The sequence below is a fragment of the Camellia sinensis genome, chromosome 6 (genome assembly GCF_055761805.1).
Source record: "Camellia sinensis isolate YWXY chromosome 6, ASM5576180v1, whole genome shotgun sequence".
Taxonomy (NCBI): Eukaryota; Viridiplantae; Streptophyta; class Magnoliopsida; order Ericales; family Theaceae; genus Camellia; species Camellia sinensis.
In genome coordinates this window covers 189,586,080-189,658,168 of record NC_138966.1, presented here as the reverse complement: position 1 = coordinate 189,658,168, position 72,089 = coordinate 189,586,080, and the positions used below count along the sequence as shown (strand labels likewise).

The 72,089-nt window shown below is 41.7% G+C and overlaps 3 protein-coding genes across 3 annotated transcripts; all 3 read right to left on the bottom strand.

Annotated features, from left to right (window-relative positions):
• Nucleotides 1–26,515: 26,515 nt before the first annotated feature.
• LOC114262661 (F-box/kelch-repeat protein At3g23880-like) lies at nt 26,516–27,435 on the bottom strand. Its single transcript, XM_028203035.2, has 3 exons — nt 27,286–27,435; nt 26,951–27,133; nt 26,516–26,800 (listed from the first exon to the last, which is right to left on the bottom strand). Exons 1-3 carry the CDS (start codon nt 27,433–27,435, stop codon nt 26,516–26,518), a joined length of 618 nt encoding a protein of 205 aa, XP_028058836.2.
• An 18,393-nt stretch (nt 27,436–45,828) lies between these two features.
• On the bottom strand, nt 45,829–46,476 carry LOC145793922 (uncharacterized). Its single transcript, XM_082876825.1, has one exon. It carries the CDS (start codon nt 46,474–46,476, stop codon nt 45,829–45,831), a length of 648 nt encoding a protein of 215 aa, XP_082732951.1.
• Nucleotides 46,477–66,274: 19,798 nt separating this feature from the next.
• Nucleotides 66,275–66,751, bottom strand: LOC114262646 (F-box protein At5g49610). Its single transcript, XM_028203019.2, has one exon. It carries the CDS (start codon nt 66,749–66,751, stop codon nt 66,275–66,277), a length of 477 nt encoding a protein of 158 aa, XP_028058820.2.
• Nucleotides 66,752–72,089: the final 5,338 nt, after the last annotated feature.

Here is a 72,089-nt window from a genome sequence, read left to right as displayed (position 1 = left end):
CAAGTTTTCAGATGCCCTCGCAACATTAGGAGCAAGAATTGACATTCCAGAGGAAGAGGCGACAATTGTTATCAAGAAGAGAATAGAACCTTCAATAATACCCGAAGACAAAGACCTTCCGGAGGACTGGAGAGGAGAAGTCCTCGAATAACTCAGAAGCAAAGTTGGAAAACTGACTAGGGCCAAGCTTGCCCAATTCATAATTATTCAAGGTGAACTTTACTTTCGAAGAGGTACCGGATTCCTAGCCCGGTGTGTTGGCCAACAAGAAGCAAGTTTTTGACTGCAACAGATTCATGAAAAATCCTGCGGGGATGGGGATATCAGTCTGTACAGAAAGATCCAAAGACATGGCTATGATGGTATATGACGGCCACAACCCGAGCAGCTGGTGAAAACTTTCCAAATGATCTTGCAACTCTAGGGGCAAATGTCAACATTCCGTAAAAGAAGTCTACCTATGACATTTACAGTTTGCATTTACTGCATTGTCCATGAAGTTCTATCTTTCTTATGTTATGAAGAAATTTATTTCCTCCATATTATGTATCTCCATTAAAAGTTATTTTCTCTACATTGTATATCTTCATTGTGGTATGTTGCTTGAAACAGTTTTCAATTTTTGTTGCCCCTCAAAGAAGAAAAAGGAATGGTAGACTCAGTTACCAACCTGAAGGGAGTTTTCTTGACACAGTAGAAGTATACTTCCACTCGAACCTCCGAAGAGCAGCCATGGCTTCCATCAATGCAAGCTTTGAGGGTCTTTCTTATTGAAGTAGAGTGTGTGTTCCCACTTCAACTTCTGAAGAATAGCCCTTACTTCTGTCAGTTCAAGCTTCAAGGATCTTTCTTGTTGAAATAGAGTATACTCCTACTCGGACTTTCGAAGGACAACCTTTGCTTCCATTGATTACCGAAGAAGAGAGTATACATACATTTAGAATTTCGAAAGACATCTCTTGCTTTCATTCAGACTTCCGAGGGACATCTCTTACTCTCATTAGTGTGGGTTTGAACTTCTGAGGGACAGCCTTTGCTTCTATTCAAACTTCCGAAGAACAGCACTTACTTCCATCAGTGCAAGCTTCGAGGGTCTTTCTTGTTGAAGCAGAGTGTGTGTTCCCACTCGGCGAGCTTCGAGGATCTCTCTTGTTGAAGTAGAGTGTGTGCTCCCACTCTGACTTTCGAAGAGCAAATCTTGTTTCCATCAACATGAGCTTCGAGGATCTTTCTTGTTGAAGTAGAGTGTGCTCCCACTCAAACTTTCGAAGAACAGACCTTGCTTCCATCAATGCGAGCCTCAAGGATCTTTCTTGCTAAAGTAGAGTGTGTTCTCCGCCTCAGACTTTCGGAGAACAGATCTCGCTTCCGCCAGTGCGAGCTTCGAGGGATAGCCTATGCTTCCATTAGCTGCCAAAGTAGAAGTGCACATCCGCTCGGACTTCCGAGGGACAGCCTTGTTTCTGCTCGGACTTCTGAGGGAGAGCCTTGTTTCTGCTCGAACCTCAGAGGGACAGCCTTGCTTCTGCTCGGACTTCTGGGAGACAATCTTTATTTCTGTTGGTGCAAGCTTGGTAGACTCGGTTATCTTCCAAAGGAATCTTTCTTGCCAAAGTAGGGTGTGTGCTACCTTCGGACTCCCGAGGGACAGTCTTGCTTCTGTTCGGACTTCCGAGGAATAGCCCTTGCTCTCATTAGTTCGGGTTCCAAGGGCCCCGAGGTCGTGGATTTCAATCAAGAATTCATTTGCCTGAAATAGCAAAGCCGACAACTGAGACAAACAATATCAATTTCAGATCATGATTCAGGCATTATCAGAATGGGGCAACATCAACAAATAATAATTATCTATTTAAGTTACAACAATTTTATTACTCTAAGCAAGTTTATGAAAATGTAACAATCAAGTTTTTGTCTCTCCAGGCCGGTTCCTCCCAAGCTGACGTAAAGCTACAACGGTCACACAAAATTTTGGCATCAGCTATGTATTTCCCAAGCATCCACAAGTTAAACAAACAACAATATATCATCTTTATTATTCAACGAGAGGAAGAGGGAGCCGAATTTCATACTCACAAATTTGGGACTGTTGGAGGGGTGAAGTCCGAAGCCGATGTTGGAAATTCAAATTGAAATTAGAGAGGTTTTATAGACTGTAATCAACAGGACTGAGCTAGGCTGGGCAAGACCACGCACGTTGCGTTGAATGGGCGAACGTGCATGGTCGGCGTTGGACAAGTTGAGGCCGGAGGCAGCAATGGTGTCGGAAAGAAGGTGGCGACCATACACGTCGCGTTGAGTGGGCAACGTGTGGTCGGTGCTGGAATAGTTGAAGCCGGTGGCCAACTTGCAGCAGAGAGCAGCGTCGGAAAAAACTAAGGCCGAGATCGGTAGAGCCAGCGCCAGGGGGCAGCCAAGACAGGGCGGCAGCAGTAAGTGTAGCTTCGACAAACAGTAAGGGGGAAAGGTGCTAGACGGACCAACGACGCGTTGAAAGGGCGACGTGGTCCACGTTGATTAATCACGGCCGAATCCAGTGAGTATGCAAAAACCGAGATTCAAACTCCGAAACAATAGCGCCAGGCTGTGAGACTAACGAGCTGGATGGTGTTAGGCAAAACCACACATCGCGTTGAGTGGGCGACGTGTGGTTCGCGTTGAACAGCCGAATGGTGTTAGGCAAAACCACACATCGCGTTGAATGGGCGACGTGTGGTTCGCGTTGAACAGCCGAAGACGAAGGCAAAGCACTGGGCAACCAAAGATGAAGGCAAAGTTGTAGCAGAGAAAGGTGGAGTAGAGCTAGTGTCAGAATGTGCTAACAGTAGCTCGGATAGTGGCATCGGCAACAATCAGATCCGCGACAGTGGGCAACCTGAAAAAGAATAAGAGTTGATTCGTTAATACTTCAAAGAGAGAAAAGCATACCCAGAAGAGAAAGAAAAAGGTTGTTTGTCTTTATCCTCAAAAGTGGTGTGGGTCTTCGGCGATGATGACGGCGCTCGGAGTTGCACCAACGAGCAGTGAGCAGTAAAATTTCATCATTCTCGGATTTAACAAGTCTCAACATCAGTATAGTTCAGATCCCAAGTGAGGATTCAAAATGTATTTTATCAAGCATTATCAACAGATATTTATGTTCAAAGTCGGTGATTCAGCTACCTCTGTAAAACAAAGATTAGCAAAATTCAATATCAGAGCATTTCTTTTCTCTCCATGGCCAAGCAATTAATATGGGTTTAACAGAGTCTTATTCTCTTTCTCAAAGAAAAAAAAAATAAATGAGCAACAATCAGAAACTCCAGACTCACAAAAGAAGATTAGCATTTGAAGATCCATTGCAAGAAGTTCATAAATGTGTTTTGTGAAGTACAGAAATGAGTCTTCATAAAAGCTTACCCACAGATTCAAAAATATAGGAAGGAGAAGAGGGTTTCGGCTGAAATTAGTTTACAGATCTGAAGTAGTGTAGAAGAAACAAAAGAAATGGGTAGAGTAAGCACTGTGGAAGCAAGGCAGGGCCGCGACGCGAACGATGTGCAGCCAAACCAGCAGCGACGCTGTTTTGGCGAGGTCGGAAAATGATGACATCGGGATCGATGGCGAAGTTGCAGCAGAGAGGTCAACAGTGGTCGAGCTCGGCAGTCGAAGGCCAGAAGCGGCAGTGACATCGCTGAGGAGTCAGCGTTGGTGCTGGTCAGCGAGCTCCGGAGTGTCTGGATCTGGGTTGTGACATCCGCGATGGTTAGAGCTGGGGCAAGTCGGTGGCGTTGCTTGAAGCTACGATGGCCAGCATGAACATTGTGGTAGTCTCTGTTTTGTTGAAGAAGAAAAAGGCTGGGTTAGTCTCGGTCAAGTAAGTCAAAAAACAAAAAAAAATTCGGTGAAGAAAGCACGGTTTCAGAACTTGAAATCAAAAGAAAATTGGAAGATCATGCAAATGGCAGTGGTCTTCAACGTAGGTTTGAGCCTCTGGTTTGTTGAAGAGGGAGAGCACAACATTGGCCTCTGATTTGTTGAGAAAAAAAGAATGGTAGCCTACGTTGGTCTCTCTTTTAGAGAGAGAAGGCTAAGAATAGGGTTTGACAAAAGGTATAAATATATACGTATTTATAATGGGCCATCAAGGTTTTAGAGATGGAAAAGTGGGCTTCTAGAATTTGCCTTGGAGAAAGGGAAAATGGGCTTTGAATCTGTGCATTTGAAATTTTGATGGAAAAGTGGGCTTCCAGAATTTGCCTTGGAGAAAGGGAAAATGGGCTTTGAATCTGTGCATTTGAAATTTTATAAGTTGGTAAAGGATAAGCAGATTCCCTTGAATATACCCTCATATATTCCATATATATATATATATATATAAATAAGAGGCCTGCCGTATTTTCCAAACCCATAAAAGTGTTTGAGCCTTACCATTTTAATAATATTAAAAAATGGGTGCTTTATTTCATTTGTTTATTTATTTATTTTCTTGGGATAAGAAAATGGATCTTTAGTTATTTTAGATGTTTTAGAAGAATTTGGAATATGCATGCTGTTCAAAAAAATTGAAGACTCAAGTTTGACTTACCCAAAAATATATATATATATATTAATTCCAAAAAAAAAAAAGGGTTAAGAAAAGAAAAAAAGAAGAAAAAAAAAAGAGAAGGTTATTTATTTATTTATTTCATATTACTTGTCGATTTTATCTGTAAATTACAGTGAGTCCTCAGTTTTTATCCATAGATTTTATCAAGGCTAAATATTCCCGAAGACGTAATGCGGAGCATGGCAGACAAGGTGAAACTATGCATGTCCGAGAAAATTACAATTTCTCATACACGCAAGGGGCAAATGTAAGAGGGGCTAATTTGAGCCCACTAAATTATTTAGGCCCAATAGTCCAAGATTAGTGGGCCCGAATTTATCGCAAGTCCAAGAGTCGGTGGGCCCGGATTTATCGCCATCAAACGGGCTGAATCGCTCTAAGCCTCGAAAGGGTTCGGATCCACGAACCTAGAGACTTACTCGAGCCCGGACTCGAAAGGGTATTAAGCAAGCCTAGAGATCCGAGGCACTCGGACTCAAAAGGATTCGGATCCACGAATCTAGAGATCCGAAGTACTTGGCTTCGAACGGATTCAGACGCAATCTAGAAGTCGCTCCGTTAATGAGTCCCAGAACACTTGCGGGCTCGGAGCTTTCCGAGATCTACGCACCAGAACCATGGGTGTAATGGAGTTCGAACAAAGGACCCGATCTCGAGGACGGTGAGTGGAGACAAATTCACTCTTCGGTTAAACTAGCCTATACCCGGGTCGAAGTGGCACGACCCTGGGGGGTCCATGAGACTCAGCAATATTTTGCGGCAGGACGTCCTCTGGGACTACCCCTGACCCTTTGGGATGATTGGGGATCATTGGTTAGGTGTGGCTAAGAAGAAGGGTTCGCCGAGGGATTGATCTCCTCTTCGGGGTTTTCTCATCCTCGGAGAAGTCACCTCCTCGGAGAGGTCACCTCCTCGGACAAGGTGGTTAGAGAGAATATCCCCCATGTGCCTTGCACATGGGCTCCATCCTACATCATGAGGTGCCTATAAATAGCACCCACCCATAGCTTTACAAGGGATGGATTTTGGAGATTTTTAACTCTTGGGAAAGAACTAATTTCCCTTCTCCATTATCAACCTTGAGAGTGAAAGTGGGAGATCCCTGGGAGAGCCTTGCCATTATTCTCTCTCTAGCCATTTTGCCTTCTTCTTCACCCAATCTCTTATCTCCATCATCTCCTTTGTTGTTGTGTTCCTAAGTTGAGATTATTGAAGAATCTAAGCCTCTCATCATATTCTAGAGAATTCGAAGTTGTTCTTCAAGGATCTTCGAAGATCTTCGAATTTTCCAACTCCTTTCTTGAACCCTCTCCTACAGGGAGTCCCTTTAGGGATCATTGAAAGTTATGAATAGGATATGCAAAAAGTGAAAAGGTATGGGATCAGTCACAAGAAAATTTAGGGGCAGTGGTCCTTAAACACCAGTATGATGGACAAAATCCTTAGAGAACCAGTGACTTGAATAATCACAAAAGAACCTAAAGCCTTGGTGTAGTTGCTGTAGTTAAGTTCTAACTTATAACCACTCAGACATAAGCTGAGAGTTCACCAAACTTTCAATCCTAATTTGAATATCACAACCTAGATCAAGCTTGAGGTGAAATTATTGGCAAACCCAGCACCGTGGTTACCAAAGGTTGCACACCAAGAGAGAAAGTTATGTTTCATCATACAAACTCTACATATGTCTATTAAAGCAATTCTAGATACTAACTGATCTAATAGATTCATCATTACCCTTCATACTGTTTTCATACCAGATCCAAAAACCAAATATTCTTTTAATGTTTCATCTTGACAAAATGTAAAATTTAGTCTATCAACATCGTTTCCCAACTTAGGAACTCAAACACGATGAAGATTAATTACCATTTGATTAGACTGATTCCCATGCCTATGAACCAAATTGTACTTGGTAGAGATCCCTATGAAGAACTTTCAAAATCTATGCAGAAACAAAACAAGAGGAATGAAAACAATTAGAAATAACTAATCACAAATAAATAATTTACACCATTCACAAACAAGTAGCCTATAGGCATGCGCAAAATAGATTGTGAAAAAATCCATTGCATTATACAAGATAGGAAACAATTGGTAAAGGGCATATGCCACGCCAAATACTCTGCAATAGTAGTGACAAACCAAGTTGTGCATAACATTCATGCATCCATTCATGTTAAGAAATTCTTTTATTTAATTGTATTATACATGTGCTATGTTTTGCTAGAAAGGAACTTAGAATTGTTGTGCATGAAGATAAGTCTAAATAGTTTAGAAGAGCTTCAACTTGGAACTTTAGGATAGAAAACTAAGTATTTGGAAGTTAAGGGATTTATTTTGAACTTGAAAATTTAACGCTTAGATGATTTAGAAATCCTTAAGTAAGGAGCTTAATGATTTTGGTCTAATGAATAGAGCCTAGAGGGTGCTTAATTAAAAGTTAAATAGGATTAGTAAAAATTAAGAATAATTAAATCAAGACTTAAATAAGATTAATTAGATTAATTAAACTAAAAATTTAAACATAATTAATTAGAACTAAAGTTGATTAATTAAACTAATGTGTTAGTTAGTGAATTAAACTAATCCTATTCTACAAATAGGAAATGAAGGAGAGAAATAGAGAATTTTCTAGAGAAGAAGAGAAGAAGAAGGTAAAAGAGGGAAAACTCAAGAAATTCATCCTTAAGAACTCTAAAGTAAGATTTCTAACTCAAATCTTCAAGAAAATTCTCCTTACACTTGAAATCGAGAAGAAATTAAGATTAATTTGAAGAAATATGGAAGGAATGAGAAAAAGGGATTCAGAAAATTGAGTTAGGTTGAGAAATAAGGAAAATAGCTTAGAATTTCATCACTTTGATTTAGTTCTTGATGTCCTTAATGCATTTGAGCTCTCATCTTTACATGTTCTTTTAATTTTCAAGAGTTTTACAACTTGAATTCATGGTTTGGAGGAAAGAAAAGAAGAATTTTTAGAAACAATTAAATTCAAGAAATTTTGATTTGAATCTTGAATTAAATGAATTTTTGATGCAAAAGATTTGGAAATTGATTATACTCTTATGTTTGTCAATGAATTTGCATATTTTGATATGAGTTTTGCATGAACCCTAGCTTAGCAATTGAGAAGAGAAAGCTTAAACTTTGCAAAATTTTCAAACAGCATATTTTTTAACAAAACCGCACGTGCAGTTGAGAGCCCCGCATGTGGGACCAAGACCCAGAATTAAATTTTTGGTTCTGAAATAAAAGCAATTGGTCCCGCATGTGCCCTGCCTGAGGTCCCGCACGTGCGAAAATGCCCTGTTTTGTGTAATTGTTTGTTTCAAGACTTCTTTCCCGTGGGACACTCCTTGTATCCATTTGGCACTTGTTGGACACTTGAATAAGATTTAAATGAATCCTAGGACAACACTTGTTGAGAGAGAAAAGTTTAGAAAAATGTTTAACCAGATTATACATTCAATTTACGATGCTGTGCTAGTTTATTGAACACTTCAATACCTTGTCCTTACTTCGTGTAGGTCGAGCTTTAGAAGAAGTATATCCTCGTTTGAGAGCCAATAGTGAGTAATATCTTTGTAAAGTTATGTTTGAAAGTATATTTTTGAATATACCGTGAGAATAATGTTTTATGAAATTTTTATTTTGTATTAGAATAAATGAATGTCCCTATTTGTTAAATGTATTCATGGCATCCTATAGTGAGTCCTAGCCATTGGGGGACATATATATATATATATATATAGATGTGACGTGGCCTAACGGAGATTTTTGTTTTGACAACTTACAGGGTTGTTTTGTTCACGACCTGAGATGGTCATTTTGTTTTGCTCCATTAGATGTATCATGTATCGTATTTTGTGAATGGAATTTGATTATGAGAAATGTTATAAATATCTTGAACATAATATTTTTCGAATGCAATTAGACTTCATTCATTAACCACTTTACTCTGGCATTATTCATTGGGCTTTGACTCATCCTCTTATATATAGATGTAGGTGACCAGAACCAGGAGCACCAGTAGAGATCATGGATTTGAGGAACTTGTTTGAAGAGTCTTGTTTTTATTTTCTCTTTTCAGGTTTTGTGATTTGAATAACAAGTTTTTTGGCGTTTGTATAATAGTTAATAGGTTTGTACTTGTGAATATAAATGTTTAACCCTCTTGTAATCTATGTATATGAAAGCTAAGTAATGGGAATTATGTGTGTGTTTCATTTCATGTTATTTATGCATTGCTCTGTGGACTAAAAGGTTGTGTTGAGGAAACTGTCACTTAAAGCCCCATTATATGGTAATTTATTTTATGTTTGTCAAGGTAGGCCTCTGGTAATCAAGGATTGCTGGCTGGTCACTTCTCCATCCTTCAGGGGCGGGATTGGGGTCATGACAATAGTTGTACTTGATTAATAGCAAAAAATAAAGCCCTGGTTCTTTCTCTTGTCATGTAACCCTTCCAATCAATGTTTACTAGTTTTCCTTTTTCATTCCTACTTCTTTGGTTTGTATTATGTTCCACTTAAATGCCTATAAGATAAAGGGAAAAGAATTCATATGGAATTTTACAGCAAATTGATGGAGGAGGGCCGACCTTAGTGTTCTTTATAATATTTTTTTTTTCATATTTATTTCTTTTGTGGCGTTTGTGCTATAACACATTATTCAAAACATATATGAATGAAATTTAATACTACAGATTTTATTTATTTTTTTGGTAAGTTCAATACTATTAATTACTTTCTATTTCTATGTCATGATTATTTTTTTTATTGTTTGAAAATTTGGCAAAGTATTCTATAGAAAGCCAAACTTCAAAAAGCATAAAATAATGGAGATTAGTGCTCTTTAAAATTATAGTTCCAACTTCAATGAATAGGGAAGGCATAATAAACATGGAAATAATTATAGATATTGTATATAAAAGAAAGAAACTTTGAAATAGCAGAAGTGTGGGAGCCAAATAATTGGAGGTCAATAGTGTCGGATGTAGGTACGAGATCAGTTAGGAACGTAACTTTTATTCGGCATTGATCCTAGTCGATTGAAGGGCTGAATACAATAATCGACATTCCAACCAGTAGAATAAAAGCCGAGTAGATGTACATGCAATGGATCAAGAGTGGGCCCGACCCTAAAGCCCAAGGGGAATAATATAAATAGAGGATCATCAGTCAAAGAAAGGTATGTGAGAACTAGTATGCTTAACTTAAGAGACAAGCAATCGAGAGAGTATATACTGACTTATCCGTCGGAGTGCTAATTCTGGCACCCCCGACCGGAGTGTTCATTCCTTTTCAGGTTACTAGCTAAGGATCTCGAGTGCCCCATTGGATCAAAAGAGTATTTCCATAACTACTTCCCCACAATTGGCGCCGTCTGTGGGAATACTCTAGCACATTCATGGTGAGCGTGACGCAAGATCCTCCGGCAGTCACTGACAACCTTACGCCACCAGTCGTTACAACTCCAAGCACCATGCTGGGACCAAAAAACATTACTGCTCGAAGAGCCTTGAGCTTCGACTCAGTTGATGAAACAATACAAGCAATTATGGATCAGGCGAAGCAAAATGAACAGAGATTGGAGAACATGATGGCTGAAAACGAGCGCCTTCGACAGGATTTGTCCTTAGAGGTGGCAAAATCCCAATAGTCTGCGCGCTAAGACCGGGCACAACCTCTGAGAAAGGATGTCCAATGACCTCGAACTCGGAGACAAGATAGTGACAGTGATTCTGACTCCTCATCCCCAGACCCCAAAAAAAAGAGGCAGGTCGAAGTCTCCAGTTCTTCTGAGGGAGATCAGCGTGCACGGAAGAAGCGACGATGAAATGATTCAGATGAAGAGGATCAGCATGACCCCTTTGTACAACGGATTGCCAGGTCAATGCTACCCAAAAAGTTCAAAGCACCATCATTCACCTTGTATGATGGTAAATCAGATCCCACTGATCACATTCGCCATTATAAGCAAGCCATGACGCTTCATGCAAACGACGAGGCCCTCATGTGTCGAATATTTCCGAGTAGTTTAGGACCACTGCCTGTTAGGTGGTATAATAAACTGGAGCCGGCATCGATTAAGAGCTTCCACCAACTCCAAAAATCCTTCAGGGCAAGGTTCATCATTAATGAGGTATAGCCGAAGCAAGCCGATTCACTGTGGGCAATGCAAATCCAACCGGGGAAAACCCTTCGAGCGTGTTCGGCGCGGTATTGGAAATGTTTTAATCTAGTAGATGATGCCTGCAATGACTCCATGGCCATTACCACCTTCAAGATGGGGTTACATCCAGACAGTGCCCTCCGTAGCTCTTTGACCAGACGGCCCCCAAAAATGGTCTAGTCATTGATGAAAAAAGTTGAAGAGTACTACAAAGTAAAAGACGACGACCTCCGGGTCAAAGACGGGCACAAAGCCACTAAGTCGGCCCCGCCTGAAGTCGTGCAGCCGATAAACGTTGTACCACCACGGAGCCCTGAATCACGGAATCAGGCTAAACGAGATAGAAGACGGGATTCACGCCGATCAAACGACTAATGTCTACACCGAGCTAATGAGTAGCTTCAAGTGGATAGTAGGTGCACAAGGCGCACCGATAAGAAATACACAAAGTTATTGGAGCCGATCAGTGTGGTTACGTCTAAGGTTCAACACCTTCCGTTCTACAAATGGCCATCAAAAATTGTGGGACCTCCTGACACGAGGCGACGGGATAGGCGGTGCGAATATCACAAAGATCACGGTCATGATACCGACAGTTGCTATGCTTTGAAAGATCACCTTGAGGAGTTGGTACAAGACGGTCAGCTCCAGCAACACGTCCGAAAGAACAACTCAACCAAAACAGTTGCCCTACGGCAGGATTCACCTTCGCTCGGCGTCATCCATATGATATAAAACCTGCCGACAGCCCCCGCCGTACATGCAATTCAGTCGCATCTAGGCCCCCAAAAGAAAATCACACCAGTAAAACGACCCCATGAAGCTCCAAATATTACCTTCGACGATTCTGACTTAATCGGCGTAACACTCCCCTACATTGATCCATTGGTCATCGAACTACGCATAAACCGATTCACCATTGAACGCGTTCGCATAGACCAGGGGAGTACTTCGGAGGTTATGTATTACAAGACCTTCATCAAGCTCAGGTTCGCTGAGTCGGACTTGTCTCCGCCTCCTTATCCATTATTCGGTTTCAATGCTAATCTGGAGTACCCGTTGGGCAAAATCACACTACCAGTTCGTGCGGGCTCCCGATCAGTGGATATGAAATTCTTGGTTGTCAAGCTTCCTTCGCCGTATAATCTCATTATAGGGCGCACTTGGTTGCATACCATGCAGGTCGTGCCAAGCACCTATTATCAACTGCTCCGCTTCCTGACGGAATGCAGCATTGAGCAAATCTGTGGTTCCCAGAAATCGGCACAAGCATGTTATCTCCTTGTCGCAAAGACACCAAAAGAGTTGGAAGTGAATTATATTGAGGTGCCAGATCGAGAGAGCCTCGACGATGTTGGGCAGCTCCCAATTGAAAAGGCCACAGAAGCCCCGGATCGAGTTGAAATTGACGGGAATCCAGATAGTTTCTTCATGGTCGGCGTCTCCCTAAATGAAGCCGACAGGCAGCAGCTAATTTCCTTCTTACTCAGTGTAGACACCCCATTTTTGACCGACCTTAAGACTCAGACGTCATCGATTGAGCGCTCGGTGATTGCGCATGTTGTGCTCGTTCTGAGGTTTCGGAGTTTCGGTTGAAAGCCTTACCTCCGGACCTCGGAACTTTTTTGTGCTTTGCCTCGGTTTACGAACCAGGTCTTGTTTTCTCTTCCCGAAGGGAGGGAGAGGTCTCGTAGACCATCTCTCAGTGGCCATAGGCTACTTTTTGTGGTCGTAGGCCACTTTTCCTATTTGGAGACCAGTTTCTGGTTTTTAAAGCCGTCGGCCGTGTGCCTCAGTTCGGGACCGCTTAACTTTCTCTGTTTGGCACGGTTTTTGGCACACACCTTGATTCCTCTCTCTGGAGGGACACTGTGGCCCTGGAGACCACCTTTGTGGTCGCACGCCACTTTCGATGCTTAACAACCTGTTTTCGAGGCACCTGGCTGCGCGTTTTGGCCCCCGAACCCTCGTTTTGCATCCGTCTTGGTTCATTTTTGGCATGGACCCTATTTTCATTGTTTGGGAGGTGGTACAAGGGTGGGAGACCACCTTTTCTCCTTGGAGACCACTTATCTCCCGCCAGTCGATTTTCTTATCAGAAAGCTGGTCTCCTTGGTCTTTGAGCCACATTTACTGGTCTCCCACCATACCACCAGCTTGCATTCAATGTGGAGACCATCAATTGAGGCTGTCGACCACCTTTCTTTGGGTTGACCCTTTTGAACTGGTCGGCCAACCACCTTAACTGGTCAGCCTACTCTCTCCTATTTTGTCTGTGTGATTGTGTGCCAGTTGTGCCAGCTGGAAGGCACAGTTTCTATCCTCCATACACGTGTATGGAGGATCTTGAGCCTTGGTTTTTAGATTTTTGAAGAAGCTTTAGCCTTGTATCTCTATAAGAGAGGCCCTCCTCTTCCTTGGCACAGGTTCTAAAATTGGTCTAAGGCAAAACATATATCTCCTTCTATATCTCTCTATATTTTGGCTCAAGGTTGCATTGTTCTTGGCCTATTGCACCACACCTCATAGCCATACACCTCCACCATTGATCTAAGCTTCTTGGAGGCCATTTTCAGAGGTTAAAGAGTTGGGTTTTGGGTCCAGAAGTTGCTGTCTTGCTGAGCTTCAAGGGTAACACACTTTTTTCCTTTTTTAAGCTTTATTTTGATCCATCTCTTAGCCTTATTTTCATGCATATTTGAGCTTTGTTGTCAACTAAAAAAATCCTTGTTTTGAGGTCCTTTCGATGTTTTTTTAAGGTCATTTCGTTGTTGGGGGTCATCTACCCCCTTGCATGCTTTATTTTGCCTTGTTTTGAGCCATGCCCTAAGGCCTTTGTGTTGACCTTTGCTTGGCGTTTTCACCATTGAAATCCAGCGGATTTTTAATGGTTAACTTGTGTTTTTGAGAGCCAAAATCAGAGAAGGGTGACCCTCTCCCTCCTTGTCTTGTTCACTAGCATTTTTGGCCTTACAAAAGAGCCTTCATTTGCACACCTCCAAGCCTTGTTTCAGGCCCTTTTCAGTGACTTTTAGGGCCTTCCTAGGCTCTGTCCAGAGTTGGTTTTGTCACCTTGGGTGTGTCTCTTGCATGTGTAGAATAACCCCTCTTATAGCCTATCAAAGGAGCATGTCATTCTTGCATGAATTGATCATGTTTCAGTGGATTTTTGGGCTTTATTTGGCATGACATGTCTCTTACTTTTGCTGGTTTAGTAGCCTTTTGAATGCTTCATATGCTTGTAGTGTAATCCATGTTCACTAGCTCACATTGCATGTTGTTTTGGCCCTTGATTCTAGCATATTTTGGCCATATTCTAAACTGATTTTATTCATGATTTGGGCTACCTTAGCTCCATTTTGAGGTCCCATGGTCGAATGATGCGTTTCATGCATGCTTGTAGTGTAATACCCTCGCTTAGCTTCGAGTTTTGAAGCCTTTTGCATGCTTAACCTGAGGTGTTTTCATATTTTGGCATCATTGAACATGTTATTTCAGAGCTTATACTTGTGCCATACTCCCATGTTTTCCACTCTTTAAATGTGTTTGAGAGTTGTGCTTGTATGCCTCATTTTTGGGCTATTGCATGAGCTTCATTTTTGTGCAATGCAAGCCATCATTTTAGTCCATTTTGCCAATGTTTTGGGCCTACATAGGGACTGTTTGGGGTTATTTTGATCATTTGAGCATCGCTTTGCATACCTCTAGTGTAATGTGCTTCACTAGTTTCGGTATTTGAGCCTCCCAATATGCATTATGTGAGTTGTTTGCGTGATTCGGGACCATGTTTCATGTTATTTTAGAGCTGGAACTTGTGCCATTGTATGCCATATTTAATCCTTTCAATGCTTTTGTAGAGTTGTATCTCGTACCTTAGGCTTTGATCCCTTGCATTGCGCATGCTTGTGTGTGCGTCATTGCCTTGTTTTCATCATGTTTGGCCACCGATTTGGGTGCGGCTGAGGTCCATCCATCTTGTTTTAAGTCCATCTTGCATTGTGTATGCCATATAATCCATGTTATCGCATGTTTGATCATTGCATTGCGTATGCCTCGTTCATGACATTGCGTATGTTAGTGCATTTTGTATGCATGCCACATAATCCATGTGCATTGAGTATGCCATTGATTAGTTCATAGCATTGTGTATGCCATTTGCATGCTTGCATGCCATTCCGTGCATCTTCGCATCACTTAGTTGCATTGCATTTAGATCGCATGCTAGAGTTGCATTTGTACATGCCATGCCATTCTACTTGTTGCATTGTGTTTGGAATAGGAGTTAGTCCAAACACGGGAAACGAGGAACGTTTCATACTCCAAGTGATGAAACGTGCCTCGATTCCCGGTCACCGACACTCTTGACCATCCATGATAGAGTTGTTGGTTTTAGTTGCTTATATGTGCATTCATGTCCCATTAAGTCGTGCAATTCGACTCCTCGGCCATCATGCATCGGGATGCGTGATTGGCGGCCCGAGGATCGAGGACTACGCTCCCTAGAGCTTATGCAATGATGGGGAGAGTGGTCGTGCATACATGTGTTGCAAATACCATGCTTTCTCTCTCTCTTGCCTTTGTTGTAGAAAATCCAGAAACCAGAGGCAGAAACTGGTCGGCCGACCAGCTTTTCTGACAGGCTGACCACCCCTTTTGGTTTCTCCCACAGAAGGTGGTCGGCAGGTGGTCTCCCATGCCCATCAGCTGGTCGGCAGCCTTCCCATAGATTCCCAGGGTAGAGTTTCAGCCTTCTGGAGCTTTGTGCAAGTTTCTGAGTTCAATTGCACACAAAGGCGAGTTAAGACATCGTGATGGATTTCCCGACAAGGTGACTCGGGCATGCGTGCATCCTTTATCATTTGGAACAGAGCTGAGGCAGTCCATGTCATGTAGCTTGCATGCTAATTTATTTGCTTCCTTAGTTTAATTTGTTAATTAATTAAAGTTGTGTAATATTTAGCTGTAATTTATTATTCATTTTGGTTGTGTAATAACTAGTTTAATTAGTTTAGATTAGCTAGTTGGTTCTGTATTATTTATTCGGACCCTCCGAGAGAGGGCAATGTTGTAATAAGTGTGCGTGTGCGCGATGTATGTCTTCCAACCCCACGTCTTTCTCCTTTTTATTTACCAGCTTATGATGGTTAGTTTTAGGACATGTTTCAATTAGCATCTATATGTTCGCATGCTTGTATTCATTCATCTGTATTGCATGCACCGGGCTCGGCGCATCATGCTAACTGCATTGTATTTCAATTCCAAGTTGAATACATGTATCGATTGTTGCATCTCATATGCCATCTTAGAATAGCTGAGCCTATTGTAGTTGCATTTTTGCATGTGTTGCATTAGGCATTCTTAGCATAGTTAGGATTCATGCACGATTTCTAATTAGCTTCTTTCTTTGGCTCGGAGTACTCGGTAAGTGTTTATGCTTTAGCATCCTTGCATGTGTGTGAGTGACTACCATGACAGTATGCTTACCATGAGGCTATGTGCTTATGTGATATAACTGCCTGAATGCCTGTGGGGGAAGGTTGGGTTGCTTGAGTTTGAATAATTCGTCGAAACCCGTGTTTTAGCCTACTTGCGAGTAACAAACTTCAATCCATTTTCAAAAGAAACGGATATGCGATGATATGCAATGCTTTGTTCCAACTTAGGCAATCCAGTCTATACTTGTATGCTGTGCACATCACATAGTAATTCTAGGCTAATAAACCGGAATAAGAGCACATGTGTTTTCAAAAACTCAATATCATGCTTAGTAATGGCCGATCTTCGATCGGGCAAGCGAGGGTGCTCATGAAATGACCTTCCCCAATCGTACCCAAGTTCCTGAGCCGAGGTAACTTTGGTGATGACAGACACGTGGCCTTACGCACGAGTAAGGGTTTCCTAAATTCCCCCAAAATAAAATATTTAGGTGGCGACTCTATATCTGGCAAAGCAGTCCATGTTTGGCACTTCTTTCTAAAAACTTGTTTTTCAAAACGATTTGCCGAATTTGGACTCTTTGGTGATTTATCGGTCTCGCATTGCACTTTGCGGGATTAGATTTAGAACCGTGACATTTGAATCCGAACTGTAGTGAAGCCCAATGAACAAAACAGGATTTCTCCCGGGACGTTCGGACGCGTCTACACTCAACAACCTTGATGTATTTGCGTGGACACCATATGAAATACCAGGTGTGGATCCGTCTGTTTCGCAACACCATTTAAACGTTGACCCTAAATGCAAGCTGATTATTCAGAAAAGCCAGCGGTCAGCCGCAGAACACACTGCTGCCGTTGTTGAGGAAGTTGACTGGTTGCTTGATGCCGCGGCAATCCGGGAAGTTACCTATCCTACATGGTTGTCGAACACTGTGGTTGTCAAGAAGAAAAATGGGACTTGGCGTGTTTGTGTGGATTTCACAAACTTAAATAAAGCTTGTCCCAAGGATTGTTTTCCTCTCCCTAGAATAGACTAACTCGTGGACGCCATGGCGCATCATCAACGTATGAGCTTCCTCGATGCCTATAAAGGCTACCATCAAATTGCCATGCATCCGGAAGACCAAGACAAAACTGCATTCCTCACCCCAAGAGGGACCTATTGCTATATGGTAATGCCTTTTGGGCTTAAGAATGCGGGCGCAACGTACCAAAGACTAGTCATTGCCATGTTCAAGGAACAACTCGGCCGAACTATGGAAGTGTACATTGATGATATGGTGGTCAAATCCAAAGAAACGAAAACCCACCTGACCGATCTGGAAGAGACATTCGGCATTCTATGCAAGTACAAAATGAAGCTGAACGCCTCCAAATGTGCATTCGGGATTGGATTCGGAAAATTCCTTGGCTTTATTATTAACCACCACGGAATCGAAGCCAACCTGAGGCAAATCACTGCAATCCTTGAACTCGGCTCCCTTCGGTCGGTCAAAGAGGTTCAAAAGATGATGGGGATGGCCGCCATGCTCAATAGGTTCATCAGTTGTTCCACAGATCACTACCGACAATTCTTTCATACCCTTCGACAGGGTAAAGCTTTCGAATGGACCTCCGAGTGCGAAGCCACCTTGAACGGTTTGAAGACTTACTTCCGATCAGTTCCACTCTTGATAACTCCTTCGGCAGGGGATCTGCTCATTTTATATCTAGCAGTCTCCGACTGGGCCGTCAGCACCGTACTGTTAAAGGAAGAGCTTGGGGAGCAACAACTAGTGTATTATGTGAGCAAGGCAATGGTTGACGCCGAAACACATTACCTTCCGTTGGAAAAACTCATCCTAGCCCTCATTATGGCAGCAAGAAAACTGATGCATTACTTTCAGGGACATACCATCGTGGTACTAACGGACTACCCCCTCTGGGTAGTACTCCACAGTGCAGAAGCATCAGGGCACGTTTCAAAGTGGGCTCTTGAACTCGGCTAGTACGATATTTAGTTTCTGCCTATAACCTCAATCAAGGGGCAAGTTCTTGCCGATTTGAAGTTCAATCAAATTCAGCCTAAGCCGAACTGGAGAATTTATGTTGGGGACATTTGGTAGCTGTACTGTGATGGATCATCCAATCAACGTGGCAGCGGAGCCGGAGTAGTGATCATGGCTCCTGACGGAGCAATAATTGAGCAGGTTGTCAAACTCGGCTTCGAAGCATTAAACAATGAGGCTGAATACGAAGCCTTGCTAACCGGCTTACGGAATGCATATCTCCTGGGTGCTCGGCGTTTACTTATATTTTGTGATTCAAAACTTGTGATCAATCAACTAAAGGGGGAGTACGCGGCCAAAAATGACCGCATGGCCGCTTACATGAAAACAGCAAATTCCCTGCTGGCAAAATTAGGTCATCATGAATTGAACCAAATAACCCGTGATCAGAACACACATGCAGATGCCCTGGCTTGGCTAGCCTCTGCCATTAACTCGGAGATTAAACGAGCAATAGAAGTGGGTTTCATCCCTAAGCCGAGCATTGGCCCTTCAAAGGAAGTCCAGATCAATTTCATAAAGTCAGGACCGAGTTGGATGGACTCCGTTGCTGCATTCTTATCTTCCGAACAGCTCCCGTCGAATAAGAAAGAAACACACAAGCTGCGAAACAAAGCCCTGCGATAATACTTGGATCCGCAAGGAAAGTTTTACAAAAAATTTATTTCTGGACCGTACCTAGAATGCGTTCATCCGGATAAAGTCGAGGAACTTCTGACCGAAATACATGAAGGTAGCTGTGGTGCCCATTCTGGCAAGCGCTCTTTGACCCATCAAGCTGTGACACAAGGGTATTATTGGCCGATAATGAGAGCCGATGCCGAATGTTACGTGAAGAAATGTGAACAGTGCTAGAAGTTTTCTCCCTTAACCCATCTACCTGTTGAAGAGTTAAGCACTATAACCAGTCCTTGGTCGTTCACCCAATGGAGACTAGACATCGTCGGACTATTACCTCGCGCCCTGGGCAACAAGCAATTTTTGATTGTCGCAACAAACTATTTCACAAAATGGGTGGAAGCGGAGGCACTAACGTACATTCGAGATATTGATGTGAAGCGTTTTGTATGGAGAAATATCATAACGCGATTCGGCATTATTTTAGACAACGGCACCCAGTTTGATTATGGTGTCTACCGGGAACTGTGCAGCAAGTATGGTATTCAGCCTTGTTATTCCACCCCGGCTTATCCGTAGAGCAATGGCCAAGTTGAAGCCTCCAAAAAATCTATTTTGGACGGCATCAAGAAGAGGCTGGAGAAAGCTAAAGGTAGATGGGTCGAAGAATTGCTGAGTGTGTTATGGGCTCATCGCACTACTCCGAGGCAGTCCACTGGGGAGATGCTGTTCGCTTTGTGCTTCGGAACGCAGGCAATTATCCCTTTAGAGATCGGCCTCCCAACCTTGAAATCAAAAGCTTTTGATTTGGGCCGAAATGACATGATGCTGGCATTGGATTTGATTCTGATTAAAGAACGAAGAGACCGTGCCCTTGCATCCATGGCACGGTACCAGCAGCAGCTTGCTAAGTCATATAATCAACGTGTTCAACTGCGCCGATATACACCAGGAAAGTTGGTCCTGAAGAAAGTGCTTCCAGCTGCCAAGAATCTGGTTGATGAAAAATTGGGTCCTAATTGGGATGGCCCCTATCAGATTGACTCAATCGCAAGAGTAGGAGCATATCGGCTCAAAGACATGTCTGGGAGGAGTCTTCCACGGCCTTGGAATTCCACGTATTTGCGTAAATTCTATCATTAACCCGACTTGTGGGGCATGATACCTGTTTTGAATGTTCGCTGTGTACAAGTTTCATTTTTCGAAATACAAAGTTTGTTGTTTCATCACTGAAATTCAGCTAATTAAAACAAGTCTTCTGACTAAGCCTCTGGATTCAGAGCACCCTTCGTGGATATCACGATTGGCCAAGATAAGTCTCCGAATTCGGAGCCCCATCAGTGCATGACACTTTCGGGCCGATTAAGTCTCTAAATTTGGAGCCCCATCAGTGCATGACACTTTTGGGCCGATTAAGTCTCCGAATTCGGATCCCCATCAGTGCATGACGCTTTTGGGCCGATTAAGCCTCCGGATTCGGAACACCCTTCGTGGATATCACGATTGGCCAAGATAAGTCTCCGAATTCGGAGCCCCATCAGTGCATGACACTTTTGGGCCGATTAAGCCTCCGAATTCGGAGCGCCCTTCGTGGATAACACGATTGGCCAAGATAAGTCTCCGAATTCAGAGCCTCATCAGTGCACGACACTTTTGGGCCGATTAAGCCTCCGGATTCGAAGCGCCCTTCGTGGATAACACAATAGGCCAAGATAAGTCTCTGAATTCAGAGCCCTATCAATGCATGACACTTTTGGCCCGATTCAGTCTCCGAATTCGGAGCACCATCAGTGCATGACGCTTTTGGGCCGATTAAGCCTCCGAATTCGGAGCTCCCATCGTGGATACCACGATTGGCTAAGATAAGTCTCTGAATTCGGAGCCCCATCAGTGCATGACACTCTTGGGCCAATTAAGTCTCCGAATTCGGAGCCCCATCAGTGCATGACACTTTTGGGCCGATTAAGCCTCCGGATTCGGAGCGCCCTTCGTGGATATCACGATTGGCCAAGCTAAGTCTCTTAATTTGAAGCCCCATCAGTGCATGACACTTTTGGGCCGATTAAGCCTCCGGATTTGGAGCGCCCATCGTGGATATCACGATTGGCCAAGATAAGTCTCCGAATTCGGATCCCCATCAGTGCATGACGCTTTTGGGCCGATTAAGCCTCTGGATTCGGAGTGCCCATCGTGGATATCACGATTGGCCAAGATAAGTCTCCGAATTCGGAGCCCCATCAGTGCATGACGCTTTTGGGTCGATTAAGCCTCCGGATTCGGAGCGCCAATCGTAGATATCACAATTGGCTGTCTCTGAATTCGGAGCCCCATCAGCGCATGACACTTTTGGGCCAATTAAATAGTAGACGGAAGATGGCAAATAGCAGAAACAACTTTCTAGCATTTAAAGTGATACATTTTATTAATTAGATCAAGATTACATAATTTACATTCAAACTTGCGTTAAAAACGCTACGATAGAATCATATCTATTCGGCGTCCCCTTCGTCGTCGCTCTTTTCGACTTCGTAAGCCACAAAAGGAAAATCGTTACTCTGGTATAATGGTGACGCCAAATCAATGCCTGCAGCTCTGAGAACCTCCGCAGCACGGAGAGCCTTGACCCACCTGTGCTTGAATCCACGATTCTCGCATCGACAAACTTTCTCGGCGAGCTTTTCCCTTCTCTTGTCTATCCCAACTTTTCGGCTGTCGTGGAAGCCTCATTCATAGGTCGTGGCCTTTTCATTCTCTATTGCAAACATACTTGCCGTATCTCGATCGGCAATCCCATGACTTATTAGCCGTTGTGTCACCCTTTCTTCCACAATTGGGTTACCTGGGCCAGCCGAGTGTGTCTCGACAGTCTTGGCCCTCAGTTCACGCTCAGCCTTCTTCGTGCAAGCTTCTAAGTTTCGAATGCACTCATCCTTCTGCTCTATCTCCCGCCACGCGGCACGTGGACGCATGCCGATTTCATAAGTGGTGTACAACCCTCTCACCGCTCCATGGATGCCTTCCCGAAACACTTCGAAATCCCGTCGATCGACCATCGACTGCTGGACTTCTGGTGGAAAAATATGTCGAGCGAACTCGACTGCCACAGTTCAGTCGTGCACAATTGAATCTGCCTTCGTCATCAGTTTGTTCCCCACAAAATTGCAAAACTCAGTGGGCGCGGTGTCATACCAGATTCTCCCTTTGAGCGCGGTTGAGAGGAGCTGCCCCATTGCTGTTTCTCCTTTCTTGGCGACCTGCTTCGACGATGTGGGGACTGGCACCTCCCCTACTCCCTCGACATCCTACTACCTGTGCACATAGGCTTGCCACTACAATTCATCTCTACGTCAAGCTCAGCCAATGTCCTCTCATCTCCTCTACTGTTAAAGAATAGTCTATTTGACGCTCACACTTATCTAACCTTCCTCACAGACTGGTTGAATCGAGTTTAAACACTCTAATGGGACCTACGCGCATGAAGCACTCATCCCATTTATCCCCTACGGACGCACCACCCCCAAGGGGATTTCATTAATTCCAAACTCCAAAAGCCAGGCGCCGATTGAATCATGTGCCCCAGCCGCTCCATGGACCAATATCATTCGGCGTCAGAGTTCATGCACTCTCTGGGGCAAGGGTAGATTCATCAATCTAATCAGCCACAAGGCAAGCCCTTATGTCGACCAAGTTGAGTGCCCCAGCCGCTCAATGGACCAATATTATTCGGCATCAGAGTTCATGCACTCACTGTGGCAAGGGCAGATTCATCATTCTAATCGGCCACAAGGCAAGCCCTTACGCCGACCAAGTTGAGTGCCCCAGCCGCTCCATGGACCAATATTATTCGGCGTCAGAGTTCATGCACCCATTGTGGCAAGGGTAGATTCATCAATCTAATTGGCCACAAGGCAAGCCCTTACGCATTGAGTGCCCCAGCCGCCCCATGGCCCAATATTATTCGGCATCAGAGTTCATGCACCCGTGGTGGCAAGGGCAGATTCATCAATCTAATCGGCCACAAGGCAAGCCCATACGCCGACCAAGTTGAGTGCCCCAGCCACTCCATGGACCAGTATTATTTGGCGTCAGAGTTCATGCACCTGCTGGGGCAAGAGCAAGTTCATCAATCTAATCAGCCACAAGGCAAGCCCTTACGCCGACCAAGTTGAGTGCCCAAGCCGCTCCATGGGCCAATATCATTCGGCGTTAGAATTCATGCACCCGCTAGGACAAGGGCGGATTCAGTAATGTAATCGGCCAAACGCCGAATCCTTAAGCCGTTTTACTTGTTAATCTATCGAATTTTCATGCACCTTTACAAATTGTTAACTGTTGATTCTCTTAGTTACTTGGCTAAAGAGCAAAGACGCAGAGGGTATTTAATTGATTCGGTTAACCTATCAGATATACTACTTGTATAATAAATAGAGAAGCATAAAGAATTATCATTAACAAATTAAAGACAAACAGTATATGCAATAAAATTGAAAGCGTGGAAAATTTTCATTAATAAATTGAGCGCTAATAGTAGTCATTTTACACATGAGAATTAGCTTACATTTAAAGAAATGAAAATCTACTAACAAAAACCTACGAGAGCTTTGCATCTAGGATGCCTACCAAAAACCAAAATATGCCTTAAATCAATCTTCAGGGTCAGGCGCCAGCGGATCAATGTCCACCTGCTTGTATGGAATTGGCTGTGCCAATGTCATATTCGCAGCAGTGAGGGCTTTGATCCAGCCGTGTTTGAAGCCCCAATTCTCGAACTTTGGCACTTCTTCCACGTAGCTTTCCAAGGCAACATCCTTCCTAGCTTGGAACGCCTTGGAAATCTCGGAGTTGGCTATCTCCTTTGCCTTCTTCGATTCTTCCAAGTCGGCTTCCAGCATGGCGATTACCTCATTGGCTAATAGAAGCGCATCTTCGCTAGCCTTCGCCCTCTCCTCGGCAGCAAGTCTCAATTGGTCGGAATTCCTCACTCGCTCGGCCTCAGAGTCGGCTCTCGGTCGTTCTGCCGCCGCCTGCATTGCCTCAAAATTGGCTCTTTGAGAGGCTATCACAACCTTGTTCTTTTCATTATCAATTTCAGCTTTCAAGAAACTAATCTGTTTTATCGCATCATGTTGACGGCGACCGATCTCGGCTATCTTACCCACCGTCTACAAAACAAGGAACTAGAGTTACAACAAACAAATAAAGAGAAAAAATATTTATATATATATGTATTAAAATGGGAGGATGCAGATATGACAAGTAATGTACCGATAAGGCCGATTGGGTGGCCAAAGCAATTAGCATTAGATCCGGCTTGGTGCAGAATATGGCTCTGTCAATTGGCAGGGATATTGAAGAGGCCATACTTAGGGCCATAACCAGATCCTTCAACACCGACGCATTAGAGGCAATCGGCATGTTCCTTATCCTTGGTTGAACAGTGAACGAAATAACCAAGTCCGGTTCCTCAATACGTGACCGTTTGTCGCTTTGGTCCTCGTCCTACGCGGCTTCTTGCTCGGCGGGGCGCTTTTTCCCCCTTTGCTCAGCCTCGTACGTCCGTTCCACCTGCTCCATCTCGGTGGTTTTGGTTTGAGCTGTTTCTTAAGCAATAACAGGTGACTCAATGACCGTGGCGGGTAGAGTTTCCGATTGGACAACCTCGGCTCTTCTCTTAGCAGCCATCCTTTCGACGTTCTTCCTCCGGGCAAGTTGCGAGAGCGATTCCCCAACCATACCCTCAGGATAAGCGCCGGGAAGGTCTCCCAAGTTTGTAAAAATATCTTCGAAGGAGACGTCCCCACGGCCCGACGTGGATGGAGGGTCGGACGAATTGAGTCCGGCTTCCTCAAAAGCCGAGTTAAGAGCTTCGTCCACCGCGGCTGCCAACTAGTTCGAGTCCTCGGCGACCGGCTCGGCTACTTGTGCGTCCGCGTGTTCCGAATCGGAGGCTTCTAAACCAATCTGTCTTAAGTTTTTGAAGCTGGGGAAGATAAGGGCTGTAAGATGATCGTTGCCTCTCAGGATTGGAATGTTGTCTGCAGCCAAAAATGTCGTGTAAGTCGGCTCATACCACAGGAGAATGTAGGCCACCCTCCCTTGTTTTTGAAGGTTTGGACGGCCAACAAACTGTAGTGCGATTTTAATTTCTGCAAGTACAACGTCGTCGGCTGAAACCAACATTCTCTTCAAGTCGTTGCTTGCATAAACAAAACGATAAGATGGATGGAGAGCTAAATACAGATATGGTAATAAAAGAACCAAAAATGAGCTATACAGCCACCTGGTTCGCCTTTTCACCTTGACATGGGATCTAGGCGATCTTCACCCTCGCCGAATTTCTAGTTGCCTCAGACAATGACCATCACGTCATCAATACGCTTGCCAGAGCTGGCAAGCATAGCCACTAAGTGATGATCGGTATCCTTGGCCCTAAGAAAGTAGCATCCCAGCCGGCCAGTAGACTTGGCTAGGGCATAACAATGTCGAATGGCAGGTACGCCTAGGTTAATCCTAAGACACCGGTTTAGCTCTATAATCCCCATTATGATGCGGAAAAAATTCATGTTAGGCTGGGAAGGGATTAGACCCCAGTGTCGAAAAACAGCCCTTAAAAATTGGTGGAGGGAAAAATAGACTCCGCCCTTAGTAATTGACAGGAGAGGAAAGACGATTGTGCTCTCATCAGTCCTCTACATATCAGTGGTGCTGTCTGCCAAAAGTGATAGATGGACGTCATCGGGGATGGAAAAATGGCGTCAGAAGCTGGAGATTCGATCCGCTGAAAGGAGCTCCTTCAAATGTTTTGCCATCCTAGCCAGCCTAAGGATTATGAAAAACTAAAAGCAAACAAGGAAACGGAGTTGGAAGTGAAGGAGAAGAAAACTTACAGCAGACAGAGAGGAAAATGAGAAACAAGGAGTTACAGAAGCCGTGAAGTGAAGGAGTTGCACTAGAAGTTGAACCAGAGACTTTTGAGTATTCAGAACACATATTCGAAAAGACAAAATTTAAAATCACATTAAATGGAGGCAGCGTACGTAGGGGCGGGATATCGCAATGATGACCAACAAGCGTGTGCATTCTGACACAAATTGGGATGAGGATTAACCGCTGAATTTTTGACTTTCCAAGTTCGAAAACTAAACACGCCGACTAACTGATGCTAGTGGGCTTTATGGAGGGCAATTGTGGGAACCGAATAATTGGAGGTCAATAGTGTCAAATGTAGGTATGAGATCAGTCAAGAACGTAACTTTTATTCGGCATTGATCCTAGTCGATTGAAGAGCTGAATAAAATAATCGGCATTCCAACCAGTAGAATAAAAGCCGAGTATATGTACATGCAATGGATCGAGAGTGGGCCCGACCCTAAAGCCTAAGGGGAATAATATAAATAGAGGATCATCAGTCAGAAAAAGGTATGTGAGAACTAGTATGCTTAACTTAAGAGACAAGCAATCGAGAGAGTATATACTGACTTATCCGTCAGAGTGCTAATTCTGGCACCCCCGACCGGAGTGTTCATTTCTTTTCAGGTTACTAGCTGAGGATCTCGAGTGCCCCATTGGATCAAAAGAGTATTTCCAGAACTACTTCCCCACAAGAAGATATAACAAGAATTTGTGGTACCTCTTCTTCTCATCCCTTAATTGTTAAGGTCAGTTGGCATCTTCATAAAAGCATTAGGCGAAACTAAGCTCTCTACATAGACCTCCACTTGGTGAAAATAAGGAACACCATAAATGACAGGTTGCTTGAATGTATGTTCTATGAGATCACAAAGGACCAATGTCCCAGTACAATTCACCAACATTCCACCATCCTTCAAATACCACAAAGGTTGTGAGAACAGAACAAGAATTTTCTTCGGCAAGTATGGCATACAAACGAATTTAGTCCAGGACTCTTTCCTGCCATACTCATTCATTACCTACACATCAGCAAAAGTAAAAGCATCCTCACAAACAACACAAAGGTTTTCTCTCAAAACCCAAATTGATAACCTAGAAAACTTTCTCCCATAATTAGGTTGTGGAATTTCTCTATATGTCTCCTCCACTAAATTAAGAGCTGTGATAACCCAAGACTGATTGCTAGGATTGGTTCCAACCCAATTGAGTGATCCATTCACAAGCTTACCTGAATCCATAGAATGAAAACCAATTATATTGCTAGGGAAATCCTGGATCTTCTTCCATGAATTAGTCCTTAAGGAATAAATCTTAACTTCAAGTGACCCATTAGCAAAACCGATCCTAACCACCTTGTAATCATCATTGGAGGAGTCATATCCAAACCCATAAGAAATCCAAGTTTAGATCATTTCCCAAAAGATGGCAAATTTTGCTTTTGTCTAGTTATAGGATTTCATATACAAAAGATGTCATCATAATTTTTGACAAAGTAAATACATACCATCCCATCACATGAGCCCCCAATCCCGACATCTTGGAGCAGAGTCTTCGATGGGTAATCGAGACACACCATATTGACATATGGCTCGTGAACAATCAAGTGAAGAAAACATGATTTGAGGCTGCGATACATTGATTGATGATCTTTCATGGGTTAATGGTGTCATCCTTAGTTAAAAGACTGAGGTGCTTTTTCACAATGTTACACGGACTTGGGTGTAGGTTTTGGATATGGGTATGTGTTTAGGTGTCAGATTCACCTATTCGTAAAAATAAGGATACGGGGACTCAGCTAAAAAGTGTCCAAAAAATATATACGAATACGGGGACACATCACATAAAATCTTAATAGAATTTTTTTATTGTACTAACTAACTACATAATCTACACATCATGATGATCAATACCCAGATGGTTAAAGTCTAAAAAAATACATAGAAGAAGAAAAAAGTAATTTATTATGAAATGAATGTAGGACCTAGGCACATACCTGATTGATTAGTGCTTCTAACCTCCCACAATTCATATGTTTTTCCACCATTTTAGTTGCATAATTCCTTATCACCATCAGTTTAGACAAGAAATAAAAAAATCATTGTGTACAAAATATAAATTAAGCAAAAAAAGACAAGAAAATGATATGGATGCTTACTTGATCAAGTTTAAAATGTGTATAAATTTGATCACACCTATAATATTCTATATCATTATAATTGCAGCATATTATAAATTCAAATTGTGAATGATGTCACAAATATAAACATTATGATAAAAAAATTAAAATAAAAAACTACCTTCAAGTTAATTGAGATGATCGAATTTAGATTTACAAAAATGATAAGTTTTGTATGTCAAGTCAACTATTCTTATTCATAGTTGACTGATCATCTCCACCACACCACAAAATGTTGAAAAATAAATAAATAAATAAAAATAAAAATAAAAAACAGACTATAGTCTTTATATAAACATCAATATATGAAAAGGCAAAAGATCAAATCAAGCTAGTCCAAAAGTTAAGCATCTAAGTCTTAAGCATCATGATCAACATCATCAGGCTGAACCTCCTCCATTGCATCATCAAAAGTCACAAGCTCCAACTCAAGTTCATTGATGGAAAGTTTTGCAAACTTAATTAGAGATCCATCAATGTCAAACCTATCTCCACCTACAATCATGCAAAAGTCAATAACTAATCCAGGAAAAAAAAAATGTTGTAGAAGAAAGAAAACAATATTAATGAATTAGAAAACTTACATAAATCCCAATACTTTGAAGGCCTTTCCTTGTACTCTTTTTTCTTTCTTGATAACATCCTTATGTTGCAATGTACAAAGACCAAATATTTAGCTCTGCTACTTGTCAAGCTATTTCTTTTGATGCTATGAATATGACCATAGGTGCTCCAATTTCTCTCACAACATGATGAAAAAGCTGGTTGTGACAGCAACTTAAATGCTCACCCTTGCAATAATGATGTTGAAGCACCATGATTAGCCCACCAAGAAATTGGCTGCTCATACATTCTTGCTTCAATAACATGTGGCTGATTGAAATAGCCAGATCCACTTGAAAAGGCACCATATTCAACATAAAAATTTCGCAGATGAGTTGTATTTTTTTAAAATAGCCGCTCAAAACACTTGCTCAGGTTAGTAGACACTTCCTTATATTCATGCGGTGCTAATCACCGAATGCCATCACTTCCACCTTGAAGCCAAGACTCATGATAATACTTAGCGATCAAGGAATGAGCTATGCAATGCACAGGTGTTGTTTTTGGTCCATCTAGCTTCTAAAATTTCATGAATGGTGTCAAAGAAATCTGGTTGTCTTGTGATATGATCTTTGTCTTCATGCTCAAATATAATTGCTTTCACATTTTCTATCATGGTGTCCCATAAATCATATATAGAATGTAACACAGGAGCATCAGTGTGTGCAGCCCTTAGCATGTCAATAATAGGCTCTGTAAAACTCAAAAGGTAATCCAAATCATCCCACCAAACATCATTTACTATGAGTTGCTTCACCTCACAAGCTTTAGCATCCACTGGATTATTTCCATCTCTTTTGTAAATCTTCCATCCTGGATCCATCACCATTTTCTCTAATGCTGGCTTCACTTCCTTCAAACATTTAGCCGTGACAATGTGTGATGCAAACCTTGGTTCTACAACCCTTTGCATCACACATTGTCACAGCTAAATGTTTGAAGGAAGTGAAGCCAGCATTAGAGAAAATGGTGATGGATGCAGGATGGAAGATTTAAAAAGGAGATGGAAAGAATCCAGTGGATACTAAAGCTCATGAGGTGAAGCAACTCGTAGTAAATGATGTTTGGTGGGATGACTTGGATTACCTTTTGAGTTTTATAGAGCCTATTGTTGACATGCTAAGGATTACACACACTGATGCTCCTATGTTACATTCTATATATGATATGTGGGACACCACAATAGAAAATGTGAAAGCAATTATATTTGAGCATGAAGACAAAGATCATATCACAGGACAATCAGATTTCTTTGACACCATTCATGAAATTTTAGAAGCTAGATGGACCAAAAACAACACACCTTTGCATTGCATAGCTCATTCCTTGGTCCCTGAGTATTATCATGAGTCTTGGCTTCAAGGTGGAAGTAATGGCATTCGGCGATTGGCACCGCATGAAGATGAAGAAATGTCTACTAATCGGAGCAAGTGTTTTGAGCAGCTGTTTCAAAAAAATACAACTCATCTGCGAAATGTTTATGTTGAATATGGTGCTTTTTCAAATGGCGATTAGTACCGCATGAAGATAAAGAAGTGTCTACTGACCAGAGCAAGTGTTTTGAGCAACTGTTTTAAAAAAAAAAAATACAACTTATCTGCGAAATGTTTATGTTAAATATGGTGCTTTTTCAAATGGATCTGGCTATTTCAATTAGCCACATGTTATTGAAGCAAGAATAAATGTATGAGGAGCCAATTTCTTAGTGGGCTAATCATGGTGTTTCAACACCATTGTTGCAAGGGTTAGCATTTAAGTTGCTGTCACAACTAGCTTCTTCATTATGCTGTGAGAAAAATTGGAGCATTGTAGGTTTAGTGAAAAGAAAAGGTTAGGGAATGAGGTAGACTTTATTCCTTTTTATATTGATAATACTGAGTAATTACAGGAATGCCATAGGCATAATATAAGGAAACACAATTATGTTTTTCCTATTTTAACTTATTTCCTATTCTAACACTCTTCCTCAAGCTGGTGCAAAAATATCTCTCATTCCCAGCTTATTGAGAAAGCCATGAAATGGTTTGCTTCCTAGCCCGTTGGTGAGAACATCGGCTAGTTGGTCTCCAGTCTTCACAAATGGAATACATATGATACCACTAGTGAGTTTTTCCTTGATGAATGTCACGACCCAAACCCGCCCCTATGGGTTTAAGCATCGTAACCGGCCAGTAATCCGTAATTACCAAAGGCCTACTTAACAGTAATGACAATAATACAGAGTAAGGGGCTGGCGGAAGCCAAAACAGTAAATAAAAGATGTCCAATGAGCTGTGGAATTCTGAATGCAAAAAGACTTCTATGAACAAGTCACATTCATAACCAGAACATATATATATATATATATATGCATCATGTACACAAACAACCAGGTTAGGGACTAAATCCCTTGACACAACTCTACAGTCAAGTCTTAAACATCTATTACAAAACAGAGACATTAAGGGTGAGTCTGGAACACCCCCACAACAGCCATGGCTTGGATAGACATGGAACCTCACAGTGAGACACAACGGTTGGCTTGACAAAACTGGAGCTTAACCTGACGCTCCTAGCATCGATCCAGTGTGTAATAACCCTCATCACTGCTCACCGATAAAACACTGATTACCGTTAAACTGAACTGATCATGACTGATAACTGAGCTGATTAAAGTACTGAATTGAACTGACTGACTGAAAACTAGAATTGAATTGACTAAGTGTGTGTGTTAATTTGTATTCTATCAGTTTGATTGATTATTTGATCTGTTCACGTTTTATGTTTAAACTACTAATTGAAGGCCTTATCGGCGGCCGAACCGGGAGTTGATTGATGTTTTATGATCATCATAATTAATGTGATTTTACGGTATAATTATCTGAAAACTGATTAGGTATGATTAATTAGATTAAATATTGACCAATTGCAGAGTTTGACTCATTTACAACTTTGCCCTTGAGTGGGCCACTACCTATACACCTTTGAGCTACACCACACTTGAATCAAAACATTTCCTCAGCCTTGTTTGAGCTCTTGCCGACCTTAGAGAGTGAGGAAGGGAGAGTAGTGAATTCAACATAGAGATTTGGCTTGAATCTTGAGGAATTGATAGCTTAAGTGCTTAATTGAGCCTCTAGACTTGCATTCAAGGAACCTAGGTAAGAATTTCATCTTTTGATTTTGTCTTTAAATTGATTCAAGCATGGTTCATGTCTAATTGTAGAGTTAAGTCTTGAATTGGTTCATTAATGGTGAATTGAAGCTCATTTCATGCATGCATGTTTGAATTGTTGAGTTGTGAGTTGATATCATGGTAAAATGGTACATGCATGTCCATAACCTTGTAATGGTCCATGTCTTCAACTTGTTTTTGGATCAATCGGCTCCTTTAGAGCATCAAAGTGAACTTTGAAGTTGTTTAAAATTCATGCATGTTTGCATGTTCATATTGTTCTTGATATTGATTTGAAATTGAGTTTGAATTAGACACTCTTGGGCTTTGATTTCTTAAAATTGAGCTTTGAACCATGTCATTCTATGTGTTTACAAATGTTTTCTGGCAATTCAGCCCAAGAGGTCGAGTTTTGAGTTGTTAAACCTTGGTTTTTGGCTTGGAGGTGCAATCTGGGTTTTCCAGATTTTGCACTTCCGCTCGAGCGGGGACTGGTGACGCTCGAGCGTGGAATCCGAGCATCCAGTATTTTCTCTGCACTGTTTTACAGTCCGCTCGAGCGGAGGATTGGGCGCTCGAGCGGAGGCATGTGTCTCACGATCGAGCGGGCGTCGAGCGCCCGTCGAGCGCCCGTCGAGCGGAGATTTCACCCATCTAGTACTTTTACAGTACGCTCGAGCGGGAGAGTTGACGCTCGAGCGTGTACCTTTGTTGCATGTCCGCTCAAGCGGGTAAACCTGCGCTCGAGCGGGACTCTGTTTTTCTGAAACTTCTGAAACTGCTTTTTGAGTACATATTTGCATCCTCATCCCATTCTAGGCATTCTTAGGCCTAGTTTAAGGCATCTTACTGAGGATATAGATGTAGAACACACCGAGGCATTAGGGGTTAGGTTACTATCTTTCCCAGCTGTGTAGCTTAGTGTGTTCAATCTGTTAACTGTGTAGGGTTAGCGACTGGGGAGGCACACTCTAGCATACCGTAGCCTAAACTCTATGAGTAACGATTGTGTAAAGATATGTTCACAAATGATTATCTTCTGAACAACTGAACTGTACTGTTTTCTGAACTGATTACTGTTAATTGAATGAATGTATGTCCTATATTCTGAACTGTATTGTGGCATCCTTAGCACCTACTGTTTACTGTTACTGTGACAGAATTCTCTGTCGGTTCCCTTGTTGGAACCACTACTGTTTACTGACTGATGGCCATCATTACTATTCGGTCCTTTAAGACCTACTGCTTACTGTACTGTTATGCTAATGGGTGTACCACATATGACTGTACTGACTGAACAACTGAAATACTGTTTAATTGAACCGTTTTCATACTATAAGGACATTCATTCTTAACCCCTTTACGCATTATGTTATTCACTGGGCTTTAGCTCACTGCTTATATATATATATGTAGGTGTTCAGGCACCAGACCGCAGCTAGGAGCGTCGAGGCTAACTCCAGTTTTGTCAAGCCAGCCTATGCACCTCACTGCGAGGTTCCGAGCCTATCGTGTTAAGGCTTAGGGGTGTTTTACAACTCCCCCTTCTGTACTGTCTTACTGTTTTGTAATAACCGAATGGATTGTATAGACTGCATGTTACTGTACTGTTATGTAAGGGATGAAGTCCCTAGTCTGAATGATTGTAAATATTGTGCATACTGTTCTGCACTGTCTACGTACAAATGTATGAAAAGTCTTTTTGCATACAGACTGTCACAGCTCATTGGACATTGTTTATTTATTGTTTTGGCTTCCGCCAGGCCCTGTACTCTGTTTTACTGTTCTACTGTTCTGCAGGCCTTCGGTAATCTCGGATTACTGGCCAGTTACGGTGCTAAACCCATAGGGTTGGGTTTGGGTCGTGACACAGTGCCTGGACACTTACATATAAATATAAACAGTGAGCTAAAGCCCAGTGAATAACAAATGTGTAAAAAGGTTAAGAATGAATGTCCTTTCAGTCATTAAACAGTCATATCAGTCATTTAGAAACCATAGCAGTTATATGTGGTACATCCAATAGCAAAATAGTATAGTAGGTCTTAACAGACCGAACAGTCAGTTGATAGCCATCATAACAGTATACAGTATTGGTCCTAAGTATTGGAACCGACAGAGATCTTTGTGCCAGTAGCAGTAACAGTACAGTAACAATAAGTTGCTATGGATACCACGAGTACAGTTCATAAATAGGACATCATTCATTCAGTAAACAGTATCACTTCAGAAAACGGTACAGTTAATTGTTCAGAACATAATCATTAGTGAACATATCTTTACAACATTGTTACTCACAGAGTACTGGGCTACAGATAGGTTAACAAGCGTCCCAGGATGCCAACCCTACACAGTAACATAATGAACACACACGTTACACATTGGGATTAACATCTTAATCCCTATCTTGACTTGGTGTGGTTCTATAACATTATCCTCATTAAGATGCCTTAAACTAGGCCTAGGAATATCTAGGATGGAATGAGGATGTAAAGATGCACTTTAAAACACTTTTCAAAATTTTTAGAAAACAAGGGTCTCGCTCGAGCGTGGCTTTCTTCGCTCGAGCGAGCTTGTCAAAACAGTGGGGTCGCTCGAGCGTGGGCTTCCTCGCTCGAGTGGTTTGTAAAAATGTAAAAAGTGTTGGATGTTGAAAATCCTTACTCGATGCTCGCTCGACGCTTGCTCAAGCGTGAGATACAGTCCTCGCTCGAGCGTAGGTTACCTCGCTCGAGCGTGCATCTGCGTGCACCAAAAACCTGAGAGCTTGCAATCTACGCTCGAGCGGAGCTCTGAACAAAAGATGGTTGCTCGAGCGTGGAAGCCAAAATCTGAAATTTCCAGATTTGCCTCCCAAGCTCAAACCAAGCATTCAACACTTCAAAACTCAACCTTTTGGGCCCATTTTCTGGAAAACACTTGAAAACTCATACTACAACATGTTTTGAAGATCAATTTTGTAAAATCAAGCCCAAAGGTAAGTCAATTGAACACAATTTCAAAGAAACTCTCATGAACTATGTAAAAACATAATATGCAAGAACTCTTATGAATTAAGTGCTCTAAAACTTAACCAAATGCAAGATTAAGCTCAAGAACATGGTAAATTCATGGACTATAACAAAAACATGGACATGCATGTGGAAATTCATGAAGAACAACCTCAAAATGCTATGGTATAGACATGCATGCATGAACTCACTCTCAAATTCAACTCTTTAAACCAATTCTTGAATCTAAACACTAATTTACCATGGACCATGCAAGATATAACTCAAATTCACAAATGTGAGGATGAAATTTCTACCTTAGGTCTTCAATTTCAAGTATGGAAGCTTAATTATGCAATTCCTCTTCAATTCTTCTAATTCTCCAAGCCAAATCTCAAGATGAAACAAATTTTCTCCCAACTCTCTAACTCTCTCACGTTTTGCTCTAGGAGATGGAGAAATGGTGTAACAAATATGAACAAGGCTCCAAATATGTAATAACAAAGTGGCCCACTCACTGGTAATTTGGTAATTAACCTTGAATCAATAATTTAATATTATTTAATCTAATTTAATCATTCCAAATCAAATGTTAATTAAAGCTACCATAAAATCACATAAATTCTAACTAGCATAAAATACCAATCAATTTCTGAATCGGCCGCCGACAAGGCCTTCAATTCGCAATTCGAAACTAAAAAGAGGAACAGATAAATTTATGACAAACAGATAGAAAATGTAATTAAGCAACATACTCATGCGTTCAGTTCAGAATTTCAGTCTGTTCAATTACTTATCATGCTTAATCACAGATTAGCACTAATCAGAGGTGAGGGTTGTCACAGTCTTCCCCCCTTAAAAGAGTTTGGTCCCCAAACTCGAATTACCTTCATTTTGGAAGAACATTGGGTCCAGAGGGAATAGTTCAGGATATCTCTTCAACATATCATCTTCCCTTTCCCAAGTGGCATAAGTGCCACCGTGGTTTTGCCAATCCACTTTCACTAACAGGATTTCTTTGTTTCTCAACTTCTTGATCCGTCGATTTACAATCTGAATAGGCCGTTCTTCATAAGTGTAGTCATCACTTAACACTTCACGGGTAGGCTCAATAACATGGAAGGGATCCCGAAGATAGTCTCTCAACATTAAAATGTGGAAGACGTTATGCATATGCTCCATTTCAAGGAGCGCTACTTGATACGCCACCGGATTAATCTTTTCAATGATCTCATACGGCCCAACATACCTCAGTGCCAGCTTACCCTTGACTCCAAAACGAGTCTTCCCTTTCATCGGTGTCACTTTAACAAAAACATGATCACCTACTTCGTATACCCTATCTCGCCTTCGAACATCTGCATAACTTTTCTGCCGGCTTTGGGCGGTTTTCAATCTTTGTTGAATTAGTTTCACATTTTTTGTGGTTTCCTGTACAATCTCGGGCTAAGCAAAGGCCCATCTCCAACTTCTGCCCAGCAGATAGAAGATCGACATTTCCTGCCATATAAAGCCTCGAAAGGCGTCATACCAATGCTCGAGTGAAAGCTGTTATTGTAGGCAAATTCAGCTAAAGATAAATGGCTTTCCCAATTTCCTTAGAAATCAAGAACACATATACGCAGTAAATCTTCTAGAGTCTATATGGTTCTTTCTGATTGGCTATCTGTCTGAGGATGGAAGGCACTACTCAATTTCAATTCAGTACCTAGTGCAGTTTGCAGCCTTTGCCAAAATCTCGATATAAACTTTGAATCCCTGTCAGAAACAATAGATACAGGCACTCCATGCAATCTAACAATCTCATCAATATAAATTGTAACCAATTTGTCCGCATTATAGATTGTTTTGACAGGTAAGAAGTGAGCGGATTTAGTCAATCTATCAACAATAACCTAAATTGAGTCCATACCTTTACTGGAGCGAGGTAAACCAACAATGAAATCTATAGTGATATGTTCCCATTTCCACTCCGGTATTGGTAAGGGCTGAAGTACGCCTGCGGGTCGTTGATGTTCGGCTTTGACTTGTTGGCAGTGTAAGCATTTTGATACAAACTCGACAATTTCTTTCTTCATTGTCGGCCACCAGAATTCAGTTTCAAGTCTTGGTACATTTTTGTATTCCCCGGATGGATGGAAAGTTTCGAATTGTGGCCTTTCTGCAAAACTCGTCTTTTCAATTTAGAATCATTCGGTATACACAATCTTCCCTGAAATTTCAACACATTGTTCTCAACCTTAAAGTCCGGCCTCAGTTTGGATTCCCGTTCATCAATGATCTTTTTCAGAAAATCATCTGGCTGTTGTTTCTCTTTGATCTCTTCAATAAGTGTTGGTTGGGCAGAGATAGCAGCTAATGTTCCACCCTGTTCATGCAAAATAACCTCAACTTCAAATTTTTTAAGGTCACATAGCAGTTCTTTCTGTCCGGTGAGTAAACAGGCTAAATTCCCAATTGATTTCCAGCTGAGTGCATCAGCAATGGTGTTAGCTTTCCCTGGGTGGTATAGAATTTACAGATCGTAGTCTTTTATCAGTTCTAACCATCTCCGCTGTCTCATGTTCATTTCTTTCTGTGTGAAGAAGTACTTCAAACTCTTGTGGTCTGTGTACACCTCACATGTTGCCCCATATAAGTAGTGATGCCAAATTTTCAATGCAAACACTACTGCAGCAAGTTCTAAGTCGTGGGTCGGATAATTTTTCTCATGCGGTCTCAGTTGTCGGGAAGCATATGCAATAACTTTACCATTCTGCATTAAGACACATCCCAAACCCTTATAAGAGGCATCAATAAAAACAGTAAATCCATCCGTACCTAAGGGTAGGGTGAGAATTGGTGCAGTCACCAGTCATGTCTTCAGTTCTTGGAAAGCTGATTCCCTCTGATCAGTCCAGTCAAATGGTTTGCCCTTTTGAGTCAACTGAGTCAATGGTAGGGCAATTTTGGTGAAATCTTTTACAAACCTTTTGTAGTACCCGGCTAAGCCTAGGAAGCTTCGAACTTCAGTAACATTAGTCGGTCTAGGCCAATTCACCACTGCTTCAATTTTCTGCAGGTCAACTGTAATGCCATCCTTACTAATCACATGTCCCAAAAACATAACATTATCAAGCCAAAATTCACACTTTGTCAGTTTTGCATACAGTTTCTGTTCTCTTAAGGTCTGTAGGGCAATTCTCAAATGATGTTTATGTTCTTCTTCACTTTTGGAATAAATCAGAATGTTATCTATGAAAACAACTACAAATTCGTCGAGGAATGGTTTAAAAATTCTGTTCATAAGGTCCATAAATGCAGTAGGTGCATTAGTAACTCCGAAAGGCATAACAAGAAATTCATAATGTCCATACCTCGTTCGAAAGGCAGTCTTTTCAATGTCCTCTAGTTTGACTTTCAATTGGTGGTATCCAGATCTAAGGTCAATTTTAGAGAAAACCTGGGCACCCTGTAACTGGTCAAACAAATCGTCAATTCGAGGCAATGGATATTTGTTTGTCACTGTTACCTTGTTCAGTTCACGGTAGTCAATGCAAAGTCTTAATGAGCCGTCTTTCTTTTTCACAAACAAAACTGGTGCGCCCCACGGTGAAGTACTAGGCCTGATGAACTTCTTATCCAACAGTTCTTGTAGTTGAATTTTCAATTCTTTCAGTTCGGTAGGTGCCATTCTGTACGGAGCTTTGGAAACTGGCTGTGTACCTGGAATCACACCAATGGTGAACTCAATGTCCCTATCAATCAAATCCCCTGGCAAATCATCTGGAAAAACATCTAGAAATTCTCTGACTATAGGAATACTGTCCACATTAGCTTTACCATCAATAGGTACAGTCAATATACAACATAGATACCCTTTACACCCCTTTCTAATTAGTTTAAATGCTTTCATGGATGAAATCAAGTATGGGGGAGGTACTACTCTAACTCCGTTAAATACAAATTCAGGCAATCTAGGTGGATGGAAAACAACTTGTTTTGTTACACAGTCTATGGTAGGATGATATTTTGTTAACCAGTCCATTCCCAAGATTACATCAAGGTGGTCAATGTTCAATGGCAGTAAATCAATATACAAATGCGCATCTCCAACAACAATCTCACATGCAGGATACACATAAGCACATGTCATGGATCCTCCAACGGGTGAAGATACAGCTAACAAATAGTTCATGGGTTCCAATGGTCTATTTAATTTTTGCGAAAAAGCATGCGAGACATATGAATGTGTAGACCTCGAATCAATCAAAACATAACCATTTTGAGCACAAATAGAGAGTATACCTGACACAACCGTCTCGGTATTCTGTACATCTCCCGGTACGAGTGCAAATACCTGGCCTTGCCTTACAGGCTCCTTTCCAGTAACTTTGGGGTTGGGTTTCGGTGGAGCAATTGATGCTACAGCGCTAGCTGTAGCTTTACTATTGCCTTGAGAAGTGGAAGGGCAATCTTTGACCATGTGGCCCACCTTGCCACACCTGTAACAAGCACCAGAGATTTTATAGCATACCCCTTTGTGTCTCTTGCCACACTCTGAACAGGGCGGTATGGAATTGTTACCCTGGCTAGAACTGTTCGAAGACCTAGTGTTTTGCTTCTTGTTCAATGAACTGTTCCGGCCTTTCTTAAACTTAAAGCCCCGTCTCTTACCGCGCCACTCAGCTGCTGGTGTTTCAGTCTGTTTCAATGCTTCGATATTTGACTCGGCCATTATTGCTCAGTCAAGAACATCCACATACTTAAGTAATTTTAGGACGTTGATTCGGTCCAGTATCTCGACATTAAGCCCGCCCTCAAACTTTCTGGCCTTTTTATAATCTGTGTCCACCATGTGTGGTGCATATCGGGTGAGTTCGTTGAACTTTGATTTGTATTCTACTACTGACATGGTGCCCTGTTTCAACTGTTCAAATTCAGTTACCTTACGATCCCTGACACACTGAGAAAAGTATTTCTCAAAGAAGGCTCCCTTAAACTGAGCCCAGGTCATAGCATTATTGATATCACGGATGAGCATCCACCACCGTCTAGCCTCTTCTTGTAAAGTGAAGGTAGCCAGTAACACTTTGTGTGCCTCAGAACACGGAAACACTTCAAATAACTTCTCCGTTTCTAGCACCCATGCTTCGGCCTTTAGTGGTTCAAGGCCTCCTTGAAAGGATGGTGGTTTCATTTTCCTGAACTTCTGTGTCAGAGCAATTATATCCTCATTAACATTCTGTTCGGGTTGTACTGGAGGAGGTAGGGGCAGTTGGTTCTGTTGTTGTCTTAGGGCCTCAGTCAACAATTCAACTGTTCTTTCTAATCTTGCCATTCTGGCATCAGATGATTCTGTTTCATCAGCATTCCTTGCATTGTCCATTTCACTATATGCAATATAGTAATAATAAACATAGGAATTGCTTACTTAAACACATTAGCACATTAGCACATATATTCATACCATGGCCATACACACTATTTCAATGTTCATGCAATGCCCTATTCACCTTTTAGGACATCCTATAGCTCATTTGGACATGTATGTGTGGTATAACTCGTGCTTTAGTATCTCTCTGATACCACTTTGTCACGACCCAAACCCGCCCCTATGGGTTTAAGTATCGTAATCGGCCAGTAATCCGTAATTACCAAAGGCCTACTAAACAGTAATGACAGTAATACAGAGTAAGGGGCTAGCGGAAGCCAAAACAGTAAATAAAAATGTCCAATGAGCTGTGGAATTCTGAATGCAAAAAGACTTCTATGAACAAGTCACATTCATAACCAGAACATATATATATACATCATGTACACAAACAACCAGGTTAGGGACAAAATCCCTTGACATAACTGTAAAGTCAAGTCTTAAACATCTATTACGAAACAAAGACATTAAGGGTGAGTTTGGAACACCCCCACAACAGCCATGGCTTGGATAGACATGGAACCTCACAGTGAGGCACAACGGTTGGCATGACAAACTGGAGCTTAACCTGATGCTCCTAGCATCGATCGGGTGCCTGGACACCTACATATAAATATAAACAGTGAGCTAAAATCCAGTGACTAATAAATGTGTAAAGAGGTTAAGAATGAAGGTCCTTTCAGTCATTAAACAGTCATATCAGTCATTTAGAAACCATAGCAGTTATATGTGGTACATCCAATAGCAAAACAGTACAGTAGGTCTTAACAGACCAAACAGTCAGTTGATGGCCATCATAACAATATACAGTATTGGTTCCAAGTATTGGAACCGACAGAGATCTCTGTGTCAGTAGCAGTAACAATACAGTAACAGTAAGTTGCTATGGATACCACGAGTACAGTTCATAAATAGGACATCATTCATTCAGTAAACAGTATCACTTCAGAAAACGGTACAGTTAATTGTTCAGAAAATAATCATTAGTGAACATATCTTTACAACATTGTTACTCAGAGAGTACTGGGCTACAGATAGGTTAACGAGCATCCTCGGATGCCAACCCTACACAGTAACATAACAAACACACACTAATTTACACATTGGGATTAACATCTTAGTCTCTATCTTGACTTGGTGTGGTTCTATAACATTATCCTCATTAAGATGCCTTAAACTAGACCTAGGAATGCCTAGGATGGAATGAGGATGTAAAGATGCACTTTAAAACACTTTTCAAAATTTTCAGAAAATAGGGGTCTCGCTCGAGCGTGGCTTCCTTCGCTCGAGCAAGCTTGTCAAAACAGTGGGGTCGCTCGAGCATGGACTTCCTCGCTCGAGCGGTCTGTAAAAATGCAAAAAGTGTTGGATGTTGAAAATCCCCGCTCGATGCTCGCTCGACGCTCGCTCGAGCGTGAGATACAGTCCTCGCTCGAGCGTGCATCTGCGTGCATCAAAAACCTGAGAGCTTGCAATCTACGCTCGAGCCAGCATCCCTTCGCTCGAGCGAAGCTCTGAACAAAGGATGGTTGCTCAAGCGTGGAAGCCAAAATCTAGAATTTCCAGATTTGCCTCCCAAGCTCAAACCAAACATTCAACACTTCAAAACTCAACCTTTTGGGCCCATTTTCTGGAAAACACTTGAAAACTCATACTACAACATGTTTTGAAGATCAATTTTGTAAAATCAATCCCAAAGGTAAGTCAATTGAACACAATTTCAAAGAAACTCTCATGAACTATGTAAAAACATAACATGTGAGAACTCTTATGAATTAAGTGCTCTAAAACTTGACCAAATGCTAGATTAAGCTCAAGAACATGGTAAATTCATGGACTATAACAAAAACATGGACATGCATGTGGAAATTCATGAAGAATAACCTCAAAATGCTATGGTATAGACATGCATGCATGAATTCACTCTCAAATTCAACTCTTTAAACCAATTCTTGAATCTAAACACTAATTTACCATGGACCGTGCAAGATACAACTCAAATTCACAAATGAGAGGATGAAAACTCTACCTTAGGTCTTCAATTTCAAGTATGGAAGCTTAATTACGCAATTCCTCTTCAATTCTTCTAATTCTCCAAGCCAAATCTCAAGATTGAACCAATTTTCTCCCAACTCTCTAACTCTCTCACGTTTTGCTCTAGGAGATGGAGAAATGGTGTAACAAATATGAACAAGGCTCCAAATATGTAATAACAAAGTGGCCCACTCAATGGTAATTTGGTAATTAACCTTGAATCAATAATTTAACATTATTTAATCTAATTTAATCATTCCAAATCAAATGTTAATTAAAGCTACCATAAAATCACATAAATTCTAACTAGCATAAAATACCAATCAATTTCTAAATCGGCCGCCGACAAGGCCTTCAATTCGCAATTCGAAACTAAAAAGAGGAACAGATCAATTTATGACAAACAGATAGAAAATGTAATTAAGCAACATACTCATGCGTTCAGTTCAGAATTTCAGTCTGTTCAATTACTTATCATGCTTAATCATAGATTAGCACTAATTAGATATGAGGGTTGTCATAATGAAGTACCTATCAATTTCCACATGCTTAGTTCTATCATGTTGAACTGTATTATGAGCTATGTTGATTGCGGCCTTGTTGTCATAGTATAGTCGCATGGAGTCATTCTGATGGATTCCCAAGTCTTTCAACAATGGTTTAATACATAGTAACTCACATACACCATAAGCCATAGCCCTAAATTCTGCATCAACACTAGATCTATCAACCACATTTTCTTTCTTACTTCATGTGACTAGATTGCCATCAACAAATGTGCAATATCCGAAAGTTAATCGTCTGTCAGTGACGAATCCAACCCAATCTGCATCAGTAAATGCCTCTACACTAAGATGGCCATGTTTTGAGAAATAGAGACCCTTTTCCAGTAGAAGCTTTAAGGTATTGCAGAATTCTCATAACTGCCTAGTGGGAAGTTCTCGGAGCATGCATAAACTGACTCATAATACTCACGGCAATGGCAATGTATGGACGTGAGTAGGATAAGTATATGAGTTTTCCCACTAGTCTCTGGTATCTCCCTCTGTCCATTGGATCTCCCTTTTGATCCTCACTCAGTTTCTGGCCCGATTGTAGAGGTGTATCACATGGTCTACCTCCAAGCATTTCAATTTCCTTTAGTACGTCAAATACATACTTCCTCTGGCATATGAAGATGCCACCCTTGGACCGAGCTACTTCAATGCCCAAAACATACTTCAAATAGCCTAAGTCTTTGATTTCAAACTCCTTGGCTAAGTAGTCTTTCAAACGAGGAATCTCCTCCACATCATCTCCTGTCAGAATAATATCATCAACATAGACAATAAGAGCTGTGGTCTTACCATGTGAGGAGTGTTTCACAAACAAGGTGTGATCAGCTTGACTTTGCTTGAACCCATATTTGAGCATAGCTTAAGCAAACCTTTCGAATCAAACCCTAAGAGACTGCTTTAGTCCATAAAGTGATTTTCGGAGCATGCATACTTTATCGTTGGACTTAACATCCGCAAAACTAGGAAGGATAACCATATAGACCTCTTCTGCTAGATCTCCATGAAGGAAGTCATTCTTCACATCAAACTGATGAAGTGGTCAATCCAAATTTGCAGCAAGAAAGAGTAAGATTCTCACAAAATTCATTTTAGCAATCGGTGCGAATGTTTCCTGGCAATCCACCCCATAAGTCTGAGTGAAGCCCTTAGCAACTAGTCTTACTTTGTACCGTTCTATGGAATCATCTGCTTTGTGTTTTACTGTGTACACCCACTTACACCCAACTAGACTTTTGCCTCTAGGTAACTCCACAACTCCCAAGTGTCGCTCTTGCTGAGAGCTCTCATCTCTTTCATCATGGCATGTTTCCATTTAGGAATAGAGAGAGCATCCTGAAAATTGGTAGGTAGACTCACAGAAGACACTTTAGATAGAAAAGCTTTATATGACGAAGACAAACTATTATAAGAGACATGATTAGTAATAGGATGCTGAGTACACGACCTAACCCTTTTCCTATTAGTAATGGGAACATCAAGATCTGAAACATCAGATTATTATGGATAAAGCAAATACAGCCAAAAGTTTTAGGAGAAATGAAAAACCCGAAAGAGGTTGACCCAAAGAAAACTTGAAGAGATGTTTGTTGCTAAAGGACTTGGGTAAGAAGACGATTAATCAAATAAGCGGCAGTGAGAACCGCTTCCCCCCAATAGGATCGAGGAACCCACATCTCAAAGGATAGACAACGAGCGACATCAAGAAGATGGCGATTTTTGCGTTCTACAACACCATTTTGTTGAGGGATATTAATGCATGAAGTCTAATGAATAATGCCATGAGTGGCGAAGTAAGTGGAAAGACTAGAGTCAATATATTTCCCATCATTATCAGAACGTACAATTTTGACAACCGCCTCAAACCGAATACAAACCATTTTATGGAAGTTTTGAAACACAGAAAATACCTCACTTTTATGTTTCATCAAATAGACCCAAGTGGCCTGGGAACAACCATCTATGAAGGTAACAAACCATTTTTAACCAGTTAAAGACACAAAACGGGGTGGACCACATACATCAGAATGAATCAAAGAAAACAGAACAAAACTTTTATTAATAGAAGGAGCAAAAAAGGCTCTGTATTGTTTTCCAAGTTGACAAGACGCACATTGAAAATCTGACACATTATTTTTCTCAAAAACAAAAGGAAATAAATGCTTAAGTAATAAAAAAGAGGGATGTCCTTCGCAACGTTGCCACAGCCAAATGTCTTCCTTGGTGGATGCTAACTGAATAGATGAATGAGTCAGCTTGTGGGTCTGATCCAGAATGTAGAGACCGTGTTCTTCTCTACCACTGCCAATCGTCTTCCTTGTGATGAGGTCCTAAAAAAGACAATGATCAGGAAAAAAACATCACACTACAATTTAAGTCATGGGTAATATGACTCAAAGATAAAAGATTAACACTAAAATTTGGATCATGGAGAACAAAGGACAAAGGAAGGGAAGGGGTAGCATGAATTAAACTTTTCCTGGACATAGAGGACATAGTACCATCAACAATACGGACTTTTTCCTAACCTGGGGAGAGGTTATACTCTGAAAATAAATTAGTGGAACCAGACATATGGTCAGAAGCACCAGAATCAATAATCCATGGCATAGTCGTATGAGAGCACAATGCATATGGGAAGAAAGCCAAGTTACCTGAATTGGAAAAAGAAGAAGAGGGTGCACCTGTAGCAGAAGTGGAGGCTCGGCGATCTAGCAAGTGGCAAAGAGCAATCTCAAAATCCGAGGCAGATAACCCAAAAACATCAGCAGCAGCGGAGACAACTGGAGAAGAAGATGGTGGCTCAACAATGTCTGAAAGATATGCCCAAGCATTGGCCTCTCAGCCTCTAAATTGACCAAACCTACCCTCTTGAGTACCAGGACGATCTCCTTGACCACCAGAAGGAGTCCCATGCAGCTTCTAACAGGTCTCTCGTGTGTAGTGAGGTTGACGACAGTAGTCACATAAAAGATTATCCTTCTCAGAGGAATGACGAGAACCACGGGTCACACGGTTGCCATCGCGAGAGGGTGTAGAAACCAAGACCGAGCGATCAATAGTGGCAGAAGGAAGCGTCATAGAACGGTGACTCTCTTAATTCTGCACAAAAGTAAAGGCTTCCTAGAGAGAAGGAAGCACATCCATGCCAAGTACTCTACTCTGCACTGGATTATACTCCACATTTTGGCCTTCTAAGAACTTGAAGACCCACTCTTGTGACACAAACTTCCGGTAACCAACAGAATCAGTAGGACATATAGGTTTGTAATCCTGAAGGTGATCAAGTCGCTTCCACCCACTGCTAAGGAAGGTAAAATACTGAAGGATAACCATCTCACCTTGTATAGACCTTTCAATAGAGCGACATAACTCAAAAGCCTGAGAGAAGTTCCCCTTCCAGGAGTAAATGGTAGTCATTGCCTCCAAAATATCCTGTGTAGTATCTATAGAGAGATAGCCCTCTTCGATCTCTGGGACCATAGAATGTATCAACCAACCCATAATCAGGGAGTTAATGATCTCCCACTGATCATAACGCAGGTCCATGGTGTTGGGTGCCTGTATTCTGCTATCAACATACCCCATCTTCCCTCTGCTCTTCAAGAAAATAGTTAGACTCTGCAACCATGTTAGAAAGTTCTGACCATTGAATAGAGAAGTAGTGATTTTAGGGCCAGGGTTGAGATTATCTGTCATAGTAGAAGAGATAACAGAACTCTCTCTCTTAAGCGGCTGAGAAGTTATTGACTCACTAGTGAAATCTGCCATGAAAATTCTACGCAGCAACCCTCAAACCCAAGACCAATCATAAACTTGGAAGATGATGGAGAAACAAGCACAATAGTAACTAGAAAAGCATTAAGACTTAAGAAGACAGTTTTTTTTTTTTTTTTTACATCACCAGATTTTATTTTATTTTTTGTCTTCGTTTTTTTTTTTTTTTGTTTTTTTTTTAAAAAACTATGACCTTTTAAATAAAGAACATTACAAACTCAGAGAGAGAAACGACAGAAGACTCCAGGAGAGATAACCAGTCGACAATGACAGGAGCCCACAAGCCCAGAGGGGCTGTCAACAAGGGCCAATAAGGCCAGATGGGTTGCCGACAGACCCTTAAGAGGCCAGAGGAACTGCCGACAGACCTCTAGACAACCAAAGGGGCTGCCAACTAAGTCCAAAAGGCAGTCGGAGAGTCCAGGAGGACTGTCGACAACTAAGGTAAGTGTGTCAGAGGTGTAGGTGGCCTGTAGGTGGGCTAAGTTAAGGTTGACAGTGGCTAGGTGATTGTCTACAGTGACTGGGCTGTTAAACAGGACTGCCGGCAGCGGAAGAGAAGAAAGAGAGAGAGAGGGGCCAGGGTTTTGGCTCTGATACCATGTAGGTTTAGTGAAAAGAAAGAGTTAGGGAATGAGGTAGACTTTATTCCCTTTTATATTGATAATACTGAGTAATTACAGGAGTGCCATAGGCATAATATAAGGAAACACAATCACGTTTTTCCTATTTTAACTTAATTCCTATTCTAACACCTATGGTCATATTCATAGCATCAAAAGAAATAGGTTGGCAAGTAGCAAAGCTGAAGATTTGGTCTTTGTACATTACACCATAAGGATGTTATCAAGAAAGAAAAAAGAGTACAATGAAGGGCCTTCAAAGTATTGGGATTTATGTAAGTTTTCTAATTCATTAATATTGTTTTCTTTCTTCTACAACACTTTTTTTCCCTAGATTAGTTATTGACTTTTGCATGATTGTAGGCGGAGATAGGTTTGACATTGATGGATCTCCAATTGAGTTTGCAGAACTTTCCATCAATGAACCTGAGTTGGAGCTTGTGCCTTTTGATAATGCAATGGAGAAGGTTCAACCTGATGATGTTGATCATGATGCTTAAGACTTAGATGCTTAACTTTCGGACTAGCTTGATTTGATATTTTGCCTTTTCATATATTGATGTTTATGTAAAGACTATAATCGGGTTTTTTTTTTTTAATATTTTAGTTTTTGACATTTTGTGGTGTGGTGGAGATGATCAGTCAACTATGAATAAGAATAGTTGACTTGACATACAAAACTTATCATTTTTGTAAATCTAAATTTGATCATCTCAATCAACTTAAAGATATCATAATGTTTATATTTGTGACATCATTCACAATTTGAATTTATAATATGCTGCAATTATAATGATATAGAATATTATAGGTGTGGTCAAAGTTATACACATTTTAAACTTAATCAAGTAAGCATCCATATCATTTTCTTGTCTTTTTTTGCTTAATTTATATTTTATACACAATGATTTTTTTTATTTCTTGCCTAAACTGATGGTGATAAAAAATTATGCAGCTAAAATGGTGAAAGAGCATGTGAATTATGGGAGGTTAGAAGCACTAATCAATCAAGTATGTGCCTATATCCTACATTCATTTCATAATAAATTAATTTTTTATTCTTCTATGTATTTTGTTAGACTTTAGCTATCTAGGTATTGATCATCATGATGCATAGATTATGTAGTTAGTTAGTACAATAAAAAAATTCTATTAATATTTTATATGTCGTGTCCCCGTATCCGTATCTATTTTTTGGACACTTTTTAGCCGAGTCCCCATATCCTTATTTTATGAATAGGCAAATCTAACACCTAGACACATTCCCATATCCAACACCCGCACCCAAGTCCATGTAACCTTACCTTGAGCTAAGGACCACATGAAATACTTCACTATATGGGGAACAACCGCTTTCTAGATTTTCTTGCGAAGAGGAAACTACTAGACAAAAATTCATCAATGAATGTATCAAACAAAGACTTACATGAGAATACCCCTGAGGGAGTGATACTCCAAACCATTCTATCACAAGATGAAGATAAAGAAATCCTATCAATCAATGACAACAAAGTAGCCAACTCATGAAACTCCCTATCACTTAAATTCCTAAGAAAGTTGAAATTCCAAGAGATTGGTGCCACATTAGAGCACGCCACCGACGCAATTGACACGTTCTAATAACGGACCAATCCATAAAGTAATGGCAAAGCTTTATCGAAAGAGGTAACCCTCAACCACTCATCCTCCCAAAACTAAATATGAACCCTGTTACCCACTCTCAAAGACAAGAAAGAATGCACTATGGGATATAAACAAGAGATGTACTTCCAAGGAGACCGACAATTGCCTCTACTAAATCTGTTTTCTTTAACATTATGCTAATTTCTCCTAATTCAACAGCATTACAAACTCTCCATCCTTCCTAAAATACAACAGCTTAAAGAAATGGAAAAATAACTCCCCGGACACATACAGGACAACAAACAACTTAGTCCAAGACTCCTTCACACTATATCTCTTCATTGCCCAAACATCAACATAGTCATCTTGTTGACCAGGGTAAACCACATGAAGCCATCCACCCAATTAGCCAAGTCAATACTCTTACAACTCCATTGACAGTTAGGCTGTGGCACCTCCTGAAATGCCTCCTCAACAGCATCAAAACAAACAATGACATTGATTACACTCGAAGCAAAGAAATCCCCACGATCGCCCGTGTCGTGACTCACTACCCAATCTGACCTCGTGATCAAAACAGTCCCCAGTCCATAGGCATAAACCCCTTATAAGAAAAGTCTTGAATTCTTCTTGAAGAATTGGATTTGGAACTAAACACATAAACAGCGGTCGGGTCATGACAACAAGTACTTACCGGCCTAATTGCCCTAACTAGGGGTGACCGTGGATCGGGTTGGATCAAATGGCATCCCATCCACCATCCATCCAAAATTAGACGGATTGGAAAAATCAATCTATGTCCGTCCACCGATTTGGCGGATGCAAATTGAGCGGGTTATGCGGGTTGACGGATGGATGCGATCAGTTTAACGGTTTAGACTACACAAAATTTGGGTATTTTTTGAATTATAATTCATTACTTTTACAATCTCCAATAACTAATAATCTAAAAAATATGTATTATTTATCTATAATATGCTATAATAGGCCATGACACCACGCAACACATGCATATTTTTAAGATGTTATTTTTCATTTTCACAAAAATATATATTTTATTATTTCTACTCTCTATTGTTACTTGTTAGCTTTCTTTTTCTTTTCTTTTTTTGAACTTTATCTATGGGCGGATTGGGTTCATGTCGGTGCAAGATATTTGATTCGTATCTACGAATTTTAAAATATTTCATCCATATCCATCCGTCACAAAACCCGCATCCTACCAAAATTAGTCGGGTTGGACGGATCCATGATTTGAAATCATCACTAGCAGAGTCGTAACTAAGCCCACAGATTGCATACCCATCTGAATAAATAGGTGTTGACAATTTTTGGTACATTCTAGTTAATGGGTTCCATAAAGAAGAAGGTTTGATCAGAAATGCCTAAGAATAACATACCATTGCAAGAACCCACAAGTTCAGCACCGGACTTACAGGGCTTTTGAAGCACGGATATGGCGGAGAAAGAGATTGGCAGTCGATCCAATTGGGATTTGATGAAGGTGAGGTGATGAGAGCGAGCCATGACTTAGAGACCGACCTGAAACTAGAGTGATGGGTTGTCCTGAAAGGATGCTGAAGGTGAATTTTTTCTGTAATTTTAAAATCGGAAATGCATGAGACCCAGTGGGGGTGCTGGGGTCATGCCTGATTGGTAAAAAAAAAAACAATTTTTTCTATCTTTTTTTTTTTTTTTTTTTCATCCATTGCCAGCCCCCACGTGAAGGTGGGGGGTGTTGGGGGTGCTTTCCTGGTTGGGATCTCCAGCAAGACTCTTTTAAAATTTATAGTATTCTGTTTTTTAAAATTTTTAATTTTAAATTAATTTTTTATTAATAATATCATAAATTTATTTTAATTAATAATTGAAATAATTTTATCATTATATAAAAAATTAATTATGAATTTTATTTTTCAGTTAATTATATTAAATAAAAAAATTATAATAATAGAATATTTGTAATTTTTTAAATTACAAATACAATTTATATTTTAAACAAATCTCAAGAGTTTATTTGTAATTTGTTCTTTTTCTTTATTGTATTTTGAAACTGTACCTTCACATTTACCTTTACCTTTACCAACAAAATGGAAATATAGAAAAATTATAAATTCAATAAATAAATAAAACAATGTTACCCTATAAATGCCTCATGTGACCTAGTAACAATTTTTGTCAAATAATTTAATACTGGTAAAAATATAATAATACAAAGTTTAATTTACCATATAAACATTTTGAGGTAAATAAAAAAAAAATTTATGTGTTATATTTTCCCATGAGGTTTAACTTCCTTTGCTACAAGATACTACATAAGTTTCATTGACATTAGTTACAGTAGCCAACTTTTTTGTATTGGGATTTTTTTAGTCTGAATATTTTAGTCTCGTTTAGTTTTTACTTTTGAGTTTTTTTTACTTTTATAAAAGAAAAAGTGTAATGATTATAGTTTTGATGTAACATTTTGTCTTATTAATTTATATAACTTATTTTGTTTTTTTGTACTTTTTTAATCTCAAAATGTTAGTTTTTTTAGCTTTTTTTTTTGTTCGGTGCAAAACAGTTATATATCATATCTATACCATTATGTAAAACACAGCTTACTTTAGTGCAAACTTATGCATTTAATTACGTAAGCGCTCAAGTTCCAGATTGCAAATTTAATTTTTTTAGTAATTTTTCTTCTCCATCTACATTCATTTTCTTTTTCTTTTTTTCAGATGAGGTTACAATTGTCTTATATTTTTGCACACGTGGAACTTGTGTGCTCAACTCCTAGTTATATTAATTTGGTGTGAACACAAGATTTTTCAAAATTATCTCATAAAACAAGCTCATATTCCAAATAGTTATAACCGTATCCGGATTTAAGATTAATTCAAAGAGACCAATAAGTTAAAAACAGATTAATCACATGTTCCAAGTTTGCGTCTTCTATAGTTCTAGCCAGATTCTCCTCAAACTGCATTATGTTCCTCTCAAAACTGCTGGAAGTCTTTTGATGCAAGGAAAACATTTCCCTATCATCCAATTTGATCCGGAATTCCTTCGCGCTGTTGATTCACTCGAACTTAAGTTGCTTTCGATCTACAAGATCAAAAGAACAATGTAAGAATGAGTTCAAATTGTAATGCTTAAAACAATGAAAAAAAGTGTCTGATTCGGGGTTAAAAATAGTCACTTGCGGTCGAAACCTCAAAAAACTAATTACATTGTAGATTATCAAACAACACTAGATTTTCACCTCACAAATAGTGGTAGCTAATTTAGAATTTAAATAAAGAAAAAAAGAAAACATACTTTTTAGTCTATAGAGTACATGTTGACATACATAAGGTAATTTTCTACAGAATATGTCATTTGGATCAAAATATTGTAAATGATGTTTTAATTCTTGGGAAAATTATGCAAATAGTCCTTGTATTTTATACGATGTGTCAATTTGGTCCATGTAGTTTTAATTTGCTCGATTTTACCCCTTAATTTAACGGATTGTGTCATTTTAGTCTAATAAATAACGGTTGTGAAGTTAATTTAACGGAAAGTCAAATAATATGTCAATTTGGTCCCTGTATTTTTCACAATGTGTCAATTTAATCCCTGTCAAAATCGAGAAAATTGAAATTACAAGGACCAAATTGACACATTATGTAAAGTACAGGGACCAAATTAACATATTATTTGACCTTCCGTTAAATCACTACAACAAAAAGCAGATTTCGCGACTAAAACTGGAGTTTTCGTTGCTGAAAGTAGTAGAATTGGCGACTAAAATGGAATTAGTCGCCAAAATTGATCACTTTTGCCGACTAAAAGAGTTTAGTCGCCGAATATAAGGGTTTTAGCGACTAAAATTCAGTTTAGTCGCCGAATATAGGCATTTCAGCGACTAAAGGTTTTTTAGTAGCCAAAAGTGATAGTTTTTGGCGACTAAAATAATTTAGTAGCCAAAAGTATAGGTTTTGGCGACTAAAAAACAGTTTGGTCGCCGATTCTACGTGTTTTGGCGACTAAAAACAGTTTGGTCGCTGAAAGTGAAGCTTTTTGACTACTAAAAAAATTAGTAGCTAAAAACAGTCAATTGGCCACTAAAATTCAGTTTAGTAGCCAAAAGGGGACGTTTTTGGCGACTAAAAACAGGTTTAGTCGCCAAAACTGGTTATTTTTAGGCGGGAATGAATTTTTTTAGCGACTGAAAACTAATTAGTAGCCAAAACTATACAATTGGCGACTAAATCAGTCGCCAAAAGTGATCTAATTTTTTTTAGTAAATAATTTATTTTTTACATAAATTATATTGAATAAAAATAATTATTTTATATATATAGTTTTGTATTAATACCGGTCAAAGTAATATATAAATAATATATGTTGCATTTATATTTATGTGATGTTGTAGTGGCATAGTGGGGAAAGTGTGATGGTAAAGGTTTGGAATGTGGGATGGGTCGATGGTTCAAATCTTGGGAACAGCAGAGGGTAAATTTTTTTTCCTGAAATATGCTTTTGGAGACTAAAAACAGTGGTCGCCAAAAGATTGACTATTGGCGACGAAAAGCTTAGTCGGCAAATGTATAAATAAAAAAAAAATAATTCACTATTGGCGACTAAAAGATTAGTCGCTAAATGTATAATTTTCAAAAATGTAATTGACTAGTGGCGACAAATGCTTTGGTCGCTGAAGACTAAAACTTTGCCGACTGAAACTTTTTTAGTCGCCAATACCTCTGCCGACCATCTATTCGCGACAAAACCGGCGACTAAAATATTTAGTCGGGGAAAGTGAAAAGTCGACTTTTGGCGACTAAAAAAGGACTTTTAGCAACTAAAAATTTAGTCGCCAAAGGTGTTTTTTCTTGTAGTGAATTAACTTAACAACCGTTATTTATTAAATTAAAATGACACAATCCGTTAAATTAAAGGGCAAAATCGAGCAAATTGAAACTATAGGGACTAAATTGATACATCGTGTAAACTACAAGGACTATTTACATAATTTACCCTTAATTCTTAAATGAAAAAATGTGAGACTCCTCACCCTTAATACAACCCCTCTGCAAATCCTATCAAATATCTAATTAATCTTCATGCAACCAAACAGGAAAGAAACTATTTGTCGCATAATTTTTTATGTAAATAAAATAGTCAACTATAAATGTTATCATACAACACGTACCGAAGTATGTCTGGATTAGGACACCAACAATACTAAGGTGAATTTAAAATTGTTATGTATAAAAAATCTTCATCTTTGTAGGGAAGACAATATTGTAAAACAAGTGTGACAGAGACTCCCTCCACCCTAAATTATTTGATCAAAACAGTAAACAAGAACTTAAAAATAATATAATCTGTGGCAAAATTTTCCAAAAAAAAAAAATTCACCAATTAAAAGATGTCATTAAGTACTTTTAATTTGCGGAAAAATATATATACAAGTGTTTGCTTATTATTTTCCTACATGAAAATAAGTATGTCAATCCATGAAATTAAAAACTAGCAAGAGACATTACTTAAGCCAAAAATAGATAGATGTGGAGGGAAGTATGTAAAAACTAAGCAGATCTCACTTAGATGTTGAGGATCTACTCATGCTTGCCTTAGATGTCGAGGATCTACTCGTGCTTAGCTTAGATGTTGAGGATCTACTCATGCTTGCCATATTCCAGCACGGTCTTTGCTTGGACTTGGAGGCACCATGGGGGGAGACTAGGCTCTCAACATACATCACGACTTTGAACCCATTGCCATTGTGAGAGAACTCAACAAATCTATATGAACTTTCTTCAAGATTATACACCACCAACCTCTTTCGATCAATCTCCATCAACACTTCGCCATTCTTCGTAAAACACAGCGGTTTCAAGGTCTTAAAACTTAGATTTCCAAAGTTATCATAACGAATGACGAACAGTTTAGTCCACGACTCAATCGCATGGTACCGTTTCAATACCAACACCTCAACATAGTGTTCCCTATGACAAACAATAGAAAGACAACCACCCAAAACCCCCAAATCAAACTTTGAAATATCTAACGATTCGTGCCCATAACTTGGTTGAGTCAATTCAACAAACACCTCAGCTACAAACTCAAAGTAAATAATCACCGGCGATTTCTCACCTCAATCATGATTCACCAACCAATGCGGAACTCCATTTACCACTGTGGCGGATGTGCCTTTCAAAATCATATACAGGAAATCCATCTTTATGCTTCTCAGCTCACCCTCACATTTCGAAGAATAGCAATAAAAATAAATGTTTTTTTCACAATCACTTTCATTATTTTCGATAACCCGAATCGCCATAACAACTTTGTACTCATCAACAAGCTTGTCATACCCAAGTCCAGAGAGAATGAAAACTGACGTGTATAAGCCCATAAAGGCTATGAATCACTATGAACAACCCAAGCCCATCACTTGGAGCCCAATACATAACCCAGCTGGTGAGGTCCAGGACAGCTGGAATCCAACATGGCATAAAGAGCCAATGACATTCAGACACATGGCAAGTGAAGGACGAGCCACATCAGCAGACAAAGATCTGCAAAGTTATTGCCACTGCACATCACCATTAATGCAGCCCATCACAGCATTTATTACGACAACACCTCTCCGTCGGAACAGGACCCCCTTACCCTGAACAAGGTAAGCTACAGCATAGACTTTCGGCGAGGAGGTCAGGTCAGAAGGGACAGCGAAATGATTACCAAAGGATATAAGCAAACGTTGAAGACAAGAAGAAGGTTAAGCTTTTCTATCTCTAATCTCTCCCTCTACACTCTACTTCTTTTCCTAACTTGCTCGTCAGAGGGTTCACTGGGGGACTACCCCGTTCCCCGTTGAACTTGTTTACAGGTTATCCGGTGGGCTTGATCATTTGGACCTGGGTTTGAGGAGCTTGGACCAGTCCGATCCATTCACTGGGACAAACTGCTCCATCAGTTGGCGCCGTCTGTGGGAAGTGGTTCTTATCCGGACGCCAGTTGTGTTCATTGTCGCCGGAGACCCTGTCCTAACAACCTTTTCCTCCTACCCATCTAAGTGTATGGTCACGACTAGATCCATGGCTTCTCACCATAATGTTGCCGACCATCAAACTGACCCTCCTAATCCAAACAACCCACCACAGTATATCATTGAGCTTACCAACAGCATTAACCGCATGGCCGAACAAAACCAGGCCCTGATAAATACTTTACTCCAAAGAAACCTTTCGATGCCTCCTCCACCACCTCCAGATATTCCACCCAACCAAGAAAGAGCCCCGAGCCATACTGTTCCGCAACCTTATCCACCCAACTTGGAAGGTTTACAACCTCCTCCCCCGTATATAAATCTACCACCTCCATCCCCACACCCTTCGGTCGTCGCACCAGCCCCTGAAGGGGAAGCCAGCAGCGTCCAGCCCCCATTGACTGACCATGGTCACCACATTCCCCTCTGGGACGCTGAACTCCGAGCAATGAAGCTCCAACTCCAAGGGGTCATGCAGAACATTCAGCATAAACCCTCTACCACGGCAAGCTCACCATTTGTTGCCTCCATCCGGGACAAACCTTTGCCCGCCAAGTTCAAGATGCCCACCATTGACTCTTTTGACGGTACGACAGACCCAGTCAACCATCTGGAGACCTACCGTACCCTCATGATCCTCCATGCCTTCCCTGACGAGATCATGTGTCGGGCTTTCCCCATGACACTGAAAGGGTTAGCTCTATTGTGGTTCAGCCAGTTACCAGCAGACTCTGTCTCCACTTTCCAGCGACTCCTTCCTTAGCCATTTCATTGGAGCCCAGAGCCAACGCCGCCCTGCAACCCAACTCCTCAACATCCGTCAGACCGAGGGGGAGTCGCTGCGCAGTTTCGTTACCCGCTTCAACACCGAAGCCGTGTAAGTAGCGGAAAACGATGACAAGGTCATCCTCACGGCTTTCATGGCCGGGCTACGATCGTCCGATTTCCTCTTCTCCCTCTCCAAAAACCACCCAACCTCCATGGCAGCCCTACTCTCCAAAGCCCAAAAATATATGAATGTTGAAGATTCACTAGCCGTTCAGCAGGATCCAATACCTAAAAACCCGACCCCCAGAGAAAAGAGAAAAGACTCAGAACCCAGAAACACCCAATATAACAGCCAAACACCCCACTATACCGATTGACCTCCTCGCGCTGACCGGTCGGCACCAGCCCAACCGCCCGGTCGGTTCGAGCGGTACACGTCCCTTAATTCTCCCATAGAACAAGTCCTCCACCAAATCCAACGGGACTACCCTCTCTAATGGCCCTTACCCTCACGGACCCCTTCCAATCGGAAAGACCAGTTCAAATATTGTCGTTTCTACCAGGACCACGGCCATAACATTGATGACTGCATCATCCTCAAGGATCAGGTCGAGACCCTAATTCGTCAAGGGCGTCTCAACCGGTTCACGAACACCCGCTCACAGCAAAGGCAAAGAACCGAGCCCCTCAGAAACAACCGCCGGCGTACCCCATCCCAGTAGCCAGCCCAACCTAACCAAGGCCATGATCGCCCCCCACAACAGCCTCGGCTGCCAGGTAATCCCCCTCCGCCAGTTGGTGAAATCCGAGTCATTTCAGGTGGCCTTGCTTGTGGCGGACCATCCCGTTCCGCTCAGAGGGCAGAACTCAGAAAGATAAGGCAAGGCTCGGATAGAGCAGTTGCCACGATAAACCGACCCTCCAAACAACCCAAGCAGTGGACAGAGCCCATCACCTTCACGGACGCCGACTGTACAGGTATCCGTTATCCTCATGATGACCCTCTCGTCATTTCTGCCCTCCTCTCCAACTATAAGGTCAGACGGGTTCTCATCGACAACGGCAGTTCTTTAGACATCATATTCCTCAACTGCTTCCGCCAGCTCAAGATTGGGGAGGAAAGTCTGTCTCCCCTCCAAACCCCTTTGGTCGATTTCACAAGCGACCGGGTGACCTCCATCGGCTCCATCGATCTCCCCCTCACCATCGGTGAATACCCACGGCAGACTACCAAGTTGGTCACTTTCCTTGTGGTCGACTGTCCCTCTACCTAGAACATCATCTTTGGCCGCACCGCCCTCAACGCTTTCCAAGCTATCACTTCACCCTACCACCTCGCCATAAAGTTCCCTACCGACCTGGGCGTCGTGACAGTAAGGGGAGAGCAGACCGTAGCTAGGGAATGTTGTGTCACCTCACTCAAGGAAGTCAAGCTGAAGGAGGCCATGATCATTGAAGGACTTGACGTCCGAGATGAGGACGAGCTGGTTAGAGGAGAACCGGTGGAGAAGCACGTTGAGGTTCCCATCGATCCCACCAACCCTATGAAAACTGCCAAGATCGGCAGCCAACTATCCCCCCAAGCTAAGGCCGACCTTACTGCCCTTCTGATCGAGCACAATGATGTATTTGCCTAGACCCATTCAGATATGCCGGGCATTGACCCCTCTTTCATAACTCACCGCCTCAGCATCGAACCCCATTTCCGACCTTACCGCCAGAAGTAGCGCATCTTCCATCCAGAGCACAATACACTTATAGCCGCAGAGGTTGACAAGCTCCTTGAGGCCCAATTCATCAAAAACGTGGATTACCCTAAATGGTTGTCAAACGTGGTCCTAGTCCGCAAGAACAATGGCAAATGGCGACTTTGTGTCGATTACTCTGACCTAAACCGAGCTTGTCCCAAAGACAGCTATCCTCTTCCCCGCATAGATCTGCTGGTCGACGCTACGGCCGGTCATCAAATGCTCAGCTTCATGGATGCTTTCTCTGGGTACAACCAAATCCTGATGCACCCGTCTGATCGGGAACATACATCCTTCATTACCGACCGAGGTACCTACCACTATCGCATGATGCCATTCGGACAGAAGAATGCTGGGGCCACCTACCAACGGTTGGTCAATGCCATTTTCCATCATCAGATAGGTCAAAATATGGAAGTATATGTCGACGACATGCTAGTTAAGAGCAAACTCTCTATTGATCATCTGTCCGACCTGCGAGAGACCTTCGCCACCTACGCAAGTACCAAATGAAGCTCAACCCAGAGAAGTGCGCCTTCGGCGTAGGATCTGGGAAGTTTCTGGGTTTTATGGTCAGTTAGCGGGGCATTGAAGCTAACCCTGAAAAGATTAAGGCCTTGATTGAGATGCAGTCAACCAAAACGGTTAAGAAGGTTCAAAGGCTCACTGGCCGAGTTGCGGCCCTCAACCGCTTCATTTCCTGGGCAACAGATAAGTGCCTACCATTCTTCAAAGTTCTTTGGCAAACTTTTGAATGGACAACTGAATCTGTAGAAGCTTTTTAGCAGTTAAAGCAGTTCATGGCAAATCCCCTCTCCTTTCACAAGCAATTACGGGCGAGCCCCTCTTCCTCTATTTAGTTGTCTCAAGCACTGCAGTCAGTGCAGCTCTTATTAAGGAAGACGACTCTGTCCAACGGTCGGTCTACTACATCAGTCGAGCTCTCAGAGGAGCAGAGCAGAATTACCCGCTGTTAGAAAAATTGTCCTTGGCCTTGGTCACCGCCTCCAGACAGCTCCGTCCTTACTTCCAGGCCCATTCCATAGTGGTTCTCACCGACCAACCCTTGAAGAAGGTCATGCAACAACCAGAACTTTCTGGCAGACTCATGCAGTGGTCAGTGGAACTCAGTCAGTTTGATATCTCCTACCGGCCTCGAACAGCAATTAAGGGACAGGCTGTCACGGATTTCATCCTAGAATTCACTAATCCTACCCCAACCGCTGCGCCCCCACCCCCACCAACCCCTACCGAGCCAAAAGACCCGCATTCATAGACCCTCAATGTCGACGGATCATCCCGCAGGGAAGGTAGTGGGGCTAGCCTCATTCTCACCGCCCTTAAGGGTGGTTATTTCAAATGTGCTCTCCGTTTCTTGTTTAATGCCAGTAACAATGAGGCTGAATATGAGGCATTAATAGCAGGACTCCGCCTCGCCAAGGACATTAGAGTCAGCCACATCCGAGTGTTCAGCGACTCCCAGCTCATCGTCGGCCAGATTACGGGGGAATTCGATGCCAAGGAGGACACAATGCAGGCTTACAGGGATATAGCCCTCCCCCTTGTTCGCCTCTTCAATACCTTCCACATCAAGCACATACCTCGGGCGAAAAACTCCAAGGCAGATGAGATGGCTCAGTTGGCCTCTGCAGACCAGTCCGACCTCAGCCACGGTGTCCGCCTCGAATACCTAGCCCACCCAGCCATCTCACCCGACTTACAAGAAGTACAGTTCCTCCAAAACGAACCTATCCCTTGGGCGTCCGACATCTTCCTATTTTTGACAACGGGGGAACTCCCAGATGACCAACAGCAGGCCGCCAAAGTCAGGGCCCGGTCGTCCAATTACATCCTGGTTAGTGGCGTCTTATACAAACGTGGTTTTTCACACCCATACCTACGATGCCTCAATTCGGCTCAAGTAACCTATGTAATGCGGGAAATCCATGAGGGAATTTGTGGTAATCATTCAGGCGGCAGGTCTCTGGCCCACAAAATACTCCGTACTGGTTATTTCTGGCCAACTCTCAATCAAGATGCGACTGATTTCGTGCTCAAATGTGATAAGTGTCAACGTTTTGCCAACATCCCTCATGCTCCTCCTAGAGAGTTGATCACACTTTGCAGCCCTTATCCGTTCGCCAAATGGGGGATCGACTTGGTCATCTGCTTTCCACCGGCTGGGGTCAGACCAAGTTCGCGATCGTCGCCATTGATTACTTCACCAAGTGGGTAGAGGCAGAACCCCTTGCCACTATTACCGAGCGGAACACAACCAAGTTCATCTGGCAGTCGATCATTCGCAGATTTGGCATCCCTCAGGCCATCGTCTCCGACAACGGCAAACAATTTGACAACACCAAGTACAGGAAGTTCTGTGCCGACCTCCAGATTCAACCATGTTTCTCTTTCCCCGGTCATCCCCAGGCCAATGGCCAAGTCAAGGTCACCAACCGTTCTCTCCTGAAGATCATTAAAACTAAGCTCGAAGCTGCTAAGGGACTTTGGGCTGAGGAACTACCGAATGTACTCTGGGCTTACCAAACTACAGCTCGGACTCCCACTGGGGAAACCCCTTTCCGCTTAACATACGGTGCTAAGGTCTGCCTACTCCCAGGGTTTTACATCTGGATCCAGCACTAATCGAAGAGCTCTGTCGGGCAGACCTGGACCTAATTAAAGAACTCAAAGAAACCACCGCTGTCAGACTAGCCTCATACCAACAGAAAATGAGAACACACTACAACCGCAAAGTCCGATCAAGGGAGTTTGCTGTAGGGGACCTTGTCTTGAGAGAAGCAACTCTTGCCACCAAAAATCCGACTGAGGGTAAACTGGCAGCCAAATAGGAGGGACCTTACGTTGTGAAAGCCCGACCACGTCCGGGCACCTACCGACTTCAAGAAATGGAAGGTCGAGACCTCTCCCACCCATGGAACGCCGAACACCTGAAACGTTACTTTCAATAAGCTCTTACTTTTGTATCGCTCAGTTATTGTATTTTCTTTTCGGCAAATTTACACATTCTTGATATCCCCTTACGCAATGTAACTTTTTGATTAACTGGGTTACACTTTCCCTGCCAACAATTATATATCTCAGTTATCTGTATGGTGTCTCAATGACATTTTGATTGCAGCACTCATGAAAAGCCTCATCCAGACTAAGCATCATAAAGCCTCAGCCAGACTGAGCATTAAAAATCTTCGTCCAGACTGAGCATCATAAAGCCTCAGCCAGACTGAGCATCAAAAAGCCTCAGCTAGACTGAGCATCATAAAGCCTCAGCCAGACTGAGCATCAAAAAGCCTCAGCCAGACTAAGCATCAAAAAGCCTCAGCCAAACTGAGCATCATAAAGCCTCAGCTAGACTGAGCATCAAAAAGCCTCAGCCAGACCGAGCACGAAAAGCCTCACCCAGACTGAGCACTAAAAGCCTCACTCAGACTGAGCATGAAGCACTCGGCCTCAGCTAGCCTAAGCATAACAAGTCTCAGTCGGACCGAGTGCCACAATTTCAGGTTCAGACTGAGTTCCTTACAACGTCAGTGAATCATAGCTTAGCCCCAACTGAGCACGCGTACAGGGCTCGGTCAAAGCCATCTATGCAAACTTCATACTTGTGGAATTAGTAGACACACTTAGTCACAATTCCAGGTCCAAGTCTTTACACCACTCTTTGCTTAGTCAAATTCCAAAGACGTTCTTACACGTTTTCTTTACAAGTCAGGTTATTTTATTCTCAATCAAACTCTTTTACAAGTCAGCCAGTTTCCTTACAAGCCAAGCCTCACTCTAATAAACCACTAATCTACTTCAGCAGCGTGGCAAACACAAACTTATAATTTTACTACATTTTAAATTTCACTCTGCATTGAGGAGTTCCTAACTCTACCCTGCATTGAGTTTTTATTACAACTTCAATTTCACTCTACACTGAGGAGTTCTTAAATTTAGTTCTTATTACAAGTTTAACTCCACTTTGCACTTCACAATGAGTTATACACGCCTCGTCTACGCCTCATTCATTTCAGTTGCACAAGCACAGATAATCAAATGAAAACATAATTGCAATTTTATTTATTCAGAAATTTGTACATGAGTTCATTACAGCCATTCAAAACAGAAAACAAAACAAAACAACAAACAAAACAAACACAAAAACACAAGGTCTGTGCAAGGCCTTCTTCTTCTTCTTCAAACTACTCCTCTTCACTGGACACAAGATCTTCTTCTTCAATACCCTCATCAAGGGGGGTCTGGGCCACATCGTCGTCATCGATTTTCACACTACTCAAGTCCAAGTCTGGGAACAGCTCCTCAGCTTTACGCTTGAACATTTTCCAACCACTGTCCCAGAACTTAGCCATTTCGTGCTTATAAAAGTCTAACCGCTGGAAGCTCTCAATCACTTCTGCCTCAGTCCTTCCTCCAACAGTCGTCCTCGATGGACCCGCCTCCCCAGACTCCTCCCTCACCAAGCTACTAGCGACCGCGGCATCCACTGCCATCTGAAATTCAGCAGACCCCTTGAACTAGTCCACTGCTGCCACATAAAGATCCGGGTAAGCCGCCCTTTCAGAGGCTGCCTTAGCCCTCTCCTCCGCCAACTCCTTATCCAGGGTCACTCTTTCAACAGTTGCCTTGGCTTTCTTTGCCTCCAACTCCTTCTGAAGGCTCTCCTTTTCAGCAGTTGCCTTGGCTTTCTCTGCCTCCAACTCTTTCTGAAGGCTCTCCTTTTCAGCAGCCGCCTTGGCTCTCTCTGCTTCCAACTCCTTCCGAAGGCTCTCATTCTCCTTCACTACCTTAGCACGCTTGCCCTCCAGCTCCTTTTGCAGACCATCAATCTTCACGTCTGCCTCATCCTTCTGCCTGACCAGCTCTTCATTACTGCTCATCGCCTCTTCATGTTGTTCGACCACGACCACGCAGGCTTTTTGGGCCTCATCCAACCTCTTCTGCTCGCCAGCCAGTTGGAACTCGAGCGATACAACCTGGTGGCGTGTGTTCTCCAGCTCCACCTTGACCGTTTACAGCTCAGCGTGGGCACTCTCCCAGTTTGCGCTCTCCTTCTTCAACCTTGCAAGTTGAGCCTTGGCCTCATCTGCCTTGAGCTTTGCAGCCCCAGCCTTCCTCAGCAGAGCCCCTGCTAAGGTGGTTACCTCCATTTGAGCAGAGCATAACCCCCTCAGTAGCTCAGCCTCATTGAATCTGGCTGCTGAGCGCAAGGCTGCCTCTTTTACAATCCCCACAAGGCGGTCTGCCCCTGCCCTGGCTGGGCCTTCTTCTCCCTCTAGCCGCCCAGCTACCGCACGAGCATGATAGATCGTAGTAGTCAGACTGACTCCCCCTCCTTGGGGTGCAGGACCCCCCTGGGGCTGTTTTTTCCTCCTTGGCTCAGGGCCAATCGGCCCACCTTCTACTTGCACTTTAGGGGCGACCCTCGCGGCGATCGTCGCCACTACTGGAACGACTTCCATGCCCTCTGAGGCAATGTTCACCACTTCTGGGGAAATTACTCTTCCTGGGGTCTCCTTCACGTCCCCCCCCCCCTCTGCCTCCTTCGCCATACTAGTCTCTTCTGCCCTCACTTCCCTCTTTCTCTTCTGGGCAGGCTCTTCTTCACTCCTCCTCACTCTCCTCTTCTTCTTCACTACGCCCAATACCTCCATCTCCTTCAACGACCTCTCCTTCAAAGGATCTATTGGGGGCGGTCGTGGCACAAATTCACCTAAGTTTTTTTCCCCCAAGGGTTTAGGTCGCGGTCGGATCCTCTCCCTTGCAACCGGCTTTGGCAGTCGGTCTGCCTGAGACTCTTTGAATTTTTGGGCTTTGGCAAGGATGGTCCGATCCTCTGCCTCTTGAGCCTTCCTCCTTGCCTCCAACTCTGTTCGGTCGAGGTCCCCACCACTCGGCTGTGGACCCAACCCTGCCTCAAACAAAGCCGACGGCTGAACGAACTCGTCCCACCTGGCCCCTTCCCTCTCCCTCCATTCCTTTACCCTCTTCACCCTCTCCTCTGCTGCTGCTCCCAGCTTTGGCTCTACAAACTTGGTGGGCACTTTCGAAATGGTGCGCACTCTAACCCCTCCACTGGTAAATACATAGAACCACTGTGGTCTTCACCCCTTGATCGACAACAGCAGCCCCGCCACCAGCCCTTTCCCTACCACTGCCTGCAGAGTGACCCAAGTCTCTCGCTGCCCTGAGGCCTTGTAACATGCGAAAAATTCGTCTACTATCATGGCCGCCCCTTCGTTCGCCTTCGGTCACGCACTTGCACAGGCCAGTAAGATCTTTCACGCATTGGGCATTAGTTGGTCCGGCGCTACCTCCAAACGATTCAGGACATCTACCACCACTTACGGTAGGGGCAGCCTCAGTCCTCCCTTCAATGCTTCCTTATAAAGGGCAAACTCCCCTGACCTGGCGTCGGATGGCCTCTCCGTCGACATCGGCAACAATAACTCTATTTCAGCAGGCACCTGGTATTTTTCGCGAATGGCCTCCAAATCCGCTGCAGTAACCGTTGATCTGTCTGCCATTGTATGCCAGTGATCTGGTTCTACCTGGCTGATTGGCTTTGGAGTTGCTATCATAGTGGAACCATGGGATCGTACCACCGACTCCCCCACCCTCTCCATCCTATATTGCTATGCTAACTCCACTGCATCATCATCACCAAGTGGATCTACCCTGACATTCGCAGTTTCTTCTTGGGCCATTTCTATGGTATGCCTGCGAATCGTTTCGGATGCAGGTGCAAGGAAGTTGAAAAAGTGTTGCAAAGGTATATCGCGAGCAACAAAGGAATTCACACTTAGAATATTTTGATTTTTCGTAAACAAGTAGGTGAATCGAATAATGCCAAAAGCCTACGGTTTGCCCGTATTCCAAGGATCCCAATTAATTTTCGCCAGCTTGAAAACTTTTCAAATCATCCGCCAAAACTGTCTTTTCAACACCCATAATGACCTATCGTTTCACTTCTGATCTAACGCCTAATCTCCCCCCCTCCCCCGCGAGATGTTGCCACGTGTACAACCACGATCCACTGTCTCCTTCCCTTACCCTGTCTTTTCCACTTCAAATCACCACGTGACACGCCGCTTCTCGAGTCCCACGCCCCTCCACCTCACCCTTCGCGGTCGACCCTCCCACTTGGTCACCCTTCACGGTCGGCCCTCCTCATGGTCGACCCTCCCACTCGGCCAACCTTCGCGGTCGGCCCCCTTCGCGGTCGGCCATCCTCGTGGTTGACCCTCCCACTCGGCCAACCTTTGCGGTCAGCCCTCCTCGTGGTCGGCCCTTCCACTCGATCACCCTGCACGGTCGAACCACCTCCCGGTCGGTTCACCCTCTCGATCACCCCTGCCAGTCGACCTCCATCCTGCCAATCCCTAACACCCTCATCTTCTTCATTTGTATTCCCTTCGTTGGACTAAAGTTGCACTCGGGAATGGGGGACTACTGACGTCTATAAGCCCATAAAGGCCACAAATCACTATGAACAACCCAAGCCCATCACTTGGAGCCCAATACATAACCCAGCTAGTGAGGTCCAGGACAGCTGGAATCCAACATGGCATAAAGAGCCAATGACATTAAGACACATGGCAGGTGAAGGACGAGCCACATCAGCAGACAAAGATCTGCAAAGTTATTGCCACTGCACATCACCATTAATGTAGCCCATCACAGCATTTATTACGACAACACCTCTCCGTCGGAACAGGACCCCTTTACCCTGAACAAGGTAAGCTACTGCATAGACTTTCGGCGAGGTGTTGTCGTAAGGGACAGCGAAATGATTACCAAAGGATATAAGCAAACGTTGAAGACAAGAAGAAGGTTAAGCTTTTCTATCTCTAATCTCTCCCTCTACACTCTACTTCTCTTCCTAACTTGCTCATCGGAGGGTTCACTGGGGGACTACCCCGTTCCCCGTTGAACTTGTTTGTAGGTTATCCGGTGGGCTTGATCATTTGGACCTGGGCTTGAGGAGCTTAGACTAGTCCGATCCATTCACTGGGACAAACTGCATCATCAAAAACGAAACTGAGAAAATGAGGAAGACAACCCAAATGCTCGTATTCTCTAGTAGATGGGTTCCGAACAATGAAAGTCTTCTGGGATAGAGCAATTAGCAACAACCCATTACAAGAACTGATAATCTTGGAATAGGGATAAGAATACTTGAAAGAGTTATGAATCTCAATCACTGATTCATCGGAATGAGATTCGATAGAGCGAAGAGCAATGGAGGAAGGAGGATTGCGAGACTCAAGAAGTGCGACGTGGTGGGTTGTTGTGAGTTGGGATTGAGAGAGGCGGAGTTTGGTGAATTGGGGAGTGGAGATTGAGTGGCACCATTCTTTGCAGACGAGCTTGGAACGCAAGAGAGATTTGACGGGTAATCTTGAGAAGATGTTAAGGATGATCTGATGGGGAAGAGGGCGAGACTCATCAGAGTCCATCTCCATTTATGTTGATGTTTTTTTGATTTCTGGTTTTGATTCAGAAATCATGGGGGGGTTTGGTGTAATGGGATTTGGTTTGTTGCTTTTTCACAGGCGTAGGGTTCGTTAGGGTTTTGACAAAATAATTAGCTGTCGTTTGGTAACACTTACATTTTTAATTTTCTGTTTATATTTATAAAAATTTTAAAAACTCAAATAAAAACTTGTTTGATAAATTTTTAATTTATAAATCAGTGATCTCAGTTTATAAATTTAACCAAAAAATGTAAACTCAAAAAATGTGTTTCCGTTTTGAGTTTTAAGTTTTTTTTTTTTTTACCACCCAACATTAGCCACCACCCACCACCATTTTCCATCACCATCTTCCGCCACCACCACCCACCAGCCACCACCCACCTACCACCACTCACCACCTACCTGCCACCCACCAGCCACCACCCACCTGCTACCCACTCGCCACCACTACCCACCCCTCGCCGTCGCCATCGTCGCAGCCACCACCACCCTCCACCCACCTGCCATCCACCCGCCACCACCCACCACTCGCCACTACCACTCCCTACCCGCTACCACCACCCACCACCTACCCGCCACCACCACTCACCAGCCGCCGCCCACCACCAGCCACCCACCACCACCAGCCACCCACCACCCACTCGCCACCCACCTGCCACCACCACCCACCACCCACCACCACCACCCACTCGCTACCACCCACCACCCGCCCTCGCCACCGTCACCCACCTACCCACCATCACCACCTGCCACCACCATCTAACCGCCACCACCACCACCACCCACCACCCGCCACCGACCTGCCACCACCACTCGCCATCCGCCAGCCACCTGCCACCACCACCCACCCGCCACCACCCATCACCACCCGCCATCCGCTACCCACCTGCCACCACCACCCACCACCCGCCACCACCAACGCCACCACGCACTTGCTACCACTCACCACCCACCACCACCACCACCACCCACCACACGCTACCCACCACCCACCATCACCACTTTCCACCACCGTATTCCGCCGCCACTTGTCACTACTTGCCATTTCTCGCTCTTTTTTATATTTTTTAAATTTTTTTAAACATTTTCTCAATTACCAAACGGTTTATAGTTTATGTTTTTCTAAAAATAAACAAAAAATAAACAAAAACCAGTTTATAAAAGTTTTGTAAATATAAACTGAAAACGTAAACGTTACCAAACAGACCCTTATAAAGTAATTTGATAAAAATAAAGAGAGAATTATAAGCAGTTAGACTAAAGTGAAAAAAAATATTCAGTGTGTTGGTTTGAGTTTTCTGAATTAAATTTTTTGAAAATTGACTTTTTTAGTTTTCGTGTTTTTTTTTGTTTTTAGTGAATATTTTTTAAATTTTAAACATTTTTTTTTAATTTTTTAGATGCACCTTACTTATATGTATGTAAAAAGTAAAAAATTTCTGAAAAAATATTTTAAAACATTAATAAATACATAAAAATACAAAAATATACTGAATTCTTGTATTTTTTTTTGTATTTTTGGTAGTTAGTGAATTTTTAAAAGATTTTTTTTATAATTTTTTTTAATTTTTAGGTGTATTTATGTTAGGTGTGTCTAAAAAGTAAAAAATTACTTAAAATATTAAAAAAATTCAGTAAAAACAAAAAAACACAGAAAATAAAAAAGTAGAATTTTCTAAAAAGTATTTTTTGAAAAGTGGAAACAAGCAAATAATTTTTAAAATTTAATTTCTATTCAAAAAAAAAATTGTAAGTAGTTTGACAAAAAAAAAATTTAAAAATTTAATTGTGCTTGAAAAGGAAAAAAAATCATATAAAAATAATAAGTATTTAAAATGTTTTATATTTTTCACTAAATTAATTTTTTAAATTTTGAGAACAACGGGGCTAACGGGGTTTACAGCGCCTGTTTTGGAGGTCGGTCTCAATAATTCAAATATTTAATTTTTTATAATTTGTTGAGTTAAATATTTACGTACAAAATTAAGTTATAGAATGAGTCATTAATGTCTAAACTTTTCTATTCCACAATTAATAATTATTACTCTTAAAAATGCTACTTATTTCAGATATTCGAGAAGGAGTTTTCTTAAGTGTGCAAGTGCACACCATGTGCCACTTACACAAAAAGTGTAAGTGTAAGGTGTAAGTATAAATATAAAGTGTAAGTGTAAGGTGTAAGTGTAAGGTGTAAGGTGTAAGTGGGTTGCACATGGTGTGCAACCTCAAAAAAGGTGTAAGTGTAAGGTTTAATTTTTTACAAAAGGTGTAAGTGTAAGGTGTAAGTGTAAGGTATAAGGTGTAAGATGTAAGTTGCACACCATAACCAAACCCATTTGAGAATGGCTGTTTGAGACAAATCAGAATCCTTTCTTTGATTTATCTTCATAACTCCGTACTTGTTGAGCAATTTAGCCCATTTTTAGGCTCAATTTTGATGACCTGAATCGTTGATATTTTAAGATTTGTTGAGCATATCATACTTGTAAAAAATTAAATTGATCGGATATCAGAAATTATGTGTTTGGATCATCGAATTACAAACCGTTTTTTTAAAAAAAATTAATAAATAGTTTTCCGAATACTTGTTTTCTGATATCCAATCAATTTAATTTTTTACGGGTATGTTATATTCAACAAATCTTAAAATGTGGACGGTTCAAATCATTAAAATTGAGCTAAAAAATGGACTTAATTACCTAACAAATAGAGAGTTAAGCAGAGAAATCAAAGAAAAGATCCAGATTCGTTTGAGACAGCGTGACATTTAAAAAATACTTTTTGGAAGCACCAGGATAAGGTGTGGTGGGTCATGTTCAAGTGTTCTGTTTAGCGGTTGATTTAAGATCTCGTAGCTGAGATTCTCTAGGATTCTTTTTACATGGACATACCGTGTGCTTGATCACATGAGAATCTTATCCACAAACAAACAAGTTCTAATTTGATTTTATTTTTTTATTTTTTTATTTTTATTTTTTTTAAAACAAGAAGTTCTAATTTGATTGTTCAACAAAATTTGGCATCCATTGATAGTTGCGTTCGAATCTTAATTAAAAAATTTTAAAAAATGGGGACCCACAAATTTAAGATTCCATTCAAGATCTGTTTGGTTTCTTTTTTTTTACTATTGAAATCCCCAAAAACAAATAGACGATTTGTTTATAAATTTTATAGTTGACAATTGTGACATTTTTAACAAGGATTGTTAAAAAAATCAAGTTTTATTTATTTATTGTCTTTAGTTAAAATTTATAAAATAAGCACCAACTTTTACCTTTTTATTTATTTTTCAGGTCCTTCACATTTGAAATGATCTTAAAAAAAATTAAAAAATCTAGAAAACAAAAAATCACTAAAGACAAGAAAAAAAACATTTGTCAAAAACATTATTTTTTTTTTTAGCAATAACTTTATCCTATATGTATTAAAAAAGTAATTGGCAAACCCAATATCAAATGTTATTGTTGGCTACATATTTTGTATAAATCAATTACAATTCGACGCGTGGCAAAATAAGGATAATACAAGAAGACTATTCAAGTCTTCGATCATGATCGTACACATGGCAGTTAGTATTGGTTATTACGAGACCTGAGTAGCATTGGATCAGTAAAGAGATGCAAAGTGATGTGGTTTCAACGGTTACTCACATTCAAATTCAAAATTATGAGGGAAGCCTAACTGCAAGCAATGACATTTATGAAACTAATTATAAGGCAACATGATTAGCGATCATGGAGGAGCAGTTCGACGGTTGGAAATGCAGTTCAATGGTCATCCTTGAGAAGTATAAATAGCAGAGAAGGCCCCAGAAAAAATCCCCAGACTCAGATCCAAAAAATCAGTCTTATTCTACTTTATTTCCTTTCCAGTTTTACATTTCATGTTCTTTATATTTCTGTACTTTAAAATTCCTACACTGCACTTCATTCATAGGAGTAGTTTCAAATAGATTGTTGTTGTAAACCTCTACAAAGCTGAGTTTGGATCATTGTAAATTTTTCATTTTAATGAAATGCTTCAATTGTTCTTCATTTAATTGTTATATGCTTAATTCTCCTAAATTAAGCCACCAGTAAAAGTCCTCTTCATTGAGTCTGAAAGAACTAAAACACAATCGTCTGATAATTGGTTAGCAATTAATTTTCTGTAAGGACTGATTGATCCTTACTGGCACGCTCATAATTACAAAAGTAACCTTCGAAAGCCAAAAAGCCAATATATATTTTTTGGCACGCCCAGTGGGACTAATTGAAATGGCTAGACGTAGGAGACAAGGAGAAAATGAACGCTTGAAAGAAGGCGTGGAAGGAGAGGTAGAAATACCTAATCAAGAGGATAATATGATAACACATCCTATGGAAACACATATTTTATCAGAACCTATGGTCGAACAGATCAGTACTTCGGGGCAAGTACCACATGTTCATAATATTGGACGAGGCCAAAGAATTGGACCAGCCACTGTTCCATCTACTCAGCCAATGAATCCGTGGAGACGCCTAGTAGATGCCATGAGACAACAGTTAATGAACACAATAGAGAGATGGGCAACATCCTTTTTGGATCAAATGAATACCCATCAACTAACAAATACAAGACACATGGAGGAAGTTTCAAATGTCCCTCAGTAAAGATTGGCTAGAGATAAACAACCTATGCAAATTAATGGACAATCTTATGGTCAAACTAGTAGTCAAAATCATGAAAGGCCATCAATTCAGTCTTGGTATGAACCTATTTCAAGGCCTATAGCAGGTCAAAATGCCTCAGTATTTAACAGTGAAGCCATGCAAACTGGTAGATCTGGCCCAAGACAAGAAAATGGCATAAGAATGGTTTCAAATCCCATGTTCGAAGCCATACCTAGCACAAGGTGGTTCACTAATCCCTTATTCGAATTTATACCCGGGGGGTTGGAAGGTTTTCCTACAAATGGAAGAGGCACAACACCTGTTCCAACACCTTTCGCAAGTCCTTTCGCAGGACAGGCTCAAAGGGGTTACCCACACCCCCAACAGCAACCGGCGCCATAGGGACAACCAGTTCTAAATATACCACCTTATGGGCTAAGAGGACTACAAGCACAAGGTTGTCCACCAAATCCTGTGTTAGTTCCTCCAGTAGTGGTTCAACAGGCACAAAATATGGTCCCTAGGGATCACATTGCTGACATTGTTAGAGAGATGTGTGGACCAATGGGTCGGGGGGTTCAAACTCCTGTGTACAGGAAACCATATCCAGAATGGGTGGATAGGTACATGAATATCTAAGAGGATTCAGGATACCAGATTTTACCCTTTTTTATGGGAATGGAAACCAGTCA

Coding starts and splice junctions, on each gene's coding strand:
- LOC114262661 (XM_028203035.2), bottom strand. CDS start 27,435: ATGAAAGATCATCAATCAATGTATCGCAGCCTCAAATCATGTTTTCTT. Junction 27,134..27,285: donor GGGGCTCATGTGATGGGATG/GTATGTATTTAC, acceptor GATGATTACAAG/GTGGTTAGGATCGGTTTTGC. Junction 26,801..26,950: donor ATCCTAGCAATCAGTCTTGG/GTTATCACAGCT, acceptor GCTGATGTGTAG/GTAATGAATGAGTATGGCAG.
- LOC145793922 (XM_082876825.1), bottom strand. CDS start 46,476: ATGGCAGATTTCACTAGTGAGTCAATAACTTCTCAGCCGCTTAAGAGA.
- LOC114262646 (XM_028203019.2), bottom strand. CDS start 66,751: ATGGAGATGGACTCTGATGAGTCTCGCCCTCTTCCCCATCAGATCATC.